Genomic DNA, 72,089 nt, shown 5'->3' with positions numbered 1-72,089 from the left:
GAGTTACTAAATGCTATTCGGCAACAATCTTTGATGGGGCATATCCCAAAGCTCATGTGAGGCATGGATGCAAGTCTAGGTGCTATATGATCATGTTATGGAGTCCTATAATAACCTCTCTCTCTTTTTCAGAGATTTGATTCCATTTGGATTTTGTGGCCCCATCTCAGATGATGTTGATACTTGTAGTATTGGCCAGCACAAAGGTGTTAGCTATTGAACTGACTATTTCATTATATCTAGATGGCTAGGTAAACCCTATCCCCAAGCCCCTCCTATCCTATTGAGCACTCGAACATTCGTGGGCATGCCAAACTAAATTGTCACTAAGAGTCACTAAATTCCATAGGGAAAAATCTTTGATGGGGCATATCTCAGAGCTCTTGCAAGGTATGAATGCAATTTTGGGTGCTACAAGACTGTGTTGTGGAGACCTACAATAACCTCTCTCACTTTTTGGAGATCCAATTCTATTTAGATTTTGTGACTTAGGTGATGCTCAAACTTGTGGTGTAGGGCACCTAGGTGACAACTCATCCAATGATGGAGATTCATGATAGAAGGTAAAGGGGTGATCATACACCTCATTTTGAACATGTTTTTTTTTTTTTTTTTAATGGTAATAAGATAATCCTTGTTTGTAAGGTCAAGGAACTTGAGGTCACCTATAAACCCAAGTTTCCTTAGTCCTAAGGATTTTTCTTTTTGTTTTTTTTTTTGTTAATAAGTTGACTCAATAAGTGTTTTGAGAGAAATTACACCTTATATTGGTCCTCTATGTTACCAAAAGCCACTTTGTTAAGTTCTAGGAAGAGTTAGCGCAAAAATTGCATTTTGTAATAAAAGTTGTTGACAACTTTTTGGCAATTTAACAATTTATTGAAATTTTTTGCTTATAACCTTGTAATTAATCAAACACACTAGTAATTAGTTGGAATGGATGTCAAATGATGAAAATAACCTCTATGAATTTAAAGGAGGTATAAGGTGTTGGTGATGATCAAGTTACTTTTATATGGTGAGGAATCATTGCTGATGTTAAACTTTTAAATAGTAGGGAGGGGCTTTAGGGCCCTAAGGGGAAATGTTGGTATGGATGAGAAAAGGGCCCTTAGAATAGTAGGGATTTAGGAATCAAATTATCTCTATAAAAAAATCTCTCATTATAGGATCATTGAGTTATTGCCAAATATCATTACTTCCTGTTTAGACCAGCAATCTCATACTTTGCTAGAATGAAACACCACTTTAGCTACATGTTATCACTAAATGGAGTTAGTGGAATATTTTAAGGATCTTCTTGGTTTTCTTAATAGCCATTTCATTTTTTTGAAACATAATCACTTCCCTTTGTGAAGAGTTGTTTGAAAATCAGCAAATTACATGTTGCAAATAAAATATAGTCATAGGATGTTGGAAGATTGTTTTCACTCATAGGATGTTGAAGAATCTCTTGGAAAGATGGAATAGATGATAGATTGAAGTTTGTGAGATAGTTATTAGGTGTTCCTTGAAGTGTCTAAGGTGTTATTTTGAAGCAAGAAGTTGATTATGATCCATTTCTCAAATTTTCTCATTTTTCCTTATTGCTTCCCAAGTCTTGAATAGGGAAAGTGATCAAATAGTTTTGTAAAGTTGGGTAGAAGTTTTTTGAATTTTCTAACCAAGTTGGAAAGTGTGTTCGAAGAAACTTAGAAAGGTGGGAATGGTAGTTTTCCTTCAAAGTGTTCTTGCTAGGAATCAACTAGCTTTTGGTGTGAGCACTCTGCATCATTTTGGATGCAATTTACATTAAATGAAATAGATGAAATGTAATTAAAAAAAAAACAAGAAAAATAAGATATATATTATGATAACCAATAATTTCATACATGAACACAATATATAATAATTTTATAAATCTAATAATGTCATGCATCAAATATATGTCATACATCAAATATAAAATGTCATATATATATCAAATGTATATCAAATATGTCCACTGATATAAAATCTAACATTTATGACCACTAATGCCTATACATGTGTTTCTATCCCTATATCTTCTCCTTCCCACAAGGGGAAGGAAATAAATCCCTATAGGTCTTAAGTCATTGTGTGCAAGGAGATAATGCGAATAATGGGGTCTTCCTCACATGTTTGCTCATCCTCTAGTTTAGGTTGTTCTCTAACTGAAGCTAGTACAAAAAAAGTAGATATGAATCAATAATTATTATATATTGAAATCAAATATATGTACATAAAAAATTAATTTTCTTAGCACCATCAAATAGTCACTTTGTAGGTCCATGTCAAAGGCTAATAGACGATCAGGTATAATAAGGCCCTACAACAATTCAATCAATATAATCACTTATAAATAAAATTTAAAATTTCAATACTAAATACTATAAAACACAACTAAAACTATGAAAATTATTTTATACCTCCATCAATGGCTCTAAACTAGACATTACAACAACAACTCCATGATCAATGGACTAGCGAAGATGAGGAGTCTTTGACGTCAATGACTACATGTCATGTAATAGAATTTACATGTAACATGAAACCTAAAACAAATATAATTAAATGAATTAAATTAACATGAAACAAATTTATGTCTATAAAGCTCGTACCATGCCTAGGCTCAAACTCCCTTATGAATGTCAATGGTCCTATAGAGAACTAATGCACATGGATAATTATTTTTGTCAATCCTTCATATGATTACTTAGTAAATATATGTATTAATTTAAATGATCAAATTGATACATGCCTCTTGACTCATTGATGAGACGTAAAATGGGGTTGGGGAATCTATAGTAGGGTCAACAACACTCTTACCCTAAATTTTGAACAATGTCAATACATGCTAATTAATTATTCATTCACTATACATAAAAAATATGATAAAATTAGTTTATTATAATTATAATTTACCTGTGTCAATGCCAAATGTGTCACTCATGAACTCATCAGTGACTAGCCCATCATCTGTACTATCTCCAACATGACTACCAAATGTGCCTAAGGATCCACATGATGTGTACATGTGACCATGACAAACAAAAGGCTCCTCCTTAACTAATGGATTGGCGCAATCAATGAGGGTCTATGTAAGAGCATTGATAGTCCCTAGAGTGTTGGTCTCTACATGTTCCTTCACAACTGGAGGAATAATCACATGCTCACCCTATCACTTGACAATAGGTGCCTTAACTAAATTAGGGTCATGACATGCTATGGCCTCTCAAATGATTACCCCCCACCTATACCCCGAGATTCTAATTTATCAAAATAATTGGGGATCTCCCCCAGGACATATTCAAAATACAATTTCTTTAAGAAATATATTAGAACCTCGTGATTATTGCAAGTAGGGGCATTAGAGACCATCCACCATCTATTCCAAAATTTATTTCTAATATCATCATGTATACACTAGTGGATGGAGAACCTTTAGTTTTATGTTTAATAGTTTCTTGTTCTCCAGGCTTTTTAAACAATGAAATGCTACCTTTTTCTATTTCCCTATTTTTTTACATCTTTATAGGATAATATATTTCCATAATACCTTTTTTTTCATCCCTCTAAACATGTCAAATATCCAACTAACCACTAACGAAAGCTACATGGGTCATAATGGACTCAAAAGAGGATACCAATTGTGCTCTGATAGGATTGGTTTTTCTACAATATTTCAACTTACCAATGAGTGCTTCTAATTTATTTTTTCTCTTTCTATTTCATTCATTATGTTGTCTTTGGTTCCAGGAGGAGGCCTTTCAATCAGTGGAGGTTGTGAATTTTTTTGCTCTTCTTGTGGAGGGTTTTGATTTTCATCTTATCAAGGGTTTTCATTTTGATCTTGCAGAGGGTTTTCATTTTGATTTTGTTGACTCGGCTAGAGATTTGGCAATTCATTATTCACATTTCTTGATAAGAAACCAATTGCAATCTAAATGAATAAACAAATTTAAAGAAAAACTAAAAAAACCTACAAAACAATGTAAAAGCTTACAAAACAATGCAAAAACATATTAAAAAATGCATAAATAAGAGTAGAAAACATACTATGTGATCTCGATCTGGATCTTCAATAATGAGGAGGCATTTTGAGGAGGTGAATGAGAAAATTCTTCATGTTTTGCAACCTACATGCATGTTTTTGAGGAGAAAGAATGCAATAACAAAATAAATTTAAACGGGCTATGGGTTTGTAACCCATATATAAAAAAGTTAAAATTTTGCAAAGTGTGCACGCACTATAGTGTACATGCACTTTGGCTTGGGATCCACATGCCAAATGCTTGTGGAGTCCAAGTCAAAGAACATGCATGCTATAGCATGTGCATGCTTTTAAAATTTATAAAATTCATTTTGTGTGTCATGCTTTTTGCACCACAACTTGGTGCACTTTCCCATCATACATATGGAAATATCTCATATGTTTAAAATTATTAGATTTCCATAATCCATTGAAATGTATAAGCTTATTATTGGATTTGATTGTGTATGTTTTTTTAGCATCAATGTTTCAGATCACACTTTGTGATCCATCATTAGAATGAGAGAATTGTTCACTAATACATTAGGGCTAAATTTTTGACGTTAATTTGAGACGGCAAGAAAAGATAATGTGGTTTTGGCTTTTTTTTTTCAATTTTAGCCTAATCGCGTCGCAATTGCGACAGCGAGCATCGCAATTGTGATGCCATCGGGATATAAGAGAAAAAAAAAAGCCAAAAACCCTCATTTGAATGAAATTGTGTGACACAGGCTGGTTCTTCTAAAAGGTGCACGCAGGAGATCACTTTAGCAAGGTGTAAGGTGAACTCGAGGTGCATTGAGAGGGTCAGGCAGAGACGCGAATCGGCAACTTGAATGAGCAGATTGTTTACATATTTCAAATGCGTGAGATCTCCATTCATAAGTGAGTTCCAATGACTCAAAATGATGGTGATGGATCCCAAAAATATCCCTGACCCAAATTGTTATGCAATGCTCTTGAGTCAAAAACATATATGAATTGTTGGTGTTATGTGGCATGCTTGCATATACCATTTTTCAGTCTTCTCACATTCACAATGCCTCCATATCTGAATCATTCAATATTTCCATTCCTCAACTCAGTGTATTAGGCATCAAAGAGAGATTGGGTCACTGCATTTAATATATCTGTCCATTATGGGCAATTCCTAGTGCATCTTGTTGAACTTAGATAAGATCTAGTGTTTGGTGTTGCAGGTCACCGCTCGATGATGTCTTCACCAACACCTCTTTATCCATTCATCTATTGAGGCCCTTCAAATCTCTAATTATCTTCTAGTACATATATTCACAATTGTATTCAAGTTCTTGATCTTCATGAGAACTAATAGAGTGAGGCTCGGGTACATGATGCTCATCACCAACTTGGCATACAAAGCATGAATTTTGACTCCAATAAGCCCTCTAAACTCTCTTTCAATGTGCATTGAATTAAACCAATGGTTTCCTTATACCCATAGAAATCCTTCATGTTCATTGAGGCCAAATTTTCTCTTTATATGTTTAGATAACTTTCCATAGATTAGGATTTCATTAGATATAGAAGTAAATGTATTCCCATGAGAGAATATTCACTTACATTTGGATTCTTGATATACTAAGCTGATTGTGAATTCTTGCTTCATGTGTGACGAACTTTGAAATTTTAATGGTGCATCCTTGATAATATGGTTAACTCATTTGCAAAAAGATGCAACCTTTAGGATTACTTTTAAAATATTCTTTCCAACCCTTACCAATTTTGTCTCTTCAGAGACTTCACAATAACATGATACTTAGATGCCTTCAGGTATCCCCACCTGAAGGCACAACAACACAAATTTCCTACTATGTGGCAAGCTGAGGCTCTTTTGTTTCATTGCAGATCTTCTGCTTGCACGGAGGTCTCTCCCCATCATTGGAAACACTTGATAACATTCAAGCTTTGGATCGCATACAGGAAGTGCATCTATACACATTAGTATAAACTTCTTCTTTTCCTGCAACACATATAACAACAATTTTTAGTGCTTGCAAGCTGGTATATACTTATGAATAAATATTACATCCTAATTTAAATGTATGAAAACAATTTTCATTCCTTTTAAACTTCATTGATCTTGAGGTGCAATTCACAAACTCAAGAATAGTGGCTTTTGTTCTTTAGGATACCTTTAGGGGAAGAGTATGTGAATGCCCCCTCGTGTCTGGAGTCCAGTTTAGAGGAGATGGCTATTTACACTGTTAAGGTTTGTTGAATCTAATTCTGAATAACATTGCTTCCTATTGTTGAATCTAATCTAATGTATATTTTAACTAGACTTGTAGCTTATATGTTTTGAAATTTTTGTTAGGCCTTGTAGTTTGTATAATTTGATTGCTAGAGAGCTTCTACAACTAAGAAAGAAGGCTGTTGCACGAGTTATAGCTGTGTGCTCGGGTATGAAATTTTTTTTTTTTTATTCTAATGTATATTTTAACTAGACTTTTAGCTTATATGTTTTGAAATTGCTTTTAGTGGCTTAATGTTGTAAGGTCTCTTGAAATAAGACCTTCAGGCGGTTGGTCAAAGTTTTACAAATAATCTTAGGAATAAAGTCAAAGAAAGTATTTTTAAAATATTAAAGTATTTAGCTAGGTCTAAGAAGATTTGTGTACTTTCAACATTTTTGCTTTGTTTGTGAAAGTTGTAGACCAAAGTTTTCATAGCCTAATTTTTGCTTCCTACAAAGAACGATCATGTCAGATAATATAAGTGAAGAACAAAATAGGGAGACAATCGGTAGATTGTGGTCTAACTTGAAAAGAAAAGGTGATGGAAAATGTTATTGTCCTTGCAATATTTGTAAGGGCTTAAACCGTAGAAGACTGCTAATCAAAACAGTTAAGAGACATTGTAGGGAGAATGGTCACATTGAAGGGGGGCATGACTATCATCCACTGGTAAGTCATTCATTATATCATTTTAACAATTTATATACATATGAAATCACTTAATGATGAGTTGATGATCATGTTTTATTTATGTTAATCAATTTTATATAGGTTGATATTCCCAGGAAAGTACATGATATGAACCACAACAATCTGAAGAATATGGTTTTTGAAGTGGAGGAACATGGAGGTGCAAATATCCAAGGTGAAGATAATGATCCCATGGAAGATGATGATCATGCGCCAGAAAACACAATTGAAGAGGATGGTATAAATACATTGATCCATGACACATCTAGTCCAAGCATATTTGATCATGATGATGATGATAGCCTCGATGTACCTCTACTTCAGAAGGCATACGAGCCCCTATACAAATACTCCCAAAGAACTCTTCCCTCTGCTATATTGTTGTTTTTGAACTTGAAGGTTATGAATGGTTTATCCAACATAACAATGTCACGTATGTTAAGGTATGTCATATATGTCTTTATAGTTAACAAAGGGTGAATAATGTACCACTAATATTGTTTATATTAACAACTTATATTTTTTGTTGTAGATTGATAGGCAAGTTTCTGTTACCATCATCAAATATTCTACCTCACTCATATCGAGAATTAACTACTGTTATGAAAGATATTGGAATGGAGTATGAAGCAATACATGCTTGTACCAATGATCATATTATATATTATAAAGAACATGAATTTGCAACACAATGCCCTACATGTCATATGAGTAGATATCGAATAGATTGACTAACAAAAAATGTGCCTCAAAAGGTTCTTCGCTACATCCCCATTATTCCACGGATGCGACAATTATTCAGGTGTAGTAGCTTGGCTCAATTTATGGATTATCATGCATGCAATAGAAGTCGAGATGACATTATTCGAATCCCTATGGATGGTTCGGCATTTATGCACATAGAGGAAAAGTGGCAACACTTCAAAGAAGAACCTCATAATCTCAGGCTTTCATTGGCAACGGACGGTGTCAATCCATTTGGAGAGATGAGATCTGTTTACTCGGTGTGGCCTATTTTTGTTATCAACAATAACATTCCTCCATGGAAGTCAATAAAGAGGGAGCACATTATGTTGGCAATGATTGTTCCAGGTATCTTATCATTTGATAGTTATTAATTTACACGTACTTACAAATCTTGCAATAAAATGGTCACAATAACTATGTAATGTTACTGTTCATTCAAGTAGGTAAATATCAAGTAAAAGATATGAATGTATATATTGAGCCTCTTATCGACGAGTTGGTGGAGTTATGGAACAGTGTCACTATGTATGACCTGTCTAGACCAATACGACAAAGACAATTTCAATTCCATGCAATACTTGCATGGACAATACATGATGCCCCAAGGCTAACACATTTTTGTGGTATGTTATAGTGAATTCAAGTTGCGCACAATAATTCTAATTATAAAAATCAACATATTTAATAATCCAATTACATCATTATCTTGTAGGTCTTCAAATAAAGGGAAAATTTGCATGTCCAGTTTGTGGTCCAAAGATGAAATCTCGTCATTCAAAAAGTTTAGGAAAGCAGGTGTTTGATGAGTGTTGACACTTCCTCCACAGGAATCATAAGTATCAAAGTACGGAAAAACATCTTTTCAATGGGAAAGAAGAGACTACATCAAAGCCACGAAGAATGACACCTTTCCTATGGAAGTTGGAATATAATAGAATTAATCGTCGAGGTAATGGCATTCCACCTAATGGTTTATTTTTGTAATTTATATATTTCTATTGTGATTTTTGTTGACTAATTGTGTAATTGATGATCATGGAGGTTGTCAAGGCAATACTGACAACCTTCCAAAGGGACTAAAAAGCTATCCCAGACAATTTAGTAGGTTTCCCTACTACGAGCACTTACAAATTGTGCATTTGTTTGATACTATGCCATAAAAGAAGTCATATAAAAAATTTGATTTCCCACAGGATTTGCTGCGAACATAAACAATCTCATATAAAAAAAAAAAATGAATTTGGGCCAGGGCTCAAAACGCATGATTGGCATACTTTCATCAAGGTAAGTTATGTTCTTCTGTATTTACAATATATTCATAAACTACATGAATTGTTCATTATGTTATGTTAGAAAAAAATGAAATGATTGGTTTATAATTACTACAGTACGTGCTTCCTCTATCTCTCCCAGAGGACTTCAACAATAACATCAAACAAGTGATATACGATCTTGGAAAATATTTGAGGTAAGCAGTAATATTTGTTCAATTTGTTGTATATATTTATTATATTCATGATTTTTTTTTCTTGCTATGTAATCTATTGTATATTATTTTATAAAGTCTCATATCTATATATTTTTTGTGACTTGAATCTCTTAATGTAGGTGGTTTTCATCTAAAGAAATCCATAAAGAAGATATAAACTATTGGAAGAGAAGAATTCCTCATTTACTGTGTGAAATGCAAAAGTGTGTACCTCCAACTTTTTTCAATGCACAGGAACAATACCTCATACACCTAGTTGAGGAGATTGAATTGTGTGGACCTGTACACACTAGGTCAATGTGGATGGTTGAGAGGCATTTGAAATATTTGAAGGCTTTGGTTCGACAAAGAGCACATCCTGAGGGTTCTATGGTAGAGGGATATATGGTATACCAGACTATGGTGTACATTACTGAATATCTTCCTAAGTTTGCATCAAATATCCATGTAGATCGCATTTGGGATCTCGAGCCTTTTAAAAAATTAGAAGGGGATTACTTGATGGGGAAAGGTACATTGAGGAAAGTCAGAGGTAATAAATTATAAGATGTTATTGTAATAAATTATTTCTTAATCTTCAAAATAAATTGGTTGTAAGTTGTCTATTTTTTTTTCGTACAGGTGCTTGAGAGTGGGATGCACTACATTTGTATATTGCAAACAATCTTGATTGGATGACGGTATGGATTGAGCGATGTCAACATTCTGGTCGCACATTAACATGGGAAGGTGTATCTTCATTGGTTAAAGAAGCTCATCGTAATGGAGATTCCAATGTTACACAAAGGGAAATAGATTTAGCACGTGGTTCAAGAGATTTCTAGGTACGTAAAAATTTATTAATCGCCCGTATGTTTATCAACTCATGATACAATAATTTTGATATGTTTCACATATTATTGTAGGTTAAACACCATAAGGCTATGTTCTGTAATGGTCATAAATTTTGCATCAGTTTTGGATGACACAAAGAAAACTTGTGATTCAGGAATAACTGCAGTCTTTCAAGTGACTAATATTTCATCTAGAAATGACTTACATCCTCAAGAGTTTGAAAATCGATACTATGGCATTTTGGATGAGATAATTGAGTGTGACTTTAGTTCCTTCAAGTTAGTACTCTTCGTTGTCAAATGGCACAAGCTACGACTTAATCCAAATGATCCTAATAGAACTATTATTGAACATGATAATGGATTTACAATGGCTAATACAAGGTCATTTGAGCCAATTGGGGATGAGCCTTATGTTCTTCTAAGCCAATGTGAGGAGGTATTTTACTAAGAGGTTCCACATAAACCGGGTTGGTCATTTGTTGTTAGACATGAACCGAGAGGAAGGCCAATAAAGTATAATGCGATGGAAGAAGAAGATACCGAAGAAGTAGAAGATGATGTAGATGGTGATCACGATCGACAGTTATTGGATGATGTTCCTGACACAAATTTTCATGAAGAAGAAGAAGAAGATGATGACGATGATGCTACTACAGATGATGATGATGATGAAGATGATGTTGATGTTGATGTTGATGTTGATGATGATGTTGATGATGACGATGATGATGACAATGACGACGACGATGATGGTGAGGAGGATGATGATGACGACGATGATGATGATAATGAGGATGATGATGATGATGATGATGACGACGACGAGGATGATGATGATGGAATTTAGAGGTATGCCATCAATCCTTAATCTATTTAATATTCATTTCTTGCTAGAAATATATTTGTCTTATATATATGGTTACATAGTTTATTCATTATCTATTTAAAAGCTACAAGTTTCAACTACCAATAGAATACTACTAATCCATTTTAAAATTATTATAATGGGTTTTGAAAGAAATTATAGTTATCTTAATTAATACAAAATATCTAACTAAATTTCAAAATGTTATGCAAGTGGCTTTAGTCTAGGTGTTTCCTCCACCTCCACACACATCAAACAACTTCAAATAGCATGTCCCCAAGGTGACTAAGCCCTCAACTCATCAGCTGATACAAAAACCTAGTTTTAGCCCTTCACTAGGCCTACTTCCCTAGTAGGCTTATAATGTGAGCCTAATTTAAGTGTTTTATTGTGTACCTTTAATGTTTTTAATTTTTATGTGATGCTAAGGATGGATGTGATTACAATTATGATGTGATTATGCTCACGATAATTGAATTACATTTGCAAGAAATTGAACCCCTTTCAGGAGCATCCCACACAGTCTCATGGATCAACAGGTATAAGTCAATACTCCTTATAGACAATATATTTAATACACTTATCAATAGTAAGATTGATGTCTTCTAAGATCTCTCCCATTTGCAGGTACCAGTGAATAGGTATTTGTCAGAAGTGTCCTCCTTGAGTGAGGGAAATATATGAATAGAAGAGGAAAGTGAGACATGCAGTTTATCTAGAATAGGGAGATTAACTAGAGGTCAAAGGACTAGAAGGAAATTCAATAAACGCATGAAATTTTTCCTTGCTCAAGGGGGGTCATGTTCTTATGATGATGAGACAGAAGGCGACATCGAGGTGCCCTTGAGGTACCAACATCTATAGAAACATTGGGTACCCAAGGAACTTCCTCCAATAAACACTAATTTTTGTGTTAATGAGAGGATATATCGCATAGCACCATCATCACTACATGGTTTGGGCCTATTTTCTATGGACGGTATAAAGGTGTCTTACAAAAAAGTTTCTGAATTGATGGAGTATGTTGGACCATGTTACGATTACAAAAGTTGGATGCATATTGTTAAATATAAAAAAAGTATGCATAGGTATGCCCTCTCAGAAAATTATATACAACAGCAAGACAATAATCAAATTAAAAGTGTGGCTATATACATTGATGGAAGGCCAAAAGCAACAGGGAATATTGTGGGTTTTATAAATAGTACACGACCTGGGTCAACTTTAAAGAAACCCAATTGCATATTTGAGGCACGCGAGGGAAGTCGTGTATTCATCTGTGTGATAAAATCAATACGTGTAGGGGAAGAGATTCTTATTGATTACAATTTGAACCGCATAGATACAAATGACGCTACTATCATGGGGGTGGTACATACTATTACACCAACTTCTAATCAATGACTCCAACATACCATTTAGTCAATAAATTTTTGGCTAACATTTTTATACTTCATCTTTGACATAGGGGCACAATATGGAGCAACCACCCAAAGGGGATGCTGACGATGCTCTCGGCTCATCTACACATGAGCACGTAAAACTCATTTGTAATTGTGCAAACTAGATAGAAGTAAAATGTTATTTTTTTAATGTTTTTTTCTTTATTGTTTTGGAGTAATTTTGATAATACTAATACTATTTTTGTCATAGAGGGCTAGTGGTCGGAGGGAGGGAAAGGAACCTGAAGTCCCTCAGCAGGCCCCCCCTGAGGAGGACCCTTTCTATATCGATTTAGCAGAGACTGATGACCCAGTTGGTTCGATTAAAATTAATTTAAAGAAAATTAGCAAAGAAATTCTACGTTTGGCAACCATAAAGCCTATGACTCAAAAAATAAAAGATAGGGCATCTGAATTGTTGCACACCTCTGAGTCCTTAAAAGTAAGTATTAATGAAATTTTTAATTATAAAAAGAGTTCAATAATGGTTTTTATGTTATGCTCTTTTATGGCATTAATTAAAATATGGATGCGTTGTCTTTATAGATTTTTTTGCTTGATTTCGAGCCCCGTTCCCATGATGAGGGTGCTACAGGTGGTTCAGGTAGATTGCATGTTCCATTCGCCACTTTCATTTTCCAATGAATATATATAGGAATGATCATAATCATTGACAATACATGCTCGAACAATCCTTTTTTTTAATGCTCTAACAATCTTGTCCATGCTAGTCCACGTGTTCTATATTTATGCATGCTCTAACAATTTTATTCTTCAGCTTCACATCAATTGAATCCTACGATGACGTCGCCTCCATCTAGGACAACCACAAATCTCTTTCTGACTACTGAGTCAGCAACACGCAGCTTACATGCATCGACTGTTGCACCATCTGCTGGTACACAAATCCCTCTTTTTCTCTCTTATGACAGCAACAAACAGTTTCTTTTTTATAACTTTATAACATCAATTATCATTTGTTCTTTTATACTTTGATCATGACAAAGACTTATGAAACTTATGAAACTTTTTGCAATAGGACCTGCAACATCATTTCCTAGATGTTCCTATGTTCCTAGTACGAGAACGGTGAAGGATGTCACATTGATCGTCAGCGACGATGAAGGCATTCCATTAAAAGTAGCCAAAGTTCCAAGTACTTTAAAGTTATTATTATTCTATAGTGATATAATAGTAATTTAGTTTTTGATCACTCTTCATCAACTAATGATCCCATGATTGTTTTGTAGGGAATGATCTTTTTTGGAGAAAACTTGGTGATGAGTGTTTGTGAATATTTGGGCCCACCATGCATACCTGGTGGAACATCATATCCTAACTAAAACCCCAAACCACTATTTTGATTTCATATCATTGCTATAATAGTTTTCCTTTTCATCCATTTCTTGAACTATATTAAAGGTAGCTTCACTTCATTTATGAGTCTAACATGTTTTTTTTTACTTAAGGTGGAATCAGCAACACAAACCGTTGAAGGATGATCTTATAGAGAGCATGACCCAACTCTTTGGACCTCGTGCATTCGAGAGAAACAAGCTCCTTGAAAAGTCTGGTTTATGTTTGAAGTATATTAGGGACCAGTACAGAAAAAATTTACGGGATAACCCCAGGTACGAGCGTCTGCCCTATGTTCCTGAGGCTGAGTGGCAGGCTCTGATTTTGGATGGAAAGTATAAAGCTGACAAGAAAAATAATATTACACCAGTGGAGAGTACAGCAAGGTATGTGATACTATTGAGAATCTAATTATGTACTAATTAACCTCCATATTTATACTATCTAACATATTTCAAACTTTTCATAGATTGCCTGACACATCAAAGGCAACAAAGGCAAGACTAGAAAAGCACGAGACACACAAGCTCGGCTCTGGTGGTTTTTCGAAACTTCAAGCAAGAGTTGTAAGTATTAGTAAATGAAAAATTGTATCAAATTTTTTATATAATGTGAAGGGAAATGCTAGGACTCCCTTATTTAGCTCATCAATTATAAATAGGTCAATAGAATATAATAACAGTAGTGGATTTTCATATTCAATATAAACAATTCAACAATTGAAGTCAAGACTCTGCAATCTAGATTAGTGAAGAAAACTTTTGATTCACTAATATGACATTATTTAAAATCTCACCCTTGACTGAATTTTCCTCCAATAGTTGAGAATAAAGGCAGTGATTGAAAGAATGAGGGAATGCAGCAGCACTTGCAGCCATTTTTATTTCCAAAGAGCTGAACTAACTCTTACCCAACTTAAGAATTTGGAGAAAATATGTTGGTACAAGCAAAGAATACAAACACACAACATTTATATAGTAGATTGCTCCATCAAAACTGCTCGATTTTTGTCCTATTATATTGTGATGGATATAGATGATTTGTTGTTGATATTTTAACTACCCTCCATTGGTTGATGAAACAATGCAAGTAAAATTCACCATACCATGCAAAAATGCAGGGCTCAGAGTTCAAGAGATGCCTCACAGAAGATGATAAGAGAATTGGCTTCCAACAAGGCTATAGAGCCGTGGCTGAATGGCTACGAGCTGAAATTAGTGTGGAAGGTTCTAATACTGATGCATCTCAGCCACAGGTAAATAAGCTAAATGAAATTTATTTCAAATTGAATACTTTACCAATTAGTCTATTTGATGTTAAGTTCCAATATAAAGTGAGTATATCTGTTTTAAGCAAGCAATGATAACAATGTGTAGGATGTTGGAATGCAGCCTGACAATCCTTCTACACAATCTGTGGATGTCGAAGGTTCACATGATGTGCATTCCAGTGGTGGAGGTATACATTTGCTATTAAATTTTTTATATGTAATTGCAATTGGTGTTTGGATTAATGTAACATTTTGTATAGCAGCTGTAGAGGATCGAGGGGTCGATGTTCATGACCGTGTTGATGTTGAGTCCACACAAAATGATGTGGTCAGATCAGGTAAAGAGACATAGTTACATTATTTAAAATAATTAAATACTTGTAACAATTATAATAAATTATTTTTAATTTAGCTCTTTTATTTGTTATTGCAGAGGACCCCCCTTTGCAACAGCATAGGAATTTGAGATCATCAAGAATAGAGAACAGAACAACTGATGAGGGAGGAATTGATGATGACACTGATGCTCCTCTTAGAGCTTACATAGAAAAAAGAAATAGAAAGAAAAAAAGAAATGATTGTCACTACATACCTTAATTGATAATGACTGTATTTTATGTCTCAATGAATTTAATTATGTGCTAATGAATGTTCATGAATTATTTGTTAATGCAGAATATTGATGAATGTTGCATGTTAACGAATCTAATGTGTTAATGAATCTTATCATGTGATATTGATTGAATGTTACATTTTATTAATGGTTGAAAAAATGAATGAATGTTAGATGTTAACGGGGAATGTAGAGTGATGTTAGGGGGAGGGGGGTGGGGCCAAATGAGCTTCCACCTTCACGTGGTTGGCCCTATTTAGTAGAGAATATTAAACTATTCTCGAAACAAAGTGAAGCTCAATAAGATGTAAGTGAAGCTCAAATTGGCACAAATAGGGAGTCTATATGATGTAAGGGGTCATTTGAAGTCCTAGGGTTTCCTAGGAAGAGTTATGGGTGGATGGTAGTGTTTACATGATGTAATAGGCTCTTAAAGCCCCTAAATGATGTAAAATGTACTCAAAGGGCAAGATCCGTTATTTCCCGATCCTTCCCCAATATCAAATACTTTAATTTTGATCTCCCTGGAGTCATCTCAGATAATGAAAAAGCATTCATTGAATCATTGGATGAAAAAATGCAGCATGGCCTTTCTAGCAAAGATGTTAATTTTAGAGATCTAGTGCAATGCCTAACAGATGTTGTCATTCCAACATGTAGAGGTCCAGCTGGAAGCTGAGCATTGATCATCTACAAACATTGCAAAAGAAAGCAATTCAACTAAGAGATCCACTTGCGATGAAGTGATGAAGTTGATTTTGAAAAAACCTAAGGAATTGGCAATCAAGTACAAAGATTGCCCCCTTCCATTATCTACCCACCTTGACACTTCTGAGGACAAGGTTAGAGAGTATCCTTTTTTTTTTCTTTGTCATTTAGACTTTTACATAGACATTTCTTTGAAAGCTCATTAAAAAAATTATTGAAATTCTTCACTCAAGAATAGACATGAATTACAAGTATTATTTCGCATGGAAATACTTGCCTTAGAGATTTCTGGGAGCATTGAAGAGAAAACAAAGAATAAATTAATAAAAGAAATTTGCAAACTTCTAGAAAACATCCAATTTAATTTTCTAGGAGGAATATTTGGTGGTAAAAACCTAAATGAGTTTGCAAACAGAGTTATTGCATCCAGGTAACTGTCTAACTTATTAATAGATTTTGTCTACTATATTTTAATATCTAAAAACACTTAAATTTATCATATGTTCATATAAGCCATACCCTTCTTTGTAGGTATATTAACCGACTGGACATGGTGATTAGAAAAGTATATAAGGATATGGAATTTTATGTATATGATGATTCAGGGGATATCTTCAATTCTATGTCCAATGAGGATAAAGATGCTGATATGCAAAAAAATGTGTCTGATGTATTGGCTTCTTCTCAAAATAATGTCATGGCTACTAATGGTGGGAAAGGGAGAAATGCAGGCTAGATAGGATAGTTATATCATTAGATTTTTTCCTCATATGATGATCAACATTCTCTAAAATTTCCACAAATTGAAAGGGTTTCAAGAAAGCATAAGGGAAATGATTATGAACGTAGACTTAAGAAAGTCGAAGAAAACAGGGAGTGTGCACATAGATTTGAACATTTCACAAGTAGAGCTCGAGATTTAAAATCTATGTGGGCATCAAAACATGCTAGCCATATGATTAAGAAGCAATCTTATAGCCAAGTAAATCAACTGAAGAAGAAACATATAAAAGTTATAATGGTATGTCAGATTGATATTGGACTATGTTAATATTTTTTATTAGATAAGCAAGAATTTTCAAAGAATTCTGAAATAATTTATGCTAATATTACAACTAACATGTTTTGTTACAATTTAGACTAACTTTGTTTGTCTCTTTGTTAACCTTTGTGGACTTTGAATAGGATTCTAATGATGAGGACCAGGTAAGCAATAATGACACTAGAGGTTCAACCCTCTATTTTCTTGATGTAAGTTCTTCAAACATTTTAGTTTCTTAGGAATAACTTAATCTAACCATTTTCTATTCCTTTGTCAACTTGACTATAATAGGAGTTTGATGATGAATACCATGTAAGTAACTATGATAGTAAATGTTTAGCTCTCCATTGTCTTGATTTAAGTTCTGTGAAGATTCTAATTTTCGTAGGAATATTTTATTTCAAGCATTTACTAACCCTTTGTAGACTTGACTATAATAAGAGCATGATGATGATGCCCATGTAAGAAAAATGCTACTAGAAGTTCAGCTCTCTATCATCTTGTTGTAAGTTCAAAGATTCTAATTTTATTAAGAATAACTTAATCTATACATTTTCTAATTTCCATTTTTGAATGAGTTTATCAGAGATATGTTGGGTTGATAATGGACTATGCTAATATTATTTATTAGAAAAGTAAGAATCTTGAAAGGGTTGTAATGTCTTGTTCAAATAGAAAGTAAGATTTAAAGGTTATTCTATTGTTACAACTAATATGTTTGTTTTTCTCCTTTTTGATTATCTGCTAACCTTTGAGGACTTTTAATAGGAACCTCATGATGATGACCATATAAGAAACAATACTACTAGAAGTTTAGCTTTCCATTGTCTTGATGTAAGTTCTTCAAAGATTCTAATTTTCTTAGGAATAACTTAATCTGACCATTTTCTAATCCTTTGTGGATTTGATTAAAACATGATCTTAATGATGATGACCATATCAACCATGATGTTAATAGAGTTCTTCATGTAATTTGTTCAAATATTCTAATTTTCTTAAGAGTAGCTTAATCTAACATTTGCTAACCCTTTATGGACTTGACTTAACAAAAGTCTCATGGTAATGGTGGTGTAAGAAACAATACTACTAGAAGTCTTGGTGTAATTAAGTTCTTCAAAGATTATAATTTTCTAAAAAATAACTTAATCTCATCATTTTCTAACCCTTTGTGAATTTTGACTATAACAAAGTTCTAATGATGATGACAATAAAAGCATCAACGATTATGTAACCATTTGTAACTCTTTGTGGGCTTGACGATATAGAAGTCTAATGATGACCACCATGAATAGAAGTTTGATGATGACCACCATGTAAGAAATAGTGCAACTGTAGGTTCAGCTCTCCATTGCATTGATGTAAGTTCTTTAAAGATTTTGTAAGACATTTTTCATTCATATTGTTTCAGTGATCTATTGTAGTTTGAATGAGGTTTCAAATTCTACTTTTCATTTGGTTGATAAGGCCACTTAATATGTGAATATTAGTTGACATGATATTTTATCTAGAAAGACATCCAAATTTATAGATAGTTTGTGATTTGTAATTTTTTATTATTAAAATCCACCAGCAAAGAGACATCAATCAAGAGGTTACAGAGGTCACAAGCAGCTTAAGTTCTCTTCCTCCCTTCTATAGTGTGTGCTAAGTTGTGAGTCCCATAAGCTGCTTTAGTCTTGCAAATTCATTCATTCATTCATTTGAAAGTCTAAAATTGTAGTACTTTAAAAATACATGTTTGCGATCTTTTCTCAGGAAAATATATAATTAATTGTCAACATTGTTCTTATGCAGGTGCAAAACAGAAGTGATTTAGTATGAAGGCCAATTGTTGGGGAATCTAAATAGAGAGTGATATCCAAATGCACCCTTCAAACCTTCAAAGTAAAAATTCCATTCAATTGATTGAATAATGTAGGCCATTACCTTTTCATACAATTAGAAAGAGCATGCAAGCGGTTTGAAGTGACTTCCATGGATATCACAGCTTTAATCAAATTTTTGCTACTATCAACATCGAAATATTCACCTATTTTGAAATGGGATATTATAGATTTTTGGATTAATGATATTGTAAGTTGCATGTTCCTCTACTTTTTTCAATGAATTAAGGGTTTTAGTATATCTTTTGTCCTTTCTTCCCTGGGGTAAAACATGCTTATTTTGGACTTGGTTTGACAATGAAAGTTTAGTATGCTATCTCAAGCATCAGGATGGAGGATTCACTAAAGGGAGAAAATAGATTGATGTCTACTTTCTGCTATAGATTGGATAAAACATAATGTAAGTACAATTCATCTACTAATAGCACTGATTGAATGAAAAGAGTCAAGGATCAAGAAGTAACATCTTTAAATTATCTTTACACTTCTGTGATGTCAAATAAATGTTTACTAGATGACAGTGATCTAAAGCTCAAATGCAATTAATAGTCATTGATGGGTATAAAATAATTTAGATGTGTGAAGAATTAATGGTGCAACATTTGAAATGAAAAGGTAAGATGTGGATTAATATTTGGAAAGGAAACATGAGTATATTGAGAAGATTATTTGTGACTACAAATTTCATGGAGACTTAAGAAATGGTGAAAATTGTATCAGTTTGCTTTTGAAAGGATGTGATAATTTCTTTGCTACAAAGTGATGGGTGTTCTTCTTAGGACATTGTTTTGAATTGTTAAAAGACTGTCAGCTTCAAGTCATTAGACTTAGACTTACTTTAACATGGCAAATTTGAATGTTTTAGATTGAATTTTTAGTGATTTTTTTGGTTTTCATAAGATGTCTTGGTTATGATTGTTTACTCAACAATTTTTATTTATAGAATCTTCTTATGTAATTGAATGATTCACTTTTTCCCAAGATAGGCATGGGCGCAATGTTGGAGTTAATGTGGAAAGCCAATGTTCTGGAGCTACATTTTTGTCTTAAATCTTTTGCAGTTGTGCTTAAAATTAACGTAACACAATTAAATTTAAATCTCTTGATATCTGGATCATCAATCCAAGCATGGCTGTAGAGAATTGTAGCTATGTAGACACCAAATTTGAATAGTCCACTTACAATTGAGAAATAGATTATTGGTAGTGTCCTCATCTACTTGATAGATTAAGCATGCAGAAGCTTGGTAGGTGCCTCAAACCTAGCCCTAGTTTCATTGCCAACCATAAATTTGGTGTATACACAAAAGCTATTTTGATCTTTTGAGCATTGAATATCAGGATCTCCATTTGACTTCTTGTTATTAATGCCTTGACTCACTACTGCTAGATAAACAACCTAGTTGAAGTCCAGTGCAAAGAGGTTGTTGGCTACCAAAGATTTGATAAGTGTTACAAAAATATTCACTGTAACAATCTCCTTCTAAATTGAACTCCCGATGAATATTAATCTGGAATTCTTTTGGCACCATCTTTTTTATTTGTTTTTTAATATTCTAAATTCCTACTCTAGCCTCATTGCTCTAATTTTGTTTTTATTCTATTTAATTATATATGTAATATTACAATGTGAAATTCAATGTTCAGATGTTTGTGGATGAAGTAATGGAACTTGTGGAGCTCACTTCTTTGAGAGGTGCCTTGTTTGGGCTTCCTGGACTGAATGGCCTATCTACTGAATATCGTAAGCAGTTAACAATAGTAGTAGAGCTTGTGGCTAATCCTTCAATTATATTCATGGATGAGACAACTTCAGGCTTAGATGCTTGGGTAGTAGCTATAATTATGAGAACAGTAAGAAATATAGTTGACATGGGGAGAACTATTTTTTGCACAATCCATCAGGCTAGTATTGATATCTTTGAGGTATTTGACGAGGTAAAGATTTGGTTTTCTTAAAATAGCTTTGTGAAGCATTTGAAATTGGCATCTTCTTAAAGCTAAATGAAATATGCTGCAGCTATTCTTAATGAAGCGAGGAGGTCAGCTTATCTATGTAGGTCCACTTGGTCACAATTCTAACAAACTTATAGAATATTTTTTGGTAAGATGCCATCCACTACGGTTTTATTCTGTTGAGAGATTTAGATCTGAATCTGGTACCTTTTGATGAGCAGTTTGAATTTTGGAGTTGTAAGTAGTCATAGTTTATTGTACTAGAACCAATAGGAAGTTGATTTTATATATAAGGAATTGGTCATGCCGGATAGTGTTGACCACTAAGCTTTTAGAAAACATTCTCAATACGTTGAGCTTAAGAGTCAAGCACTAGCTACAATCATCATATATGTTTCAACTAATTGAAAATGATTCATGTAGGCCATTGAGGAGGTTCCACAGATCAAGGAAGGTTATAATCCAACTACGTGGATGCTGGAAATAACTTCTATGTCAGAAGAGCACCGTCTAGGTGTCAACTTTAGTGAAATCTATAAATCATCAGACCAGCTTAAAGCACGAATATATATTTTTTTTTTTACTCCTTCCACGGTTGTAATTGCGAAAGTGTTGCCGTCACACCTACAGTAACCCCGATGCAATTGGAGGGGTTGGCATTGCAATTGCGATGGAAAACACGAGAATTGTGACGTTGTTGCCGTCACACCTACCCTCCAATTGCAACGAGGTTTCTATAGGTTTGATGGCAACCCCATCGCAATTGCAATGAAAAACACAAGAATTGTGACGAGGATGATGGAACAAAAAGGTGGCTGCATAGTGACGGATAGGCGTCGCAATTGTGACGGCAAGGGTAGACGTCGTAAATTGTGACTAAATAACTATGGCGTCTATATCTGTCGCAATGGCGACACATTGTTGTCATAATTGCGACACATAGCCATCACAAATTGATGCCAAATCTATTAGTGGTTGGAATGTCTTAATGGAAAGAATGCTTCTGAGAGGGGGGGGGGGGGGTGGGGGTATGAATCAAAAGTACTAGCTTTTATCCTATTTTTAAACATATAATTGAAATGAACATGTATGCATATCAACATTAAGCAATCATGAGAAACACATATGCAGGACCCCATAACACTTGAGATTTTGGTAACCAAAGAAACCCTCTAGGAATAAGAAGGTAAAATTGGGGTGGGGATGATACCCACAAAATCACTACAGCAATAATGTTTGACCAATTCTGATGGTCTTCCTTCTTAAAGGCCTACCCTATTAAAGGCTTTACACTATGTCAATAGTGACCTGGTTAAAGGATTTATAAACACTTTACATGAATTGTTACCCTATTAAAGGATTTGATCACCTATTTAAAGGATCTACAAAATAGCTATTAAGCTAAGCTATCAACATAGGATTTCCTTTCTAATACAATGGCTAGAGAGTATTAGGCATAATAAACCTGATAGCTTACAATCCTTTGATTTCTGAATATAGGCACTTGATCTTCTTTCTCTGATCTTGATTCTATGAAATTTGATATCTATTTGTATTCCTTGCTTAGTTCTGATCAATTGAATATCTATTTACTGCTCTTTTCCTCTAAGTCTTTTTACTCTTCACTCTGAACTGCACTATAGTTTTTCCATATACTTCTTCATCCTCTACAATACAATGAGATTTGGTCTACCTTATAAAGACATTCAAAGACTTAGGGTTAGATGTGGATCTACAATCCATATTGAATCTCTGTTTCTCACTCATTCCTTGCACTTTTATTATTGGTTGCATGCCTTCTCCATTTTTCTTATTGGTTGCATGTAGATTGCATAGGAAATAGAAAAGATTTGATCTTATCACTTAAATCCTTTGAGATTCATCATATGTTAGCCATGAAAATGGTTTACATCTAAATTAGTGAAGTTACAAACTCATATGTGCATTCTTTTTTACTCGAAACATATAACAAACTGGCTTACTTAGCTCCTATTGCATTTCCATTTTGCTCGGCATCGCCTGTGACTTAGCACTTAAATATCACTTGGCTCATATATCATGTTTGGCACCTGAAGTCACTCGACACTTGATCTTCACTCAACAGTTGAAGGCTGCTCGGCACCAATGTAGAAAGTGGTTAAGTGTGTTGGCACTCAAATGTGAAAACCATTTTGAGACTAACAATCTCCCCCTTTGACATGAGTGACAAAAACTTTTAACTAAGCATTATTTATCTGACCTTATGGGTACATTCACTAAGCTACTTGATATATATATATATATATATATATATATATATATATATATATATATATATATATATATATATATATATATATATATATATATATATATATATATATATATATATATATATATATATATATATATATATATATATATATATAGAGGTTTTAAAAACTTGATCAAAATTTTGTAACTTACAATATATACCTCAAAATTATTGTAACTCCCCCTAAGTTGATTGTGCCATTATTTGTGCTATCTTGGTAACCAAAATTTTGTGTTGTATATCATGCTCCCCTTTTATCTTGTCTCCCCTCTCCTTTTATATTGTCTCCCCTATTCATCTTGTCTGCCCCATTCATCTTATAATGTCTCCACCTTTTTGACACTTATGTCAAAGGGTTTTAAGGGTTAAGACCATATTTTGCCAAAAATGTACTATTTACCTCCATAATCATTTTGAGAGAAGCATCCCAATTACTCAAAGCAATTTCAAGAGATTTGTGTTGGATGGCAGTCTCTATAGCAAGGTGAACAAGTCCATCTAAAGTAGAAAGATTAAGATCTTTCTTGAGAATAGTTTGAGCATAGAGCTGTTCTTTATGGATTACTTCCAAATGTAGGGTAATGGAGGATTGGAGCTATATCAGTTTTACCTTGATGGTGGCCTCTTCCTCTGTTAACACAACTACTTATTTCTAGGTGTGAAGTGTTTGAGAAAAATGCTTCTCACCTTGAGTTGGATCTTTGGGTAATTGCATGCTTGAATTCTTTAGATTCCTCTCCAGGCTCATTATTCTTTGGCTTGTCTCCTATGTGAAGTATGAAAATTCACACAACTTTTTGTACAATGAGAATATATTCTCAAGTACCTTTTTCACTTTTTCAAGCATTTTTTCCAATTCAACCTGGGAAAGTGCAATTTCACTAGATATTTTCTCATTTACTTTCCCTTGGAATTTCCTTTGAGATCATTCCATAAGTTTTACATTAGTTTCTTGGTCTTCATTTATCACCTAGTCAACAATATCTGATAATTGCTCCATTATATGCTTTATCTCATTTGGTGATTGCAAACTGAAGGCATCCATAAAGATGTCTTTAATCTCATGCAATGTTTGCTTTTGTTTATACTCCTTCCTAAGTATCTCCTGCCTCTTTCTTCTATTCAATGCTTATTATTTTTGAGTCATAACTTGGTATGACTATCTCCTCATCTAATTCAGGGTCTCCATAGTGAAGCACCCTTGTAACTTTTGTAGTACTTGATCCTAGTGCTGATATTTACAGTGGCATTGCATCATTGCTTGGTTGTTTTGAAGGAGTTCCTAAGGTAGGAAAATTTATCAATGTTTGTATTGCCTCTTACTCTTTAGGGGTTTCCTCTACTTTCTCCTCCTTATGTGTACTACCTTGATCAATTACAGAAATTTTAGGAAGTGTACCTTGTTTTTTTGCTATAGGATCAGATGTAATAGTCTCCCCTGTTTGTTCTACTTCTTTGTCTCTTGTTGCACTCGGCTTCTATACTATGGTATCAAATATTCCTGATGAAACAATTGTTTGCATTTGAAGTTGACCACCAGTAGCTATAGAGATGATGGAAGGTGTTTCTTGTGGATTCACCTTATCTCTAAATATTTCTTCTACTAATTTTTGTAATTCATCCACACTAACCAATATTGGATCTGTACATAATTTGGCTTGTTGTGTGGATTGTTCAAGGATTCTTTTGAGATCCTCTACAGTTAAAGGATTGATGTTCTAAGTAGAAGTGTTAGGAACATCCTATATAGTTATAGTTTCTGCAGGTGTGATGGGTACATGAGGAGGGCTAGAAGGTGGCAATTGTGTGTCTTGCACACTCTGGTCTTGTTGCTACTCCTGCTCAACTATTGTCGTTTCATCTTATTTTTGTATCTCCTCCTCCTCACCTATTTCTTTCTCCTCTCCATCTTTCTTTTCTTCTCCCTTCTTCTCTTCTTCTCCTTTCTTTTCTTCTTCCTTCTTCTCTTCTTCTCCTTTCTTTTCTTCTTCCTTCTTCTCTTCTTCTTCTTTCTTTTCTTCTTCCTTCTTCTCTTCTTCTCCTTTTTCTGTACTCTTTACTTCTTCCTCCTCCTTTTGACTAGGCTCTTCATGTTCAATGTTTTGTCCCTCAAGGGGATCTTCTTCTCCATCTTTGACAGTAGTCAAGCCATATATCAACTTCCATATTTTTTTTGACTTACTGATAACATTTTCAATCTAATTTTGTAAGATATCAAAGGCTCTATGCTTTGGTGTGAAATTTCCACTATATTTATTATTAACATTTTTTATTTGACCTCTTGTTAGGTCAGGCATCACCTGTGCTAAGGTATATTCCCTTATATCCTTTTCAATTTTTAGACAATGATGCCATTTGTTTTCAATTATCTCATATAATTCTCTAGGCATGGTATTGTCTAGCTCTAGAGGTATAGACTTGAATTTTGCCATCATGGCATATACTGATTCCTCTATTTTGTTTTGTTCTTTTTTACTTAGCTTATTGAAATCAATGTTTTTCTAATTAGTTAAAATCTACATTCTTAATATTTTCACAAATTTTATCTAAGGATGATTTGGGAGGATGACTTACCACTATTAATTGGCTGATATCTTCTAACTTTGTTCTTTCCTCCTCATCAGAATCTAGTTGTGCTACATATTTTCTTCTTTTTCTCGGCACTTCACTAGTCTATTCAATAGCCTTCTTCTTCTCTTTGATTTGTTCCTTGGCCTATTTTGAAGATGCCCTTGTGGTAGCCCTTGTGACTAGTATTTATGGCTTAGCTTGAGTTGGCTTAGCACCCTTCTTTGTTTTGGGGTAGGTTAGAGGTTGTACTGTTGCCTTTCTTTTCTTTGGCTCTGCTTGGGTTGGTGCTTCCTTGGCTTCTTCTTCCTCAGCACCCTCCTCCTTGTATTCACCTAGGCCTTGATTTAATTCCATTTGGCATTGCTCTTGTTTATTCTCATCTTCTTCTTCTTCTGCTTTAGCCTCAATTCCTTCACCAAATTTCTTCTTAATTTTCTTCACCAATTTATCTTTCTTCTTCATTATGGAGGTAGTCTTTAACTCCATATTCACCTTTGACCTTACCACATCATAAGTGCCAAAGTGTGGGGCACTCTTGTCTGTCTCTTCTGCTAATAATGCAGTTATTGTTGTAGATGATTCATCTATGTTGATCTCATAACCAAATTTCCTTAGCCATCTCACCCTTGGAACTACTAGTTGGATATAGGTGAAATCAATATCAACTAAGAAGCATATATCATTAGTATGTCTTTCCACTAAGGAAATTGGTATTCTTACCCTTTGCTTCATGGATTTCTTGAAATCCTCAAAATAGCTTGTCATCAGTGTGTCAAAATTGTCTCCCATTTGTTCTATATATTCATTAATTTGGGCTATGATAGTTCTATCATTTCTCCATGTAACTTTTCCAAAAGAGGGAAATTCATTTAGAACATAGAAGAATATACAAACCAGAATTGCACCAAATTTACATTGGGCACCCTTTGTCCTTCTTATAGCTGCTAGGTTTTCATTAATTTGTTGTAGTTGTAGTTATCCAAGATCATAAGTATGATCCTTTTTCACCAATTTGTAGCTTACATCAATACATGGCACACTATTGAGTCTACCTAATTGATAGAATTTATGGGCAATAACTCTAACAAAAAATTCAATGAGAGGATCTTGAATGGTGTGAATTTTCATTCCTCTTTTATTCCACTGGGCACCTGTGCTTTTCTCAATAACTTCCTTCAATTCACTTCTCAAGGTCTTGTACTAATCTAGAGTAGGATATCCAGTTACCCTATGAATTATTCTCTTCCTGATCTTGATGGGAACATCTTCTAGCCACATACTACCATCATGAATTCTGCTCAACACAAGTCTAATCCATTTTGTCTTAAATACGGTGGGAGAACTCAAAACTTGTGTTAAACCCTTCCTTTCAACAATTTTTTATTCATCTTTCAAAACTCCATCTACACACAACTTGTCATAGGCTTCTTTTATTTCCATGTCTCTTATGGCTCCTATCTTACAATTATAGCATCTTCTTATGTCCTAAACCATTACAACTTGTGGGGGTATGCAAGAAAGGGCTCCGATGGGATCGTTCTTGTATGCAACTTTAGGGATGGGATGAAAATTAGGCTGGTTAACCTCATTAGATACTAGCTGGACTTCAAACGACTCTTTGTCATGGATTTTCTTAGCACTTGAAGCCATTTATGCAAACTAGGGTTTCCTTTACGCAGAAATATGAAACTGCATAGCTTGACACAAATGAAAATACCTCAAGATCAATGAAAACACATTTTAAGAGGTTGGAATCTTCTTGGAATACTAGATTCTCTACTATGAAGTCACTTTGCTCTCTTTCTCTTCTTTGCTTCTTGATCGTGATGAAGAAGAATGATTAAAATCTCGATAATATACCCTATTTCTATTGCATTAAATGCTTAACTTCCCACTCAGCTTCTGAAGGATTTTTAGCATTACTTGACTTGCACTACATTTCCACTTCACTCGACTTCCATTGGAGTTATTTAACTCAACATTAGTTATCAACTCGATCACTATTAGGAACTCAACATCCACTAGAATTTTACTCGGCATCATCATTTAAAATTTTGTCTTAGCATCTTGTCTCATGTAGATTTATACTTTGCATTGCTTCTTCATGGTTTAGGGTTGATGTATGATACTTCCTTATATGTATCAGCCCTGTAGACTCATCTTGTGATTAATTGGATGAGAAATGATCACTTGACCTTATGGGTGAAGTGACCCTTCCATTGGATGTACTTGATTCATTCTTTTTCTGCCATGTCTTCTTGATGTCTGTTCTGATGTGTTCCACATCAATCTTTTCTTTGCCCTTATTTAATTTAGCCTTGGGTGCCTTTGACCTTGTAGGATAGTTTCTGCTGATATGACCAATTTTTAGGCAACTGAAACAAGTGGTTCTACTTAGCCACCTACTATAATTCCCTCTCAAGTGTGTCCTTATACAATTTTTAGGGATATATCCATATTCCTAACAATAATGATAGCTATATTTGGTGTTATAATCCCAATGGTAGTGACTTTCATTCCCTTTTGTTTTTGCTAGTTGATTTGATGTCCACATAGGCTTTGATCTGCATTCAAATGCTCTATGTCCATACTGTAGACACCTAAAAACCTTTAGAAAATAAAGTATTTTTATTTTCTGAAAAAGTCCTGATGACATCATCATTAATTAATTTTTATGCCATTAAATCCCTTTATCTTAATTAAAAATATTTAATTAAGGAATCCCTCCCAAAAATGTTTAAATCTTATTTAAACATTATTTCCTTATTTATTAATTATTTAATTAATAAATTGACCAAAAATCCTAAAATAAATAAAAAATTTATTTTTTGCCCAAAACTTGGCCAATTTCCTTATGACCAATAACCTCTTCCAAAATCTTCTAATCCTTCTTTAATTTTGATTAAAGGCTAATCTCATCATTTCCTACCCCTAACCCCAACTCAAAATATTTAATTAAAATTAAATATTAATCCTCATGTTTATTAAAAAAGTTTTAATAAATATTTCCTCAACCCAAACCCTTGAAATAAATAAAACTTTATTTATTTCTTAAAAATCTAATTTATCCTCATCCTAAGAAGTTCTAGACTCTTCTAGAAAGTCTTCATCCTCATCCTAGGAAATTCTAGACTATTCTAGAAAGTTTTTATCCTCATCCAAAGTCTAGACTCTTCTAGAAGATGTCTTTAAACCTAATCCTAATCCCCTCCTAACCTTGTCACATTCCCTAAACATGGGTTAAAACTTACTAACCCAAGCCAAAGTTAACAAATATCTCCTCCTTCACCCACCCTCATTAAATGCCATCCACTTGTCTATCCCTAAGCTAATTCTAGACCATCCTAATCCATCCTCTAATCATTTACACAAGCCTAAGCAAGCTTAGAAGCTTCCTAATCAAGCCCAAGTCAAAATTTCTCTCATCACCCTCAAAATATCTCAACCATAAAACTTTATGAAGTCCACTAGGTCATAAATGACTCTTACAAGCCCTTTTATTGCTCTTACAAGTCATTATGAGGGTCTTTATGAAGATTTTATCCCTTGAGCCTCCTTTGTTGACTCATCCTTCCCCTTTCCTCCATCCTCTCACCATGTGACATGTGTCACTCCTTGATTGTCTATAAGGAAGCACAATCCATGTGCTCTCTTCTCATGCAATCTAAGCCCTCCATGAGCTTCTTCCCATCCTTGCATCTTAGCCCTCAATCCCTCAAGCCTCTTGCCTATAAATTGGATCCTTCCCCTTTGCAAAATAACACAATCCATGAAGTAAAGTTATAATGCTATTTTGAGAGCCAAATCCATTCTAAAGCCATCTATCCACACCAAAAATCCACAATCATCCATTGAAGCCTTTGGAAGCATATTGAGCATACATCCTATCCATTTAGATAAAGCCACTCAACAAGAGAGCTTCTCATTGAGAGAGCCCATTAATGGCTCATATTTTCAATTGAGAGCTCATCTTAGTCTATCTTGAAGTTTATGAATTTTGTTTAGTTTGTAGAAGCTTTATTTAAATTTGGTTTCTATTGGCATACTAACATTGCTCATATACATTTTGGCACGCCCGGTGGGACCCCGCATGGGTCATCTTCATTAGCTTTTTTAGTCAAGTTTTGTATGTTATTTGATGATTTTGGCTAATTTTTCTTGTTTTTGTGATTGGTAGGATTGTATAAATTGGTTTTGTATGTCCACATGAGCATGAAGAAGACAAAGGAACTCATAATCTATCTCATAGTGTTTGCATATTTTTCAAGCTTATAGGTGGACAAAGAACTTGAAATTCTTCTTCCTCTTCTTGTCTATATTCTTCTTATTCCATCTACTTCTTCTTCTTCTTCTTGTGGGAGATCTTGGCCATTTTTTTTTAAGGAAGCAAAATCATACACACGTCTTTTTAGTGCTTAAAATGAACCCACAAATCATACTTAAATCCATTGAAAAATTAAAAATTTGCAAGAAAGAAAAAATCTTTTAACAAGTGAAACTAAACCAATCTAATCATTTGCATCCTTGCAACATCAAGGTTTTAGATGCATTCATGCAAAGTTAGGAACACTTCATTTTTGGGAATTTAAAAAGAACTTCAAGTTTCCATTTCAAAAGGTTCAAAATCAACACTAAGTGCACACTAAAGTTCTTTTAAAAAATCTCATGAAAACTAAGAGTCCTAAATGGTTGCCAAAAATTGTCCTAAAAGCTTTGTTATTTGTTCCAAACAAATGTATTATTGCAAAATCTTGAATGTTTCTTAGGTTTTTCATGCATCAAAACAATCTAGGAATATCATTTTTGGGCTTAAAACATGCAAACTAGAACACAAAATCTTGAATGAAAACCAAAGTCCAAAGAGTCATTTTCACTTTTGAGTCCAAAAAAAATCTTGAATAATCCAAGGTTAAAACAAAGCACTTCAAAGTTCTTAAAAAAACACACAAAATCTCAATCTTGAATGCTCAAAGGAAAAAACTTGAATGTTTAACCACTTTTCTTTGAATGCATGTTGCTAAAATCACTCTTGAATGCCATGGATTAAAATCAAATTTTCCTTGAATGCACATTAATCTTGCTCACACTTCATTTGGGCATAAAAATTGGACAAATCTTGATGTGAAGGGCCTCCGGGTGCGCACTTGACAAATCGAGTTTCACATATCTTTGTTTTGGGCTTAAAACAAACTCACACTCAATCTTGAATGCCTAACAATCAATGAACATTGCATGGTTTTGACGCATTTTCAATGACGCTCGCATTTCTTATGTTGATGATCTCTCGACTTCCATTATGCTAACGACACTGTCAAATTGGAATGAACATTGTATGCCATAATCACAAGTGTCTTCAATCATAGCTTACAAAATTTAAATCATCAATTGGAATGAACGCGTGTCTTTTAAAGCCCAAGATCATGTATGTGGTCTTGTTTTACGCTTTTTAGGAGGCCTTCTTGGGGATTTCATCACCCCTTGGGACGACCTCAACTCCAGCGTTCCGGGGGAGTATAAAGATTGGGAGGTGAATCCAAAGACACCTCTCTTGGGATCAAAATTTTGTCACTCAGGCTAAGCCTCAAGGAACTTTATACCCTTGAGAAGTGAAAGAGGAGAAGTGGGTTACCGCTCCTCTCGGCTGTGTGACATCTTTTTGGTTTCATCTACGGATTTGGGCCTCACGTACCTTGCATATATCGAGGACTCCCTAGCTAAACCAAATTTCATCCTTGTAGAAAGCTTCCTAAGATGTTGGTGTGTTTGACATGCTTGCTCAAAACTTTTGTCTGCTTGTTTGTTCATAGCTTTTGAATGAATGTTTGCCAATTTTGGTCGAAATCTCAGAAAAGTAGAAATCTCCCAACTCAAGGCATACTTAGCGTAGTCACTGCCTTATCAGAAAATCATCCAAGCTCCTTCGATGCAACCGAATCTATCTAGTTCTTTGCTTTAGAACAATCCCAAATCCAAATTCTATCCAAATCATCCCCCCAGCCAGCTAGCAACCCAATCCAAAATCACCCAAGTCTTTAAAGAGTTGTTGTCACTTTGCTAGATTTTGCTATCCAATCAATCCTACCAATCAACCAATCTCACCAAGGTTATCCCTTTGATAGAGCATTGTCTAGGGTAATCCAGCTTTGTCACTTGTATCCCTCATCACCTTGAGCTAAAGGTTGGGATCCACAAGTGGTCAATCTTGTGTCATGCCCATAGAATCATTAGTCTATTCTTAGGTTGACACAATCTCCACCAATCCAGTACATAGGAAAGCAAAAATCTCACTTTTTGATAGCGTGGCCTTGAAGTCTTCCATCCACAGGAAAGCCAAAAATCTCTAGCCAATCCTCCTTAGGTCTGTCATGCAACTTTGACTCTCCCTAGGAAATCTTTCATCAGCCAATCCAAAATCTGTGCTTAACCCAAATCCAACCATGAGCTTCCGTGTTCATCCATACCCAAGACCCCATCCCCATCAAACTCATCATCAAAGCATGAAGTACCAATCCTATCATGATGTGTTTGGTCGCATTGTCCTTGCTCCCACCACCTCCTATTCCAATGATGATGAAAATCTTGTTGACTATGACGGGTATATTGAAAGCCTTAGAAACATTCCCCCAAGCATCCCCCAAAATCCAAGAGTTATTCCAAACTATCTAGTCATGCCATCTAATATTCTAGCTTCCCCTCCATCACCCCATCAACCAAGCTTCCAATCTTCCACCCCCATCACACTAGCTATTCCTGTCAATCCACCTCCACCTTCGATACACGAGTCTCCAAGGAATCTCCTAGAGGAAATACAAGAAAAGTTGCCTCCAATAGTCGATAAGCCATGTCATCTAATCCAACCATGTGAAGTAGTCAGTAATGAAGCTTCCCCATCTATAATATCACCTCCATCTCCCATAGCTATCATCCCCATACCATCCATCAAATTGCTTAAAATCCTTCCGCTTCCCGCAAGCATCAAAATCCCACCACCTCTCAAATCCCTCCAAATCCTATCCACATCACCTCCAAGCATTTCCCAAATCTCTCGTAATGATCCTTATGCATCCATCTTCTACTCACCCATCTCCACTACTGAATCTCCCATCTATCCATCCGCTGCCTTTGAAGAATCCATCCCTTCACCTCCTATCGCACCATCCACTCCAAACCAATCCTATCAAGATCCTGCCCAAAAGCATGTTGACATCCCCCAAAGCATAAATGAAGATATCATCGTACCATGTCTTCCATCCGTAGTGCAGTCACCATCTCCTCCATCTCCAAAACCTCAAGCCATATCTCCTCCACTACAAGATATCTTGTCATCCCACCAGCTACATCAAGATCCTATCCTTCCATCTCCCCCACTCCATGCTTCCATATTACCACCTATCCAAGCTATTCCACCATCTATAATCTACCCTCTTGGTTCACTTGCATTCATCCACGGTGGCCCTCTCCTAGCAGAAGAATTAAGAACAGTATCTCCCCATTGCAATACACCTAATAAATCACTTCTACCATTTTTTGCAGGCAAAAAGTTTCCTCAGCTTGTTCAAATGCTCAAACGATGGCATTATCAAGGTCAAGGTTTAGGACCACAAGAGCAAGGAATCAGAGAGCCTATTATTGCACAAAAAAATCTAGGATTTCATGGTCTTGCATATGTATCCAAAGGTTCACCATCTAAAGGTTTTGGTACACCACACCCCCAAACCAAGCCTATCTCCAAGCCCACCATGCCAGCCTCCCATCACTCCTTCAAAAAATCTTATGTCATCCCCCCTCCACCATCTTTGCAACCCAAAACAACCTACCATATCCCCCCTTTATCCGCTAAATCCATTTTGGGTCCCTATGTCCCAAAATCTACCATCCTCCATCCTCCTATCAGCCATCATAAAAATCCTATTCCATCCATTTCTATGAAAGATCAAAAAAGGCACATATCAGGGCACATCATCCATCATCATCCCCCTACATGCTCTTTCATATCCTCTCCATCTCAAAAAGCTTCTCCTAACCATCTTCCCAAAGCTTACCACAACAATGTGAATGCCAACTTCAAAATACATAAAGCTAAAAATCCACATCCTAGGCAATCATATGTCTATTCTAAAAGACATACTCCAAAAAGGCAAAATCCAATCAAAGAATGCAAAACAATGCAAAAGCCTATGAAAAGAAAATCCAAAACCATTAGGATCCCCAAGAAAAAAGCTGAAACCCAATGCATAATGGCATCCACCATTGCTAATCCCCCATCTAGTGACTCATGTCCCCCATCTCCTAACTCCATCTCGGGTGCCTATATCCCCAAGCACGCTTCCACAAATCCTCCATCACGCCCGCATCTACCATCTATCCCCCATATGCTCTTTTCACACCCATCCCAACATGTGCCAATGTTGCTCTTGCAAGCATCCCCATCTCATGCTCCTTTCTAGCATTTTCATCCCTCCATCTCCTACCATCAATCCCATCTAATCCGATCTATTACATAAATCACACATCCGATGTACCAACAGCTAGCAACAAAATTAAACATTCCAACAGCCAGTGAAAAATCCCAAAAAAGCCAAAATAGCTGAAGAAAGCCAAAATCATTCCAGCTAAGTCCAAAGTCAAAAAGTCAAAAAAAGAAAAGAAAAATAAAGCGTCCATTGGTGAAAACTTGGCAATTCAAGCGCCTTGGACAAGTACCATGATGAAAACTTGGCAAACAAGCGTCATGCATAATCCCGCCATCCCCAGCTTAGCCTATCACCCTCATGCTTTTGGTCATCTCTTGACATCCAACTCCATCTTCCAATCTATCCACCTATCCTCCATCCTCCAGCTTCCATCTCACACCATCCACTAATCTTATGCAGCTTCAACCAATCATCTCAGCTATCATATATCTCCCTACCCCCTTCTGCTTTTTCCATCCTAGCTTCAATCCTATCACATCCATCATAAGACCTCCTTCCACATGTTATCTTCTGATTGGGGGCACTATATTCCTTGGAGATTTTGTCTTGTCCATCCTCCCTTGTCATTGGTATCTAGCTCTAGGCTATCCTCATGCAAACCCAATGTCATCTCTTTATATCCATCATAATCCTAGCTATCTACCATCCTATCTAGCCATTTCATCCTGCTCCTCTAGCTATCCTTGGTCACAAAATCTCTCATCATCATTGGATGCATCTTGTCAAATCCATATCTTTCGTTATCACCTCATCCTTAGCTTCTGCCTCTTGCACCAAATTGAGCCATCCCGCTATCCTCTCATCTTGAGCTTTTATCCATCTGTATCATACATATCATTGGTCAGTTAGCTTGTACCATATCTTGATTATCCCGCTTGTAAATATCTTGGTCTATCAGCTTGTACATCCTCTTTAGCTTAGTACCATTGTATCTATCCAGCGTTCGTGTTAGTTTGTCCTTGATCAGCATCTTGCACACATCGCACAACTCTTGGTTAGCTATTCCAATGCATCCTTTAGCTAGATCTCCTGTCACCAAAGTGTTATCTTTCTTAGTTCAGCTTGCCAGACGCATCACTCATCCAAATCCACCAGCTTAGGAGCTCTCCGATAGGTCCTTGCAGGATATAGCTTTCCTCATGTCTGATCTTGGTTTGTTAGTACCTCGTCCTACCCATCTCGTTGGCAAACAGTTCTCTTTTGGATTTTCACTTTCTTTTGATTTGGGATCTTCCCTTTTGGGTCTTGAAGTATCTTTTCCAAGCAATCTTCTTGTTCCCTCCTCAAGGTTGCCACGATCTTCCATATCATGGTATGCTGCGAATGGGGCAATTAGAGCGTAAGGTCTTGATCAGGTCTTTCGTTTGTTTTTCTTTTCTGCTTGTGGGTTCGCCAATGTCATTTCCACGCTGCTTCCTCTAGGATTCATGTGTGATGTTGGGGCAATCCTTGCGTGTTTGTTTTGAGTTAGTTTGTCAATCCTCTGGACGGTTGGTGAAAAGACCTTGATGTTCTTGGTAACCTTGGCAATTAACCAATAGTCCTATAGCAAATCTAGTGCTCAACTACATGGTGGTACTTCTCTTTGAAGTATCCCCCCGCTCACAAAGCTTCAATGGTTTTCCTTCATCTCCATTATCCCCCATCCATATCCAACATTCGTCTCTCCTACCCTAGCTGATGCATCAGTATCTCTTTGAATCACTCATCACTCTTAGCTTTAGGGATCCACAATCCTAGTCTTAGGGATCCACCAATCCAAATCAATCCACCAAGCCTCATCTTTTGAGATCCACAATCCTAGTCCTAGGGATCTCCGAAACCCATCTTCCACTAATCTGACTCTTTGAAATCCTGTTGCATCAGCTTTATAATCCCCTCATCCATCTCCCTATCCTGGATTCCTTTTTATAGCGCTCTGCTCCTTCATCCTCTGCAATCCCTGAGGTCTTAAGCTTGCTTCCTCTTGTGCATCTGATTCTCCTTTATCATTCTCCCATAGTGAGAGTTTGAGCTAATTCAGCCCCTTCTCTTTGCCAATCTGAGTCTCCTTGCTCATCTCGGATTCTTGTACGTTTCAAGAAGCCATCGAGCCTCGCTTTCTCTCCTCGCTACCTTCTTGAGGGGGCATCTCACAGTCCATTCTCTCCTCTTCTACTCTAGCCTTGGGCATCTTATTTTCTTATCTTTGATGTCATGCCACTTGCGGCATCACATCAAAGAGGGGCAAAATGTAGACACCTAAAAACCTTTAGAAAATAAAGTATTTTTATTTTCTGAAAAAGTCCTGATGACATCATCATTAATTAATTAATTAATTATTTAATTAATTAATTAATTTTTATGCCATTAAATACCTTTATCTTAATTAAAAATATTTAATTAAGGAATCCCTCCCAAAAATGTTTAAATCTTATTTAAACATTATTTCCTTATTTATTAATTATTTAATTAATAAATTGACTAAAAATCCTAAAATAAATAAAAAATTTATTTTTTGCCCAAAACTTGGCCAATTTCCTTATGACCAATAACCTCTTCCAAAATCTTCTAATCCTTCTTTAATTTCGATTAAAGGCTAATCTCATCATTTCCTACCCCTAACCCCAACTCAAAATATTTAATTAAAATTAAATATTAATCCTCATGTTTATTAAAAAAGTTTTAATAAATATCTCCTCAACCCAAACCCTTGAAATAAATAAAACTTTATTTATTTCTTAAAAATCTAATTTATCCTCATCCTAAGAAGTTCTAGACTCTTCTAGAAAGTCTTCATCCTCATCCTAGGAAATTCTAGACTATTCTAGAAAGTTTTTATCCTCATCCAAAGTCTAGACTCTTCTAGAAGATGTCTTTAAACCTAATCCTAATCCCCTCCTAACCTTGTCACATTCCCTAAACATGGGTTAAAACTTACTAACCCAAGCCAAAGTTAACAAATATCTCCTCCTTCACCCACCCTCATTAAATGCCATCCACTTGTCTATCCCTAAGCTAATCCTAAACCATCCTAATCCATCCTCTAATCATTTGCACAAGCCTAAGAAAGCTTAGAACCTTCCTAATCAAGCCCAAGTCGAAATTTCTCTCATCACCCTCAAAATATCTCAACCATAAAACTTTATGAAGTCCACTAGGTCATAAATGACTCTTACAAGCCCTTTTATTGCTCTTACAAGTCATTATGAGGGTCTTTATGAAGATTTTATCCCTTGAGCCTCCTTTGTTGACTCATCCTTCCCCTTTCCTCCATCCTCTCACCATGTGACATGTGTCACTCCTTGATTGGCTATAAGGAAGCACAATCCATGTGCTCTCTTCTCATGCAATCTAAGCCCTCCATGAGCTTTTTCCCATCCTTGCATCTTAGCCCTCAATCCCTCAAGCCTCTTGCCTATAAATTGGATCCTTCCCCTTTGCAAAATAACACAATCCATGAAGTAAAGTTATAATGCTATTTTGAGAGCCAAATCCATTCTAAAGCCATCTATCCACACCAAAAATCCACAATCATCCATTGAAGCCTTTGGAAGCATATTGAGCATACATCCTATCCATTTAGATAAAGCCACTCAACAAGAGAGCTTCTCATTGAGAGAGCCCATTAATGGCTCATATTTTCAATTGAGAGCTCATCTTAGTCTATCTTGAAGTTTATGAAGTTTGTTTAGTTTGTAGAAGCTTTATTTAAATTTGGTTTCTATTGGCATACTAACATTGCTCATATACACATACTTCTTATAATTATGACAATTTTCATCAAATCTTTGTGTCCTTGTGACTTTGGACCTGCAATCTTGTGTCATATGTCCTTGCATGTTGCACTTGTGATAGTAACCCTTGCTTTTGGGTGTGTTTGGCTGATTGATTCTACTCCTGCAAAAATTAGCAGTATGCCCCTTTTTATTATAGTAATGACAAGTTGGTTTGGAATTCTTACCTTTGTCACTTCTTTGCTCGCCACTCTTTGATGATTCTCTAACTTTAGTGCCATTGTATCCAAGTCCTAATGTATCATGGGTAGATCTTGGGAATTTCATCAACTGTTCAAAGTACTTGATGGCTTCACTTAACTTGTTGAGATTCTCTGCTATCTCTTTTTCTCTATTCAATTCATTCTATAGTTGTTCATTCTGCATCTTCAAAGTAGAGATCTCAATATCTTTCATATTGAGTTCATGATGAAGGTTCATCATTTGGGCACGTGTATCCATCTGCATGTTTGAGATCCTTGTTAATTTAATACATTTTTCTTCAAGTCTATTTGCAAGATTCCTTTTATCATCTTCCATCATGACTCTATCCTTGACTACTCTTTTCTTTTGTTAAGTGATTTCAGATAACATTATGGCTTGTGATTCATGTTCCATCTTGAGAGATCTTATCTCTTCTACTTGAACTTTTATTTTCTCCATCAGTTCTACTATTGCCACATCAAACTCTTTAATATCTCCATTGGCAAACACTTGTGTGGTATCAATTTCCCTATAGTTTATATCATTTTTAGCTATGGCTATCTCTTTCCTTCTTTTCAAGGATTTTCTTAATTCCACTCTAGCTTCTTCTACCTTGTGTAGAGCTAGATGCACATCTATCACCTGGTTCTCAATGATCTTTCCAAGTTTGAAAAATTCCATCTTTAGATCTTTTCCTTTAAGCTGTTAGGCTTCTTCATGAGACAATTTGGCTTTGATACCAATTGTTGGAATGTCTTAATGGAAAGAATGCTTCTAAGAGGGGCGGGGGGGGTGGGGGTTTGAATCAAAAGTACTAGCTTTTATCCTATTTTTAAACATATAATTGAAATGAACATGCATGCATATCAACATTAAGAAATCATGAGAAAAACATATGCATCACCACATAACACTTGAGATTTTGGTAACCCAAAAACCCTCCAGGAATAAGAAGGTAAAATTGGGGTGGGGCTGATACCCACAAAATCACTGCAGCAATAATGTTTGACCACTTCTGATGGTCTACCCTATTAAAGGCCTGCCTTGTTAAAGGCTTTACACTATGTCAATAGTGACCTGGTTAAAGGATTTATAAACACTTTACATCAAGTGTTACCCTATTAAAGGATTTAATCACCTATTTAAAAGATCTACAAAATAGTTGTTGAGCTAACCTATCAACATAGGATTTCTTTTCTAATACAATGGCTAGAGAGTATTAGGCATAATAAACTTGATAGCTTACAATCCTTTAATTTCTGAATACAAGCACTTGATCTTCTTTCTCTGATATCGATTCTATGAAATCTGATATCTATTTGTGTTCCTTTCTTACTTTTGATCAACTAAATATCTATTAGCTGCTCTTTTCCTCTAAGTCTTTTTACTCTTCACTCTGAACTCCACTATAGTTTTTCCATATACTTCTTCATCCTCTACAATGCAATGATATTTCGTCTTCCTTATAAAGACATTCAAAGACTTAGGGTTAGATGTGGATCTACAATCCATATTGAATCTCTATTTCCCGCTCATTCCTTGCACTTTTATTGTTGCTTGCATGCCTTCTCCATTTTTCTTATTGGTTGCATGTAGATTACATAGGATATAGAAAAGATTCAATCTTATCACTTAAATCCTTCAAGATTTGTCATATGTCGACCATGAAAATGGTTTACATCTAAATTAGTGAAGTTACAAACTCATATGTGCATTCTGTGTTACTTGACACTTATTGATTCCTAATGCTTGACGCATATAACAAATTGGCTTACTCGGCTCCTGGTGCATTTCTATTTTTCTCGGCATCGTCTATGACTTGGCACTTAAATATCACTTGGCTCCTGTATCATTCTTGAGACTTGAAGCCACTCAGCACTTGATCTTCACTCGGCACTTGAAGGCCGCTCGACACTAATGTAGAAAGTGGTTAAGTTTGTTGGCACTCAAATGTCAAAACCATTCCGAGACTAACAAGAATGTAAGAGTAAAAAAATTATGCAAACTAAGCCAAACTCAATTTCCTTAAAAGGAGGGAGAAGGATGGCCCAAAGAATGAGAGAATCAAAAGAAAATTAATCTGATATAATAAAAACAATGAAAGTAAAAATTAAAAATAGGCAATGAATAATCAAAATTAAATTATCAATGCACCAAATACAATAAAAAAACTAATAAAAATACACAAAAAGACCCTCAAGGATATTGAAAGTGTATATATATATGTAGACATCTATCTATATGTTTATATATATATATATATATATATATACATATATGTATATGTAGATATGTGTGTGTGTGTGTGTGTGTGTGTGTGTGTGTGTGTGTGTGTGTACATATATATATATGCATATGCATATGGATATGTATATGTATATATGTATATATATAAATACATATATATATACATATATATATAATAGCTTGAGAATAAACAAGAATTAAACAAATATATATATATATACACACATACATACATACATGCACACATATATGAATGTTTGTATATATGTATGTATTTATCTATATATACATTTATGCATATGTATATATCTACATACATACATACATACATACATACATACATACATACATACATACATACATACATATATATATATATATATTCAATGTCTTTGGGGGTGTTTTTGAGTATTTTTATTGTTGTGTTTGGTGCATTGATCATTTATTTTTGACAATTTATTGCCTATTTTTTATTTTTATGTGCACTCTTTTTATTATATCATATTACTTTTCTTTTGATTCTCTTACTAGAAAACAAATTTTACGAACAAAAATGTAGATTGAGGTAGCTAGATTCAAGGAACTTAATAATTTGTATCTAATGCATTCTAATTTTGGTGAAGCATGGAATACTTGTACAGATTCTATTACTCATGACAAGTTGAAGTGGTTGGATTTCATAATCCAAGATGGTATGTTGTTCAAAGGGAGTTAGTTGTGCATTCCAAGAAGGTAATGAGAGAGAATCTCATCAAGAAGAAGCATAGTGGAGGATTGGTTGGACACTTTGGTAGAGATAAAACCATTTTTCTATTTGCTAAGAACTATTATTGTCCACACTTGCAAAAAGATGTGAAGAAGGTTGTATAGAGTTGCAGAGTATGTCATATGGCAAAAGGAGTGATGTAGATTACGAGGTTGTATCAACCATAACCTATACTAGTGAAGCTATAGGAGGATGTCAGTGTTAATTTTTTTCTTAGATTACTAAGGACTCAGCGAGGGCAACATTCTATTTTTTTGGTGGTTGACAAGTTTTCAAAGATGACACATTATATTCCTTGCAAGATGACAAGTGTTGATGTTCATGTGCCAGAGTTGTTTTTCAGAGAAGTGGTGAGACTACATGGTTTGTCAAAGACTATAGTCTCAGATCAAGACACCAAATTGGTTGGGCATTTTTTGGTGTACATTGTGGAAGAAATTGAAGATAGAGTTGAAGTTTAGTTCCTCACATCATCAACAAATTGATGGACAAATAGAAGTTGTGAATCACACTTTGGGAAATTTGCTTAGATGTTTGGTTGGAGATAGGCCAAAAAGATAGGATATGATATCACAAAAGACATAATTTGCATATAATAATTTTTTCAACAAGAGAACTAATATATGACCATTCTGAATTGTGTATGGAAGTAGTCTCAAAAATGATTCTAATTTGAGATAGTTAGATAAAGGAGAGATAAGTAGTACTAAAGTAGAGGAATTTGTTGACCATTTGAAGAATATCCATGAGGAGGTGAGGAAGCACATTACAAAGATGAATACATAGTACAAGGCTAATGAATATGTGAAATGGAGGTATAAAGAATTCTTGATTATAGGTGAAGTCATGGTCCATTTGAGAAGGGAGCATTTTCCAATGGGTACATATAATAAGCTAAAAATGAAGAATTTTTGATGCAGAAGCATCTTACATTAGAAAATAAAAATTTGATTTTTTTAAAAAAAATGGAGGAGAGAAAAAGTGACAAAAACTAAAGGAAAAATAATAAAAACTAAAAAGTAGAAAAAAGGCAAAAAGAGGAATTTCTATTTTCAAGGTGGATAGATGTCATAAATAGAAAAATAAGTTAAAATAGTTACCATTCCATTTATCGAGGTGTGTAGGTGGAATTCTAGAAGTTTGTAGACATTTCCTTAAATCATGCATTTAATATTTGTCAAGCCACATGGTAGTTCTTAGTTGTATTTAGGTGGGAATTAAATATTTGTTGTAAGGTAGTTGCATTTACATTTTATCCCACAGTAGTTGTGTTTGTAACATCTTGGGTAGTAATTTCCTATTTAAGCAAGGCATATGAGCTTTATGATCAAGCTTCAAGGTGTGATCTCTTCTTACTAGAAGCTTGGAGAGAAGGAGGAAGATAAAGGGAGAGTTTTCTTGACTCTATGGACAAAGTACTGAATGTGAAGCAATTTATAGCAAGATTGTGGTGGAGTTGTGAGTTAATGAGAAGAGTTAATGGCTGCAGTTTATAAACAAGGAGGTTGTTTGGTGGTTTGTGAGCACAACTTGAGATCTTGGAGGTTTCTACTAGAGTGTGAATCTAGACTAGCTAGGGTTTAGATTAGATCTTGAGGGATATTGCAAAACTATTATTGTAATTGTTTTGGATTTGGCTATAACTAGGAGGGCCTCATAGTCTAACATATTGCATGTAACAGTTATTTTATAAATAAAGAGTTGTGATTTGGTATCAGATTTTCCATTATTATTGTGTTTCCATTGTGGTTATTTGTTAGGGGCTAGGAAATCTCCTTTTTGGATTCTCCTACCTTACACTACATCAAGTGGTATTAGAGAAAAGGTTGTTTCTGAGGGCGTAGGCAAAAAACCAAAGTTAATGTAATTTGTACAAAAGACCTTGGGAGGACATGTAGATGGATCTATGGTTGCAAAGATGGAAGATTGATATTGTTTGGGAAGATGGATTTGTTCATGATTTTTTACAAAAGGTTTGCAAAAATCTTGGAAGATGGCTCCAAGAGGATTGGACCCTTGGATGATTGTGAATGTCCATGATATAGTGGAGATAAAGATTAATGAGACAATAGCTCAAGTGGATGTTGTTGTAGATGCTACTTTTTCTAAAAGAGTTGAGCAATAAAAGAAGGAAGTTCTATGATATTGGAGTTGGAGTCTTCCAATCCAGAAGAGAGTTGTCTAGAAAGTTAGAAGACCTTTTTGAGAGAGAAGATGGCATAAAAAGGTCGAGGTAGAAGAGGTTGGTTTTTTTGATTAGTTTGTGGAGTCTAATACAAAACCTATAGACCAACTAGAGGTTCTTGTTAAGGATATTCATAATCTTGTTGATGTTGGGATAGAGATTGGTTTTCATGATCTATTCATTGAGTCTGACATGGAGATTGTAGAGCACTTGATTGCGGATGATTTGATTGTTATTGGTGGTGACCTATATGTCACAGGGCATCTTGTTGTGAGCAATGAGACTACAGGTGTTGTGAGCTTGGAATGAATTCATGGAGATCTACATATTGCTGCCAATATGGAGTTTGTTGTTTTTGGTGTGGATTCACTAGTTTTTGATGTGGATGAGGGTTTATTGATTTAGAATTATGTTTAAATTGTTCCTAGGAGTGAGCATGCTAATTGGATGGTTGAGATTCCAGTTTTCGACAAAGTGATGCAGATGTGGATGATTTGTATGTTAGTTTTCTTGTCCTTGATGGAGTGGAAACCTTTGGTGAAGATGAAGATGGTTGTAGATTTTTCTATTAACAAAAGTGTGGGACAAACTTTTCTATCTACCTAGGGAGTCTAATGCAGGAGCATCTTGCATTAGAAAAAAAAAAGGAGGAGAGAGAAAGTGACAAAAATAAGAGGAAAAATAATAAAAATTTAAATGTAGATAAAAAGGGAAAAAGAGGAATTTCTATTTTCAAGGTGAATAGGTGGCATAAATAGAAAAATAAATAAAAATCATTGTCATTCTATTTATCAAAGTGTGTAGATGGAATTCTAGAAGTTTGTGGATATTTCTTTGAATCATGCATTTAATATTTGTCAAGCCACATGGTAGTGCTTAGTAGTATTTGGGTGGGAATTGAATATTTTTTGTAAGGTAGATGCATTTACATTTTATCTCACATTGATTGTGTTTGTAACATCTTGGGTGGTAAGTATCTATTTAAGCAATGCATATGACCATTTGTAATCAAGCTTTATGTTGTGATATCTTGTTATTAGAAGCTTGGAGAGAAGGAGGAAGCTAAAGGGTGATTTTTCCTAGGTATGTGGATAGAGCATTGAGTATGAGGTAGTTTACAATAGGATTATGATGGAGTTACAAGTTTGTGAGAAGAGTTAGTGGTTATAGTTTATAAACAAGGAGGTTGGTTGGTGGCTTGTGAGCACCAGTTGAGATCTTGGAGGTTCCTACCAAAGTATAGATCTAGAATAGATAGGGTTTGTATTGGATCTTGAGGGATCTTGTAGAACTATTATTGTAATTGCTTTGTATTTTGTCATAACTAGGCATGCCTTACATCTTGACACATTGCATGTAATAATTATTTTATAAATAGAGAGTTGTGATTTGGTATTAGATTTTTCATTTTTATTGTCTTTCAACTGTGTAGTTATTTGCTGGGGGCTAGGACATCTCCTTTGGAGATTCTCCTACCTTTCACTTCATCAAGATTGTACCATGCAAGATAGTGATAAGGCATGATTCTAGAAATGCCTATGAAGTGGATTTGTCTGCTGAATTGAAAATTTCACTAGTATTTAACATTTTAGATTCGATAGTGTGTTATAGAGGAGGTGATGGAGATGAAGCTGTAGAAGCACAAAAGAGTATTCTGATAGCTAGTTTGGCTACAAAGTAGATTGAGAAGATATTACATAGTCAACTTATCTTCTACTCTCAAACCATGTTGATAAGCATATAACCAAGCCCATGTTGAATATTGAATCTCAAACTATTAATGTATCTAGCCACCTTATCCTTAGAAAACTCTCCATGCCTAGACTGAATAGTCAAATTGTAGAACTCCTCTGTATAATCTTTCATAGACATATCTTTTCACTTTAGAATTTGAAGCTTCTTAAATAACTCAAATTCTTAATAAATAGGAATGAATTTAGCCTCTAGTTTAGTCACCATCAATCTCCATCTACTGATCTTCATTTCACCTTTCTCTTCTCTATCTCTTTGAAGTTCTTTCCACCAAAGAGAACTAAATCCTTTAAACTTAGTGGATCCTCAATATCCTCAAGGTCAAAGAAGTCTTCTAATTTGTTGGCCTTTGTGTTCTTGTTTCTTAGGGTTTCTAAAAATTTGTCTTTCCTCATTAAAATTCCTAGAAAATATTTATGTCCTATGTTCTAAAGATTTATTCATAAATTGGCATGCAATTATGAAATAGGGATACATCAAAAAACCTTGGTCATCTATTTATTTTTTATATCTCTAAGCTCTTTTATTTATTTGCATTGTAGATCTCACCTCTGACATGTTTTAAGTTGAGATCTTGTGAAAGGGAATTCAAATGGTCATCACACCCTCACAAATGCTAATGATAACTTCAAAGTCTAGGTTTCAAAGGTACGGTAGCTAAATATCACTTGACCATGGCTTCTATTTTGGCTTAGAGATAACCACAAAACTCAAAATCCAAGCCTTCACAACATTGTAGAGAGTTAGGATTAACCCATGGTCAAAACTATAAGGAAATGAAAGCCTATCATCTCATCATTATGGGGATAAATGCTCAGTTAACGATATGAGTTGTGAGAGTATAAAAGGAAATCCAAACATTTAAGTTAATGACTATCATCACAATCTTACATGTTTCGAAAAATAGTTAAGATCTTAAGTTGCAAGCTTATGAAGTGAGGTGATAGTTAATCAAAAAGGTTCATTGCAGTAGTGCACTGATAGTGAATATCTTATATCTTATGCTCACAAAGAAGAGACAAGGTAATTGTTTAGGCCATCTCTATTTTGCAACTAGAAAAAAATTTTAAGTATTAAATTGTAGAGAAGGTCAAAATAGTTTTCTTTAGATGGTCTTCACTAGGTCATAGTAGCCAGTGCCATGTTTGAAAATGTAGTGTTTGTATAGAGGAGAAAGTCTTTCTTAGAGGAAATGAATAAAATGAGTGTCTCATGTTGTGCATGTCATGAAGAAAACTTTTTAGATAATAGGTATGGGTTATTTGTAGAGGTGAAAAGATATTAGTATAAAATTTTATCCCATATTTCTTGTAGAGAGTAACATTTTGATTTTTAAAAAATGCAAGCACTCCACTTTATAGTGTCTTTAAGAAACAAGCACTTTTTGAGCCCAAGGCTTGCATAAGAGGCCATAGTCACCCATGGATGGCTAGAAATGATGACATGAAAGAAATTTTGAGTGCACAAGCCACATATAAAAGATGATGATGTCATCAACGGACATATGGTAGTCAGAGAAATGCTCACAAGGAAAACTTCGCATTTAGGAGATTGAGGAGTAATGAGATGACATTGTCTGCCCAAGTTAATCTTGTCACAGTTTCAAGACATTAGATGTTAGGTCAGTGAAAATGGTTCTAAAGGTCTAAAATTAGGAAATTTCATGGTCATGGTGATTAAAATAGAGTTAGGGGTTTGAGCTCTAACTATGTGAGAAGAGTTAAGTCCATAGCTAAGAAGTGGAAATTACATGATAGAAACACTTAAAATATGGTCAAGAAAATTGGGTGCAATAGTATGATAAGGAGTTAATCACATAGTCACTTAGGTTAAAGTGTGGTCAAGGGTTAAGGTTGCAAAGATGTGAGAAGTTGACATGTGGTATTGCCTTTTGATCTGGTGATGATGTTGTAGCTTAGTGATAGGTGAAAAGACCACATGTGGCATCCAATTGTGCAAATAAGAATATGACACATGGAACATCTAGAGCTGAGCATGAGATTGTAGACATGAGGTTGGAAAGATAAGATGCCATGATGCAATTACATAGTCAAGAGCTCGAAGAAATGGAGTTGTGATCTTACGCTCATTGTAGGATTGTATGAGGAAAGATAAAGAGCTAAGATGACACATGATTTAGGAAAGTCATAAGGAAAAAGTTGAAGACTTACAATCTCATGCCAATCATAAGATCAGATGTAAGAAGAAAAATCATGAGATCATAGGAGTAGATCATGCATTTTTCAATGCTACAATAGAAAAGGGTTAGTTGATTGTGATAGTAAGATCAAGGCTTGAAAATACAAAGCTTGATCTCATGATAGGGTTGTGATCATGAGATCATAGAAGACTTTAAAGGGAAGCCTTGTTCATGTGATAGGGTTTTGGTCATAAGATCATAACTACAAATTCCCAAGCTTACAAGAATATGAGTGGTTTGAATTCCAAGTGAATCAATAGAATAGAGAATTGATTAGCACTAAACAATGCCAAGGGATGAGTTGATGCTTAAGCTCCACATCCTTGGTGGCAATTAGATTTTTTGATGGAGTGTGATAATAAGAAACTTAGATAAAATTAGATGCATTGAATGACCCATGAGAAAGGAGTAAACATTATGAAAGAAGTTGCAGATATTAAGGTTATGATGGTAGGAAGCAGTTGAATAATTTCATGATTAAAGGTAGTAGAAGATTAAAAAAATTAAGTTGAGGACTCCTGCAATAAGTTCCCCCTACCACCTTTGCAACTGCTTTCCCAATTTTATTTGAATGTAAGGAATGATTTAAATATATCTTTAGAGAAATATCTTTGTATTTTGTTTTCTAGTAAGACTCTGACATGTGTTCTCCCATCTAAAGCTTGTTGCAATCTTATAAAAGGATTTCCAAAATTTGGAGTAAGAGATCCAAGTTTTATTACCATAATACCATAAGGTTGGTTCCAATTTTTGTATTGTGATACTGCCATCCTTGACATTTTTCTTTGTTATGAACAACATTGTAATTTTTTTTTAATAATTTAGATAATGAAGTTTTTTGTTGTGTATTTTATAAGTTTATGCATACATTTCATGTATTGCTTTCAACAAAGTAAATACAAATCTTTGTTGAAATTTTCAATCTTAACCTTGTCTCCACTTTATGGGTTTGTAATTTTCTATGATATATGTACAAGGTGCATATTATCTAGTTGCATATTCACTTTAAATTTGTATGCCATTGTGTATTTTATTATTGCGTCAAGGACATAAGTAAATTTCTTGATATACATTGACCAAATTGTAGAAATCATGGAAGGATTTGATAAGTGTGAGTTTCATTTTGAAGATGGATATCTATTTGCAAGGTGAATGGATAGATCTGATATCTAGGTATATGAGTATGTCTTTGGTATCCTTGTGTATGTTCTAACTTGTTTAATGCCTAATGGATAATGGATTGATCAACTTAAAGACTACATGTTTATTATTGTTGCACATGTGGGTTATGTTGATTCAAATATTTAATCAATTATCATTTTCCCTTTCTATTTAGGAGCTGAACGGATTTACCTACACATAGTTTATAAGCTTGATGTTGAAAAAATATTTGATGCTAGAAAAAAATGTCATACCATTGTCAGTCAATATATGTCAAGCTCACTTAGCTATTGGAAACAATTTTCTATTTCTACCAAGCATTCTAGATTTTACATAGTTTAGAAGACAGTCTCTACCAAGTTGACTCAAGAGATAAAGGAGAGTTTGTTGAACATGAGTGTTAACCATGCACACTCAATTGATAATTAAAATGTTTAATAGGACCAGTATTAATCGAGCTCACCTAGTTACCAAAGGAACTTTGTGAATATTTAGTGTTAGCCATGTTCACTTGGTTAACATAGGAAAATTGCTTTGAGTTAGTGTCTACCAAGTAGGATTGGCTAACGAAGGATTTTTTTATTTTGGCATACTTAATTCAATTGAATTGGTTGTTGGTTCTAGCTGATTGAGAAGATAAATATTAATTATTCTAAGTTATATTCTTGTTAGCTTGACAATCTAAAAGATATAAATATAAGTTCAAGTTCAAAATTAGAGAAGAGAGCATAGTGGAACATAATTGAAGTTTTACTAATGCTAAGAGGAAGTGAATCTTAAGGATAAGTTGAATATCCCTGAGGAGCTAAAATGATACATTCAATCAAGAATGATCAAGTATACAAGCTAGAATTGAGATCTATGATTAGCAATTCAATTGCATCATAAATTAGGTCACCTCATAGTTACTCTCTAACTATTGTAGGAGTGATCTAAATCTCTTAACAAAACTATCTTAACAACTATTTGTAAATCCTCTAACAAGGTGGCATTTCTATTGAATTTTCAAAAGACCTCTAACAAGGCCACTCCTAATAGGATGATTAGATCCTCTAATAGGGTCACACCTAATAGTGTGTTTTGTAACCTTTAATAGGGTTGGCTCCTAATAGGGCTAATTTTAGGAGAGTGAAAATTAGTAACTAGTTGCAACTGTTAGTTTTTTCGAAATTGGGTTTTCACATTTAATCTTGGTGTCGAATGTGTTCATTTCTCTTATGTGTTTGCAATTAAGTTAAAATAATATTTATTACTATTTACATATTAATATTTTCATGTTAAGCATTTTTTGAACTATTTCAGTGTTTACCAAGTTAATCCATTTTTTTGTGTGTTTGTCAAGCATCAACAAAGTTAAGTTTTCACAAAGTTGTTTTGTACTAAGATCTAAGGGATCTAGGATTTATTTTAGTGGTAACCAATTCACCCCTCCCCTCTTAATTACTCCTCTTATATTTCCAACAATTGGCATTATAATTTTTGGTGCTTGCATAGAAGATTTTAAGGACCTAAGTTAAAGATCAAGATGTCTTACAGGAGAGAGATTGAACTAAGATAGCTTTGCAGCATGGCAAGGACTTATTAGGTTACATCTAAAAATTACCATCATAACATCATGATGATTGACATTGTTTCTACTATTAATTATACTAAATTTGATGAAGTCAAAAGTTGTACTATAGCTTATGATATGTGAATCAAACTAAAAGTCATCTATGTAGGAGATGAAAATGTAAGAAGAGCCAAAGCCAAAAGTCTCAAAGGACAATTTGATTAGGTTAAAATGAGAGAAGATGAAAATATTGTAAAACATGTTGAGAGAATTGAAGCAAGTGTGAGTGCAATCAAAGCATTTGGAGGAGACATTGATGAAAAAAGAGTAGTAAGAAAGGTGCTTAGAACCCTTCTTATCTAAGCAATTAGAGTGTCTATTATTCAAGAGATGAGATGTCATCCAAATATCAATATAATTTGGAAGCTTTAGTTTGAAGATTGACAGCTTTTGAGTTGGATAACTATGATAACTATGTTCCTAGTTCAAAAGGTATTGAGTCTGCATTTGAAGCCAATCTTTTACTCAAGAAAAGAGGTAAGAAATTAGAGACCGAACAATTAGGAAGTGAAAAAGAAGAAGAAGAAAGTTTAGATAGTGATCTTGAATTTTTTGAAGCCCTACTTGCAAGAAAATATTCCAAAGGTAGAGAAAAGTACAAAGGAAATATTCCTCTAGTCTACTTTTCTTGTGAAGAAGTCAGTCACATTGTTGCAAGGTATCCAAATAGAGAAAACAAGGATGAAAAGAAAAGTAATAAGTACAAAGGCAAGAAGGAATTCAAAAACTACAATGACTACAAGGACAAAGGTAAGAAATCTTGTTTTATAGCTAAATATTATGATATTAGTGAAGATGAAATGGTATATATTATTATAAAAGATGAATCTAATGATGAAGGAGATTAAATGGTAGTTATCTCTCTTGTTAGTAAAAATGATACATGGATTATTGATAGTGGCTACTCACATCATATGACTGGAGACAAAAAAAAGTTTGAGCACATGAATCATTATGATGGTTTTAGTGTGAGATTTTGAAATAATTAACCTTGTTTCATAAAAAGAAAATGATGTATCTCATTAACCAATGAACTTAGATGTAACAATGCCTATTGGGTTGAAGGACTTAAGCACAATCTACTAAGTGTGGTATAGTTGAATAACATTGGATTCAAGGTAGAATTTATAAATGGGAAAGCCAAACTACTGGATGGAAAATGAAATCTAATTGGATGTGGCAAACAAATAAAAGGTAATCTATTCGATCTTGATCTCATGAAAATTCACATTTTATTGCTCAAGTAGAAGAAATTTGGCTATGACATAAAATATTATGTCATGTGAAGTTTGATAACCTAGTTAAGATAATAAAAAATGGAAGAGTAAGAGGTATTCCTAGCTTGAGAAAACCTAATATAGGTCTATTCAAAAATTGTCAAATTGGTAAGATGAGAAAGACTAGTTTCAAAAGTAAGAACTATCATTCTGTAGAAGTCTTAGAGATTGTCCATACAGACTTATGTGGACCTATTGGAATAGATAGTTATAGTGGAGATAAGCTCTTCATTCTTTTGTTGATGACTATTCTAGAATGATGATTGTAATATATCTAAAAGAAAAATATGAAGCTTTTCAAAAATTCAAGTGGTATTTGACAAGAGTAGAAAAGGAAACTAGAAAGAAGCTAAAATGTTTAAAATTAGATAAAGGTGGTGGATTTATTTTGAATGAATTCAATGAATTATGCATTGAAAAATGAATTAAGAGACAGGTATCAACCCCTAAGACACCTCAACAAAATGGTATAGGTGAGAGAAGGAATAGATCCATCATGGATTTTGCAATAACATTAATGATAGAAAAGAATTTTGCAATAAAATACTAGAAGGAAGCAATTAGTACTATAGTGTATACCTTAAACATAGTACTGCTAAAGAAAGATCCAAATCAAACTCCTTATGAACTATAGTATGGCTACAAACCTAATGTAAGATACTAGAAAGTATTTGGTAGCAAATGATATATCTTGAAAGAATCTAGGAAAGGTAAATTTGATGTCAAAGGTGATGAAGGCATATTCCTAGGATACTCCTACAAAAGTAAGACATACAAATGTTTGAATTTTTCTACTCATAAAATCATTGAAAGTGTAGATGTGTGAATTGATGAGCTTGCAGCAAAGAGTGACAAAGAAAATAACAAAGAGCCTAAGGATTATAGAAGATTTGTTTGCTACAAACATGATACCCTACCCTATCTATCTAGAAGATAGAAGGTTTTAGCTCCTAAGTGCCCAAAATCTCCAATAGCTACCAAGTTGCAGTTAGTGCAACTCGAGTCACAATTTGAATGGCCTAAGTCATAGTTAGAGGCTAGCAAGCTACTACTAGAGAAAATTGGTTCTAAAGGACTCAAGTCACAGACATTGGGACTCGAACTTAATATTGAAGTTCATGAAGAAATCAGTGAAGCAAACTCCAAATCCAAAGTACCAGTGCTAGCAAAGTATGTCAGAAGGTATGATGCACCTGATTAGATCATTGGAGATAAGTTAGATGAAATAATGACAAGAAACAAATTGAAAGGTACATATTTACTTGCTGAATTTGAACCTAGAAATATTAAAGATGCTTTGGTTAATGAAAGTTGGATTGAAACAATGAATGAAGAAATATAGTAGATAGAGAAGAACAAAACTTGGACTCTTGTTTATAGACCCAAGGATAAAAATATAATTGGTACAAAGTGGGTATTCAAAATTAAGCTAAATGAAGATGGAGAAGTTTCTTGAAACAAAGCAAAGTTATTATGTAAAGGTTACTCCCAAGAAGAAGGTATTGATTATGGTAACACTTTTTCTCCTATTGCAAGATTAGGAGGTGTTAGAATTTTACTAGCATATGGAGCTCATAGAGGATTTAAATTTTATCAAATGGATGTAAAATCTACATTCTTGAAAGGAATTCTTGATGAGGAAGTCTACATAGAAGAATTTGAAGGTTTTGTAGATCCTAGCAAAAGAGATATGGTTTGCAAATTACACAAAGTATTATATGGTCTCAAGCAAGCTCCTAGTGCTTCATATGAAATACTTAATAACTACTTCATATAGATTATTTTTCAAAGAACAAATGATAATAGTAGTCTGTACATCAAAGAGGGACTAGACAAGAAGATTGCATTGGCAGAAATATTCATGGAAGATACTTTATTCATAGAAAATGATGATTTGTGCAATGCATTTTTAGAAGAAATGAGAAAAGAATCTGAGATTTTTATGTTTGGAGAGAAAAAATTCTTTGTTGGATTGCAAATCCAAAGGAAGAAAGATGGTATCTACATTACTCAATCTAAATATATCAAGGAGATACTAAAGAAGCTTGGAATGCAAGACTCAAGACCAGTTGGAACCCATATGCCTACTAGACATAAGCTTTCCAAAAATGATGATTCCAAAGAGGTAGATCAGACCACATATAAATCAATGATTGGAAAATTGCAACTTATGTAGTGCATACAATGCCTAATATTGCATTAGTAGTTAGTATGGTGGCAAGATTCTTAACAAATACCAATGAAAATCACATGATGGGAATCAAAAGAATCATGAGATATCTAAAAGGTACCCAAAAATATGGTTTATGGTAGAAAATAGGAGGCAAATTGGATTTAAAAGTATTCATAGATGTTGATTGGGCAGCAAGTGTTGATGATAGAATGAGCACCAATGGTGGAGCATTTTTTCTTGATTAAAGACTAGTGTCTTGGATAATCAATAAATAGAATTATATTTCTCAGTTCATAACAAAGGTAGAATATGTGGCAATAGTAGTTAATTTTTATAATATTTTTTGGTTAAAACAATTGTTGGCAACTACAAAGATAGACATCAACCATCCAATGACTATATAATGTGATAACACCAATGCAATCAATATATCAAAGAATCTAATTATGCATGCCAAAACAAAATACATTGCTATAAAATATCATTTTTTGAGAGAATTGGTACAAGATAAAGAAGTAAGATTGGAATATTTGAAAACAAAAGAATAAATTATAGACATATTCACAAAGCCATTAACTATGGATGAATTGATGTATTTAAGAGGTAATCTAGGGGTCATTACCCTAGCTAAACCTAACTAAATGAAGCTTAGTGATTCATCAATGAGAGCATGTTGAAGAGCTATCAATTGGTGCAATATTGACAAGGGCATATTGCAAATGAATCATTACTCAAGGTACATTGATACTCGCTTCTTTGGCATGACATGTAAAAGAGGGAGAAGTCTTCTATCATATCTTATAGAAATTTTCTAAAGATAAAGAGAAAGAGATGTCAAAAGGGAGAATGAACTTGGTCTAATATCAAAGACAGAGCTTTCTATCATCAGAAGTTATTGCAGACATAACTTTTCTAACAGAGGGAGATACTGAATGCAGAAAGAGTTTACACTGATGGAGGGAGTTCTCATGGATAAGAATTATAATGAAACTAAGGATATGTTCCTTACTTTATTTTTCCTCTAAAAATTTCATTGCATTATGACATGTTGTGTTGCCATCAATGCCAAAGAGGGATATTGTTATAATAATTGATTAACTATGTATTATCTTTGATGCTACACAAAATGTCATATCATTGCTAGTCAGTATATGTTGAGCTCACTCGGGCATTAAAGATAATTTTTTGTGCATACCAAGCATTCCAGAGTTTTCCTAGTTTAGAAAATAGTGTCTACCAAGTTTACTCATGGGACAAAGGAAATTTTTCTGAACATGAGTGTTAACTGAGTTCATTTGGTTAATGAAGAAAATGTTAGATTGAACTAGTGTTAACTGAGCTCACTCATTTACCAAAGGAACTTTTTGAATGTGCAATGTGAACCAAGTTCACTTGGTTAATACAAGAAAAATCTCCTTGATTTAGTGTCTACTAAGAAGCGTTAGCTAAATAAGGATTTTCTTCTTTTGGCATATTGAGTTCAATTGAATTATTTGTTGGTTCTAGCCAACTAAGAAGATGAATATTAACTAACTAAAGTTATATCCTATCCAACTTGAAAATGTGAAAGATATAAATATAAGTTGAAGTTGAGAATTAGAGAAGAAAGAATATTGGAGTATAATTGAAGATTTTATAATGCTAAGAGGAAGTGAATTTGAAGGATACGTAGAATATTCTTGAGGAGCTAAAATGATACATTCGATCAAGAAGAATAAAGTATATAAGCTAGAATTGAGATTTGTAATCAAAAATTTTGATGCATTATAAATTAGGCCATCTAATTGTTACTCTCTAACCATTGTAGCAGTGATCTAAATCTCTTAACAGAGTTGGCTTGACAACTGTTTATAAATCCTCTATCAAGGTGGCATTTGTATTGAATTGTCAAAAGATCTCTAGAAAGGCCAGTCCTAATAGATCGATTAAGTCCCCTAATAAGGTCATACCTAAAAGTGTGTTTTCTAACCTTTAGCATGGTTGGCTCCTAATAGGCCTCACTTTAGAAGAGTGAAAATTTGTAACTAGTTGCAATTGGTGGTTTTCACAAATTGGGTTTCCACGTTAAATCTTGGTGTCAAATGTGTTCATTTCTCTTATTTATTTGAAGATAAGTTAAATTAATATTAATCATTGTTAACATCTTAATATTTTCATGTTAAGCATTTGTCGAGCTATTTTAGTGTTTACTGTGTTACAACATTTTTTTGTATTTTTCGAACATTGACAGAGTTAAGTTTTCATAGAGTTATTTTGTACTAACATCTAATGGATCTAGGATTTATTTTAGTGGTAACTAATTCACCCCTCACCTCTTAGTTACTCCTCTTATATTTCTAATAGTTCATAAGTCATTTTTTTGGCTATTTCATGTCTATTTTTTTTGCATGAGCACTAAAAGAATTGGGATTTCAATCTACTTTTTCTAGATTCAGTTGTACACTTTGAAACTAGTACCATATGAATGAATCTAAGGTTCACTCACTTAGGTCTTACAGAGCCTAAAGAAGAAGTATAGCCTTATAGTTGGCCCCAATTTTTGAATAGGTATGTTGAACATGGGAATTAACTACTTTTAGATGTACTTGTTCCTATCACTCTATTCTTCAAAAGTTGGTAATTCAAAAGCTAACAAAATGGAGACTCTATTGGGGAGTACTAAATCTAAAATATGATTCAATATAATCAGATGAAAGGCATGTGAAAAAATTTCTATGTCAACAAGGTTGTGAGGTGTTTTCCTTCTCTTTGTTGAAGATTCATTTATCCTAGTGCATTAGTAGTAGAACTAAGAGTGAAGGTAGATGAATTTTCATAAGTTTACCTTATTGACCCTACACCATAGCGAGTGGTTTGAGACCCAAAAATAAAGGAAATAAAGGCAAGAGTAGTGAAAGAATTACTTTATAAATTTATGACCTATTCAAAATCCTTTAGCTTCATATTCTCTAGCATAAGATCGATACTGGTACAAAGATAAAGAATAATATACAGTCTATATCGATAGCTAATATCCACCATTGATTGTCATAGTTGTACTAACATCACCCATTGGACAAGTAGGAAAATGAGGAGTTACCTTATTCAAGACATCACTATATTGAGAGCTCAACATAAATTACATTGTTATTAGTGATTTCATCATCAATTAGTTCAGCTGGGTATTGTTTCAAAATGTTGTTGTAAATGTTCAGAGTCAAGAATGAACAAAAGCATTTGTTCTACTTTCCATGTTTGTAAATCTCCAAGAGTGGTTTGATGATTTGCATATTTTCCTAAAAACTAAACTTCTTGTAAAGATTTTTCAAGTGACAAAGTATGTACTATTTCTCACAAGTGTGAATGGAAATTCTATATCTCTATACTAATTTTCCTAGTTGATTTTATATCAAAATTTTTGAAGGACTTTTAGCTTGTATGGGAAAATCTAAAGCTTTTGATAGTAGTTCTTGGAAAACAAGTATATGTTCTTGATTAGAGAATTTAAGTGTTTTTTTCATTTTTTGTTATAAGAATTTAAATGTCATAAATTGAATCTAAGCTGGATGATTTATTTATCTTCTTCAAGGAGGTGCTAGAACTACATTGTTTTCATTAATGGTTGGAAGAAGTTGAAGTTTGCACTCGTGCCAAATCAGAAAATGAAGTTTCAGCATCATCACTTAAGGTATTTTGATTTTGATGGTTTTACTTTTCATGAAAGCCAAGATATAGAAATGGTTACCTCTATTTAGTGATTATCAACACTAGGTTTGAGAGGTAGAAGTTTTATTTCAAAATGGAATCATATCTCAGATCTAAAGTTAGTCTACCAAGTTATGAAAGAGTGCTTGAAGATATTGTAGAGATTAAAAAGGAACTATGTAATCAGATTGTCAACTTCATAAGAGATATAGTAGAAAGTGTTCAAGGTCTAAGAGATGATCAAGTTTATATAAAGTTCAAATTAGCAGTCATGGAGTTGCATTTGTCTTTAATACATAAGGAATCTTCATGGTCTATTATTTTCCTAGAAGTCTTTATGTCTGATTTAGTTAATTGACCAACACATTTAAGATTACAAAAGCTTTTGCAAGTTGAAGAATACATCAACAAGATGGAATGTAATTTGTATAACAATATAATTAATGTTGAATCCTCTAATGATGATAGTGAATGTGTTTAAAGTTAGAATGAATGTACTGACTCCATAGATAATGATAATTTGTCTTTCAAGTGTGAAGAGAAGGATTCATGTTTTAGTAAATCAGATGATTGCAGTTAGCATGAGGAAGATGGATATGTAACTAAAAATGAATCTTGTGAAAATATGTATGAGAATGAAGAAAGTTCTAACAATAGTGTGGGTAAATTTTCTTGTCATGAAAATGATGATGTACCTAGTGAAGAGGTATTGTACAAGGAAAAGGAAATGTATTCTAGTGATGATTTTGATTCTTTTAGGTTTCTCTACTAATAGTTCTGTTGTTTTAAGTTATTCATGTCATCTACATAATAATCACAACCAAGAGGATAAGACTTGTGAGGAAGTATTTTTGAACCCTGATGAAATTTCAATTTTTTTAGTTTGTGATTTTGAAAGGTATTTAAGTGTTTCTAAGGATGCTCATATTTTCCCTTATAATATATCTTCATTTAATTAAGTTGTTTCCCCAAACTTTAATGTGGAAAGAGATATAGAATCAGAGCCACCTTTGTCCAACTTTGGAGGTGTATATGATAGTATCTCAAATGTCTATGCACATGAAAACATTTTCGATGTGGGGGATATTATTGAAGGGAAATTTAATATTGGTTGAAAATTTTCTCATGTTGGTGATGTTGCAATAAGTTTTTATTTTTCATATGATGAAAAGGAAAATAGTAGAGGTTGTGAGTCTAAATTTGAATTTCTCTTTATGCTAATGAACCTTGTAATGATGAGTTCAAAGTTTACTCTAACAATTTGTTAGACAAGGACTATGGCTATGATCAATATTATTTATGTTACGACTTTTAGGATAGTTTGTCAAACTTGGTGACACAAGGTTACAGAAGGTGAGTTGCAAACTTTTGACACATGAAACTTTTTGAATGCAGAAGAGTATGAACACTTTGTTTTTCCAGTGGATAGCATGCTTGAGTCTTTTAATAATGGTGACTCTTAGCTTGATTTTGGATTTCAAGAGCATGTTGATATGTATTTCCATAGTGAGGAAGATGAAGAGATGTTTCAAGTTTTTATATGCACTACAAAATTGATTTTGTTTTAGCTAATCTACTAATGAGGAATTCTAATGTGTTTGGTTAAACAATTGAGAATGACACTTAAAGTTTACTTGAAGAGTGTGTAAATGAAAACTAAGTATATGATAGAGGTAAGAAATTTTGTTGAGGTTTTAGTGGCCTAGGGCCATCACTTGTACAATTACAGTAGTTTCTCTTTCTTTCAATAAAGTTGTTCAAAAGAGATTTTCTAGAGTGGTCTAATTAACCCAAAAAAAAAAATTCCTTTTCATGCCCACAAGGGGCATGCATCCCCATAAAGAGCTACTATAGGCCTAATTTTTTACCAAGCCAAAAAATTTAAAATGCCTCATGAAAATCAAGAAAAGATTGTGTTCTTATAGCTTAGAGTTTCTAAAATTTTATCTTTCCTCATGAAAAAACCCTTGAAAATATTCATGTCCTATGTTCTAATGAGTTATTCATAAATTGGCATGAAATTATGAAATAGGGATACATAAAAAAACCTTGGTCATCTATTTATTTTTCTATATCTCTAATCCCTTTGATTATTTTATATTGTAAATCTTACCTCTAATGTGTTTAAAGTTGTGATTTTGTGAAAGGGCATTCAAATGGGCATCATACCCTTGCAAATGCTAATGATAACTAAAAAGTCAATGTAGAAAGGTGTGGTAGTTGAAGATCACTTGATTGAAGCTTATATTCTGGCTCAAAGATTTTTAGTTGCAATGGTGTGAAGAGATAACCAAAATAGTCAAAATCCAAGCCTTTGCAACATCATAGATATTTTAGGTTAGCTTGTGCTTATAACTATGAAGTAGAAAAATCCTATCATCGTGAACATAAATGCTAAATTAAAGACCTAACCAGTGAGAGTGTAAAAGGCAATCTGAGTAGTTAAGTTAAAGACTATCATCACAATCTCACATGTTTCCAAAAATAGTTAAGATCTTGATTTGTGAGGTTGTGAAGTAAGGTTATAGCTAATCAAAAAGATTCATCACAACATCATAATTATAGAGAAAACCTTATATTTGGTGGTCATGAGGAAGCAACAAGGTAATTGTTCAAGCCATCACTATTTTAGAATTATTAAAAATATTAAATTTTGAACTATAGTAGAGGTATGAAACACTTAGCTTTAGATGGCCTTTTCTAGGTCATGAAAGCTAGTGCAAGGGGTAGTTATATGTTTGCAAATTTGGTGTGTCTAAGAGGAGAAAGCCTTTCTTGGTGGAAATGAATAGAATGAGTACCTCATGTTTTGTATGTCATAAAGATTTTATTTTCAAATCTTGGGTATGGGTTATTTTTAGAGGTAAAATGATACCAATATAAAATTAGATCTTGTATTTCTTGTATAAAGGAACCTTTTTATTTTGAAAATATGCAAGCACTCAATTCTATAGTGGGTTTAAGACACAAGCCCTTTTGGAGTGCAAGGCTTGCATGTATGGCTTGCAATTGCCTATTAATTTTTGCAAATGATGACATTTTATAAATTTTGAGCATCCATGCCATAGATAAAAGATGATGACATCATCAATAGACATGTGGTAGTCAAGTGTGTTCTCATAGGGAAAACTACATGGTTATGAGATTGAGGTCCAATAAGGTTGTTGGTGTGATTTGAAACTACTGAACAAAAAAATGCTCAATACCAAATTGATATTTCTCACACAACCTAAGGATTAGCCAATTCCTATTAACAATTACATGTGCAAACTATTTAGACCAAACTTCAACAAAACCAAAGATGGTTTTCTACTCTTTAGGCTCTGCAAAACTAGGGTGGGTATACCCAGGGGATGATTCATTGTGAATTTTGTTGTGTGAGAACTATATTAGTTTCATTCTAATTCTCATCTTCAATCCTCAAACACATACCTAATTTTGACATTTAAAAAAAAATACATCTCATATAGTAGATTTGTCCATAAATTCTTCTGTAGATTTGCAAGTATTCTTAGCAATAGTGGCTAACAAAGGCTAGAGCATTTCTTGCAAACAAGTATTGACTATCTTTGCAAATCTTTAAGAAAAGAAAGAAAAATTGATTTTGACTTTAGACTTGATACTCATTTATGATATATCTATCTACAGGCTGGACAAATTAGATCAATGTCTATTCCATTGGGATTTAGAGTCTACTACAAATTTATGGATTTGATTTGCTTCTTTACACCAAATATTATCAAAAATTATCACTCGAATTCATCCTTATAGACATCCTTTCTATTACCATAGCAATCTCATCAAATTCATCAAAAGTTTTACATAATTCATTGAATTAATAGCAATAATGAAATGACATACAACCTAAATGAACTGTGTTCAATTGCACCAGGTTTATTCACACAATCTAAAAATAACTAGTAACAAAAAAGGAGACAAAATTCAAAAATAACTAATATGGGGATAGCTAAAAAATTGTATTAATTTCTTTGAATATTGTTTACAATTGCAAAAACTTAGAATGACTTTAGAAAGAGAAACAAAGATCATTCCATATTGATGTATTCTCATAAAATATGCAGAGAAGACATATCATAAAGTTTCTCAAAGACTAGACCAGGAACATCCTAAGTGTAATAATAAAATGCATTAGAAATCACAAGCTTCAGACATAGAGAACTGACAGGTTTCTATTATAAGAGATATTTATATAACCTATCACAAAAAGACAAAATTGTGAGTAAAAAAAAGATTTATACATCAAACATTCTTTTTGTGGGTCCCTTTCTATTACATCCTTTTAAAATGCTAATTTTTTGATTGGTTGCTATTCTAATTCTTCTACATATATACTTGTTATGCCTACCAATAAAGAAATATATTCTAATGATTGTAGATTAATCTCAACCTGTGGGTTTTCACTATCTTCATCATGTACTATCAAATTTACTTTTACTTTTCCCCTTTCCTTGGTTATGTCAACATCTTGAAGTTTTGGGCTTGCAACAAAAATTGATTGATCACCTTTATTTTCTTCTTGTTGTTGGCCTTTTGTGGTGGCATCAATGATTTCAATCTCATCATCCTACACCTCATCACTATCAATTTCAACTTCTTCAAACAACTCACTAGAAGCAATATCAGTCATCCATGTGTCAAATTATGCATCATCTGGCCAGTTGAATTGCAGAATATCATTTTGCTTCTTAAGTATATACTTAGCCTCATTATCAATACTAACAAATTCTTGTTTTAAAGAATCAAAAAATAACTGGACTCTCACCAATTCCTCTGTCATGGTGGCCCACCAAGCATGCCCTTCTTCATTTATAACCTTATTCATCCTCAGGTAGAATAGGTCATCCAATTCCTTAGCCCATTCATCCTTATTCTTCAATCTATTCCTTCTATCCAAGGTATGAGGAAAAAAATCAAATTTTTAATTCTTTTATTTTCTTAAATAATAAGCAACCTTTAGTTGTAAAGCAACTCCTCTATTATCAAAATCTGACAAATCATTAGTAATATAATATGTCTTTTCAATATGGTCATGGGAAGACCTTATAACAGAATAACATAAAAAGGTAATTTATTTCTTCCTGTTTCCCCACTTATTAACAATAGGATTCATGGCTTCGTCATGGGTTTTCAATTCCTCCCATATATTTATTACATTTTCCAACTGGTCATAAAATAGGGGCCATTTAATTTTATGTACCAGGTACATTAGAGCCTTCCTAAGTTTATCCTCATAATGCACTTCCATCTCCACATGTAATGCCCAAAGCTTACTTTTTTATTCCTCAAAATCTTTTGTTGTATAATATTGAGGCCTCTGTGGAGTGTCTGACATTTCTATATGAGGAGTGGATTTAAAAGGCTCCACTGGAGGGTGAGGATATGTTATTCTAGGTCTTATAGATCTCCCCATTAATTTATTCTCAAGTTCAATCCTCTTTTGAACTTCCTTATTGTAGGCTTCAAGTATTGTTTCATACTTAATTTTCAATTCAAACATGGCCCTTTCTTCCTTTTTAGTAGTGGCCAGAATAAATTGAGATGAATCTACATTCTAGTGCGAAGCCTTCACATGAGAGGTATCAACCACTCTCCTCACAATGATATTACCTATTAAAACTGAGTCATCTAGCTATAATGAAATAGCCCTAGATCCCCTTCTCAATGACCACATAACTAGAGTAGCTTGATCTTCACTAAATGAAGTCCTTCTAAACTCCTTTTTACTAGGGTCTTATAATTCCAACTTATTTGAAATAGAATTAAAAATTAATGCATCAGCTATATCCCAATTAGGTAACAATATAATATTTGAAGCCTTTAACATTTGCCTCCCCTCTTTAGGGATTATGTTTTGGAACTCTTGAATCATATATTCCTTTATTTGATTTTGTAGGGGTGCATCCTCTAGCTTAGGATGCATTTTTCCCAACTTGTTGCATCTTTCCTCAAATTTGCTCATGTTAGTTATCCACCCAAATTGGAAGAAAGCCCTAGATTTGACAAAATTCTCATCTGATAAAAATTATTGACTTGGTTGTTCCAACATAGGGTCTAATTCCCTTCCTCTATAATCTACAACTATAACTCAAAGCTTGGCACTAGAGGCTCCTGGATGTTTCCTTCATCTATTTCTGATTGTGTAACAAAAACTCCCCCTTGTGATCCCAATAGTTCAATTTTCTCTTTAGTGAGCTATTCATCTTCATTTCTCATAGGGGTCTATGAGGGTGAGTATTCCTCAACATGAGGATCCTCTTCCCTTATTATTATTTTTCTTTTAAGGGAGGGCATAGGAGGCATCTCTTCCAAGACATCACTAGTGGACTCTATTACTTGTTTGCCTTTGTCCACAGTGGCCCTTTTATTATGAATAACAATATACCCTGGCCATTTCTGGATAGTTAATTGACCTACCCCTATATTGGGAGTAAAAGCCAATCTTCTCATTACTTTCCTGGCTTTATGTAGGTAAAATCTAATAAACAATTACTTCCTTTCATTCATTGTCCCCATTATTTCAGAAAAAGTATTCATAAGTTTATTTATCTTATCTACATTTGTAATTGCATTGTCCAAAGGACTATAATCTGCATTAAAACAATGAATGAAACCCAAAATTTTAGAGGAGACCCTCCACTTTTCCTTTCTAGTCTCATGCTCTTGCAAGGAGTATTCATTCCTTATTATGTCTTTAGGAAAATAGAATTCATGCTCAATTTTACCAAGCTTAATTCTATGTCTCAGAACAAAATTAAGAAATCCTTGAGAATCAAAAAAATGAGGGTGAGAAATAGCCATCTTGTAAGGATCAAATTTTGTTCGGAGAAATCCAACCTCATTTTCTGATTACAAAATGATGAGCCATTGTACAAGTGGGGAATATTGACCCTCTTGATCTTTTCAACAAAAAGGTTTCCTCTACTCCTCCAAACTGCCACAAAAATTCACCTACTCCTATCTTCAAGGGTACTTTGTAAGGTAGTACATGAGGGCTTACCTTAAAACCATAAATTCTAAACATAGTAGAAATAGAGTATGGGATGATATCTCCCCAATTATGTGAAACTTTCAAACCACTGGGATTGTCCATAGGCCTAATGAGACCCATTAGTGCCCTAGGGATTCTAGGATTGTCACTCAATAAGAGTCATCTCAGCTTGGAAGTGAAATACCTATCAAACCTAACAAATATAGCCTTCTCTACATCCCAAGTCATATCTTCACTCCATAATTGTACTGGCAATGCTTCTCCATTCTCTTTTCTATTTAACTCCATTTCTTTACCAAAATATGTTACTCCTTTAAACAAAAACATGTGCATCAACAATATATAATGGCCAAAAGTTTTTTCCACCTTGCCCTTAGCAACCTCAATTAGTCCATTGTGAATTTCCTTTGATAAGTAAGAAGAAAAATAAAAAATTATGTCCACACCAAAAGATAAAATCTGAGTAACCATATACATAAAATCCACAGGCTTAAATTTCTCTTCATCTCTCCAAAAACTTTGCACAGGGTCCTATATATCTCCACAACCCTTGTATTGAAGTATGCCCTTTTGAAAGGTTCCCTAGAGGCTATTGTTATCATTGGGAGACTTTCAATTTTACCTATATGTGCCTTCAATGCACCTTGCCTAATGGCATCCTTCTTGGATATGTATTCCTTTTCTAACACTTTTAAATCAATGGGCACATGATAGTTAGTGAGAGGCCCTAAACCAAAAGCTTCCCTAATTTCATCTAGGTTGACTATAATTAGGACCTCACCATTAGTTCTTTAATGGCTTGGTCATAGTTCTTTTCCATAGCTTCAAGAAGATCATAATCCATAAATACACTAGGAACCACCAATTTTCCTAACCCAAAATTCCAAATATTGGCATGGGGGGCAAAAAGGTTCCTCTCTTAAAACCATTTCTTAACCAAATCCAGACATGTTTGAGAGGTATTAACATCTTGGACCCAATTCCCTTTGTCATACAATCCATTTGCTATTCTCAACCTAAAGTTTAATGAACTAAGCTTTTTAATTTGTACAGTTACAATAGTGGAGTTAGGGAGGAGCTCAATCAAATCATCATGGACATTCCTATCCAAATAATTCTCCTAACCAGAAAACACCTTATTTGGAGGTATCTTTGATTGTAATTTGCAGAACTAAGACACTGCAAAGATTATAGTATAGTTACTTACTTGAGTCTTTGCTCGTTGCTTTTTGTAATCCTATAATATCTTTATGAATAATTTAATTCTACTTCATGCTCTTGTCAAGCTCAACACAACCTTCTCAGTAATGCCTTCTATTTCGGAAAAGGCTTGAAGACTTTGTATGTGTGAGATGGAACTGAGAAAATCTTCTATATTATACTCAATTTTTCTTTTGCACGTGAAGCTTTCATTCCTCATAAATGTGCAGAATGGCACCACCTTCTACATTCAAATTTACACTATTGATTTTTGAAAAATCCTACAATCTAGGGATGCAGGCAAAGATAACTCACATTCCACTTCACATGTTGGAAGTCAACCCAATGATACTTTGCCATGTGTATAGTTCTGTTGTTGTTGGAATTTTAGTCTAGACCCATTGATGAATGAGGACATGTGTCATTGAGTCACTACTTCACTATACATAAAGAGTGAGCACCTTGCTATAGCGAAGTAGCAACATCCATTGATTCTACTTTGATAGTGTGGAAGAAACTTTGATGCATTACTTAAGAGAAATATGGTTGGCCCTTAGTTACTATGTCACTATACATATCATTTGAGCAACTTATCATAGCGAGATAGTGATGATCATAGATTTGAAATTGATCTAAGGGCATGGAAAATTCACGAATTACATAAGATGTGGTGGATCCCTTAGTCACTATGTTGCATAGAGTAAAAATTTCACATCTTTCCATAGAGATGTAGTGACATCTGTAGATTTGGGGTCGATCTGATGATCAAAATCCTTTATTTGACTTATGAGTGGGGTGTGGGTCCAAGTTATTGATGACGTGAGGATATCCTATATAGCTAGCATATAAAACCATATTCTATTCCTAGTCACATTGCCATGTTGCTTGGATCCCACCATGTGTTTATTTCATGGCTGGGCACTATGTTACTAATGGTAGGATGCATAATTTTCACGACAACGACATAGCAACCTCTGGTGCCTTCACTTATTCTAGTGCATACGTGTATCCCACTAGATGACACCATGTCCCAAAAACTATATAATTGATATCTGATGGAGCATGTTTCTGGGATCCACCTTCTATAAATGTTGCCAAATTATTACTTTTTGTCAAGGTGCTATGTTGCTAATGTCAAAGATCAAAAATTTCTTGATAGTGACATAGTGACCTCTAGTGTCTTATCAAAACTTAGTGCCAGCAAGATTAAGGCAAGTCAACTGATAATCACTAAAATTAATGCTTCTGATAGAATAATAAAACCGCACATCCACCATGCCACTTGGGAAGCTTATGGTCACTAGAAAACTTAAAAGTGACTATTGTCTATATTTTTTGTGAATGCAACATGTCACTAATGGAGAATTGCACAAATTTCTTGATAGCGACATGGTGACCAATCAAAAAAAATTGATTTCTACTAATTCCTTTTATACTTCATTGTTCTGATCCCTTTTCTAGTTCTGACAAGTCTAGCATGAAAAATGTGATCAAATACTTCTAACGCAATACAATCTTTGATCATTATACCTTCATTTTATAGCACCGCCCTTCAAATTTGTATCAGTCACTATGTCACATAAGGTAACATACTTGCATCTTTTGATAGCAACAATATGACTACCATTGATCTTGTGTTGATCAGATGGTATACATTAAGAGGGAAAAGGTCATATGGGGGTGCAAAATATTTGAAATTTTCAAGGAATATTTGCAAAAAAAATTTAAAAGGTTTTGCACACAAAATTTTTAAAAGGAACGAGACCTAGGGTTTCACAAATGTTTTCAAAGGCTAAAAAATATGAAGGACCAAAGACTAGAAACCTAATTCACCATTAATGAATTCAATTCTGATTTTTTTGTACCTAGATTGGGGAAATTCTATCTTGCAAAAAATCAGACCAATAGTGGCTCTATCTAGGGACATTGAATTATATGGATTCAAATGAGGGCTCAGAGTTTTTGGGAGCAGCAAACCACAAAGATTCCCTACAAACTGACCACTCTAGGAGAACAACAAAACATAGGAAACTATATACAAGAAACTGAAAAAAGACAAAAGCATTTACAAACGTATAAGAAAACCCTAAACTACTATTCATGGAAAATAAGTATTTCAGTAGAAATACCTCTTCAAGAACTATACATGAATTGGTAGTTCTAGAATATTATCTGACAAATCTTTGAGAACATAAGAGTCTTCTCTCCAAGTGTTTTCAATCAAATAGGGACCTAACTAGATAGGATCAAATTTACCATGTTTTCCTTTTTCATCAATTCTGGCATTCCACATTAGGACTAAATCTCTACCTTCAAACTTTTTACTCACTACCATTTTATCATATAATGTCTTAACTTGTAGTTGCAACTTTTGGTTCTTTAAAGATGCTTCTTTTCTTGTTTCTGCTAATCCTACAAGCTCGTCCAACCTCTCTTGCATGTCATTTGTAATATCTTCATCATACAACTAGATGTAATTGTAGAGTCCTAACAAGTTATTCTGAGGCATCCTTGCCTAAATTCCATATACTAGATAAAATGGGGCTACTCCAATGGCCTTCTTCATAGTCACTCTATCAGCCCATATTGCTAGTTGCAACTTGGACCATGCCTTCTTGTTATCATCCAAGGTCCTCTTAATGACTTTTAACAAGCTTTTATTTGTGGATTCAACTTGTCCATTTTCTAGTGGATGATATGGGGAGGATGTTGATCTTTCAATCACAAAATTTTTTGAATTCCTTAGACCTAAAGCACATTGCATTATCTATTACAATTCTATGGGGGCAACCAAACTTGGAAATAATATTATTTAGCAAAAAATTGTTGACAACTTTACTAGTTGCATTTCTTGTAGGGATGGCTTCTACCCACTTTATGAAGTAATCAATAGCGACTAAAATATAGGAATAGTTAGAGCTAGATTTTAGGAGAGAGCACACCTATGAGATCCATACTTCATTGCTGAAAAGGTGCTTGAACCTCAACTAGCTTCAAGGGATTATCACCTGAGAATTTTAGTTTTCTAGCAAACCTTTGATAGGCATCACATTTCCTAAGCATGAGTTGAGCATTTTTAAAAAGGGATGGCTACTAGAATCCAGCTCTCATCACCTTGTGTGCAATGGTTTTGGCCATATAATGTCCCCCACACACTCCAACATGCATTTCACTTAGGACTTCTTTAGCCTTTTCTTGATCAACACATCTAAGTAAAATTCCCCCAAAATTTCTCCACCACAAGTTGCCTTAGATAATTATGTACTTGATGGCTTGTAACTTAGTACTTCTCTTCTCATTTTTAGTAAAATGAGGTGGAGCTTCCATATGTTGTAAATAATGGATAACATTAGCATACCAATCATAGTGATCCATGTCACATAAATCAGATTTGAGGTCATATGTTACCATATTTATCTGATTAGCATCCAAATTAGATTGAGCCATGAGTTTAGCTAAACCTTGACCTCTTACTAGTTTTGTTATCTGTATCTCAATGTTAAACTATTGGATCCTATTGATCCATCTACACCTTCTTTCTAATACTTCTCATTGAGAAAAAATATCCTTTACAACAGCACTGGGCACAAATGCAATGACTATAGCTCCTACCAAATAGCATCTAAAAGCCTTAACAGATTTTACTAAAGCATAAGCTTGTTTCTCATTTATCTCATATTTTAATTTAGTAGGCTATAGTGACTTACTAAAGAAAGTAATGGGTTGTTCATATCCTTCCTCATTCTTTTGCAACAAAACTACAGCTATAGCATGGAAAGATGCAAAAGAAAATATGTGCATTGGCTTAGTGTAGTCAGGGGTCCTCAAGACTGGGACATTCTTTATAGTAGTCTTAATATCTTGAGATTCCTATGAATGTTCACCATCCCAGTTAATAGGAGCTCCTTTCTTGAGCATTTTAGAAATAGGTCTACTAATCTCAGCAAAGTTTGTAACAAATCTCCTTAGCAAGTTAACTTGCCCAAAGAAAGATTAGATTCTTTTCACATTTTTTTGCTTAGGGACTTTATCAATGGCTACTACTCTTTTAGAATCTATCTTTACTCCATCATTTGATACTATATGTCCTAATAATTTTCCTTCAGTTACCCCAAATGTACATTTATTAGGGTTTAATGATACTCCATATTCTAGGGCTTTGATGAATATCTTCTCCAAGTGCCTACAATGGTCTTCAACCCTTTTAGAATAAGCTGTGAGATCATCTTGGTACACAACCATAAACTTATTTATGTACTCATGGAAAGCCACATCCATGGCTCTTTGAAAAGTGGCACTAGCATTAATTAGTCCAAAAGGCATCCTCACATATACATAAGTTTCCTAAGGAGTTGTAAATGTTGTCTTGAACTGCTCTTCTTCTTTCACCAAGACCTAGTTATATCTTGAGAATCCATCCCATAGACATAAGTTTAGACCCTATTACCTATTGCAACATAGCTTCCATGTTTGGCAACCCATAATTATCATTTAGGGAAGTAATGTTCAAGTTTCTAAAATCTACACATACTATAATATCTCCATTTTTTTTCCTAATAGGTACTAAATTAGAGACCCAAGTGGAAGGTCTAATAGGTTTAATTATTCCCTTATCCCTTAACTTCACTAATTTGTCTTGTATTTTAGGGGCTAGGGTAGGGTTAAATGGTCTCTGTTTCTACCTAAAAGGTTTTACATTTTCATTCAAAGGTATGACATGTTGAAAAAGATCTTCAATGTAAGCTTTTAGGTCATCATATGACTATGCAAAGACATGTCTATATTTTCTCAATAAGTCAATCAAAGGCTTTCTAATTTTAGCTAACAAATTCTAGCCAATATAAACTTTCTTAGGGGCCTCAATAGTATCCAAATTTATTTATTCTAGCTCTTGAGGTTTGCAATATTTAGCACTAGGCCTTACCCTATCTTAGTTATCAAACATGTTTTCCAAAACAACCAAACCTTTACGTACTTTATTAGTATTTAATTGTATAATCTCTTGACCAAAAATTGTTTCCTTCCCATCTATGGTTTGAACCAAATCACTACAGTCCAACTCTTGTCCATGGTATTTATCTTCATTTAGCAGCAAATTCACAATGTCTTTGTCATCTTCAAAGACTTGCTAATACTATATATTATCAAGTATTGATGGCCTATTTTGAACTTCAATTTGTGATATTCCTGCAAATAATATCTCCTAGGGTTTAATTGCTACATTTTCTAATAATTCAGCCATCTTATTTTGGGTTCTATCTCTCCATGATATGCCAAATGCATCAAAAAATTCAATCTGATCCCAAACAACATTTCTATACTACTTCAACCTTTTGTTCTTAGAAGCATATGTTCCCTTTATTTGTGAGATAATCAATTTAGAATCACCTATAACATGCAATTTCTTTATCCAATGATGGGTAGCAACTTTTAACCCTAACAAAAAGGCTTCATACTTAGCTATATTATTGGTACATGAAAAATTCAAGGTAAAGGACTATCTGAAAGTGTTTTTCTCTAGAGAAACAAAAACTACCCCTGCCCCTGTACCTTCTTTAGAACTAGCCCCATCAAAGAACATTGTCCATAATATTGCTGAGTCCATACAACACTCAACTTTATGTTCAATAATAGTAGGAAATTTCTCAACTTCTTGGATAATCAATTCAGCTCTGAATGCATTCACACCAGTATCTAAAAAGCAAGTAGCATCTTTGTCAATTTCTTCACCCATGATATGAATAACCCTTGGCTCTCTATCTACTTTAACAGCCTTATCACCTATGTAAAAAGTTGCATAAGTTAAGTCACATTGTAGGCTACCTCCCATAGCATCCATTTTCTAGAAAGCAACATTCCATAGTGTGGAGGTATATCAACTACAAGGACTGACATGGTCAATTCTACCTTACGATATGCAACTAGCTTAAATGGTAAAGAATTTATAGTACATATGACTAGGGAATTTGGGATATGATACCACTATCTTCTGTTCCTAAGGGGGTCTACTGAATACCATTTTGTTCTTCATTGTTGGTATTATTTCCTATTCCTCCCAACCATGACAAGGCTTTTCTCTTGTGCTCTTCAATTCAAAATAGCTCAGACAAAGGTACCTTAATAGTGATTTGTGATAACATGGATATCATATCAATTGGATTAGACATAGTGGGTTTCACAATCATACCTAGAGTAGGAACCTTCTGAGTAGCAGGGATTACTATTTGCTTGGCATTATTAGATCATGATCCCATCTCTTGCACAATTGCTTTTGTTGTCTCATTTCCTTCAAATTGCACTTTCTTCTTGGGTTCCCACTTCTTGGTTTTTATTTCTTTAATC

Source organism: Cupressus sempervirens, chromosome 1, assembly GCF_028749045.1.
Source record: "Cupressus sempervirens isolate cs-2001-9-10 chromosome 1, ASM2874904v1, whole genome shotgun sequence".
Classification (NCBI taxonomy): Eukaryota; Viridiplantae; Streptophyta; class Pinopsida; order Cupressales; family Cupressaceae; genus Cupressus; species Cupressus sempervirens.
This window is presented reverse-complemented; position numbering follows the sequence as displayed.